This window comes from Rhinatrema bivittatum, chromosome 1 (genome assembly GCF_901001135.1).
Source record: "Rhinatrema bivittatum chromosome 1, aRhiBiv1.1, whole genome shotgun sequence".
NCBI classification, from domain to species: Eukaryota; Metazoa; Chordata; class Amphibia; order Gymnophiona; family Rhinatrematidae; genus Rhinatrema; species Rhinatrema bivittatum.
Window position 1 is genome coordinate 432,640,746 of NC_042615.1, and position 60,948 is coordinate 432,701,693.

Consider the following 60,948-nt stretch of genomic DNA (forward strand, 5'->3'; position numbering starts at 1 on the left):
CACTAATTTTTCACCTCTGTGTTTTAACAAACTCATTTTTCTACAGCTATTTTTTGTTATAACATTGAAATTCCCAGCAAAAATGTAAAAAAACTGAAAAGAAAGGTCCCTACATACTGTGTGTAATAACCAGTTTTAAAAATAACTGTGAAAATTATTATGTATGATTTCTTTATGTGTTAAAAAGTTCCCTAAAAATTTGTGTTACTCATCTTTTCCTAGAAGCAGGATTATCAACACCATCCGCTAGAAAGGACATGTGAAAACCTGACACCAGCTCAGTGTTTCTAAGCTCCACTGTTCATTAGAGCTCCACTGTTCATTCAGCTTCAATGCTGCTCATAATAGCTCATCCTATAGAAACAGAAAACACCATCATTTTATAAATCTTGAGAGAAACTGAAAATTGACCAAATACAATACAGAATTCAAAAAATATATGCAGATACATGTATAGAAAATATCTGCAGACGACATACAGTTTTTCAGCCTTACTCACACTAAAAGGCAAGATACAACAGAGCCTCAGCAGCTTTGCCTCGCAACCATCAGCAAATGGCTATACCTCAACAAGCTGATTCTGAACATGTCGAATTTGGACTTTCTTTTGATTCAGAGAACACCTTCCAAAAACCATCAGATCTATTGTTATTGATAACATTACTTTTCTATCATGTGTGGCTAGATTCCAATCTTACTTTTCACCCACATATTAGATCTGTCATTAGAGCTTGTTTCTATAAACTCCCTGTGGTTTCTGTTTTTAAAATCCTTTTGGAAAGAGCTGATTTTCATACAGTAGTCCATGCTTCCATTTTACTGCTTATTGATCATGGTAATGAACTTTACCTTGGCCTTCATGACATATCCTTGAGTCCTCTTCAACTATTGCTAAATTCGGAAGCCTGTGTTATCTTTGGAACACCTCGAAATGAGCATATAACACTAGTTCTCATTGAGCTACACTGATATCCCCTAGTACAGCAGATGGAATATAAAATACTAATTATATTTGGATTCCTGCCCATGCTCCTTAAAACTATATCAGCTGACATGCTTGCTTGGGTCCTTTGAAAGAGGATTGCTTGACATCCCTTCATGACATATTCCAACATTTATAAAATGACGGTTGTCATGAAGTGCACTCCTGTTGGAGATGAGGGATTGTGCCTTCTCTGTGGCCGTGCCAATACTGTGGAATTCTTTTCCAGTAGAGCTACTCTTCTGTGTTACAGGACCGGACTGTGCCCCAGTCCCTCCTCCTACCTTAGGGCTGGCCCGGCCCGGCCCGCGCGGACTCATCTTCGGCCGTCCAGGCCCAACATGGCTACCGCGGCGGCTCTCCCTTCGCGAGGGAGATGCCGCTGACCCGATGCGCTGGGCCCCGCCCCCTAGGCGCGCGCGTGTGCTCGGCTCTTAAAGGGGCCAGAGCGGGAAATCAAGGGGACGGCTTCCAGACGATGTCAGATTCTGCAGGATATTTAAACCCTGCAGCTTGGTCAAGTCCCTGCCTTGCAACGAGGTTCACTCAGTCCCCTGAGTTACTAGTTGCTGTGTGGGATCTTGGATCATCCCTTCCGTCTTCTGGCTTCTGACCCGGCTTCGTCTCCTGACTTGTCTTCAGTTTCCGCTCCTTATTTTGATATTGACGTCTGACTTCTGGCTTCCACCCAGCTCCGTCCCACGACTCTGTCTTCAGCTTCCGTCCCTGGCTTTGGTTTGGATCTCTGACTTCTGACCCAGCTCCGTTCCTGGACTCCGACTTCGGCTTTTTCCACCACCTCAGGTATCCGGTACTCGCTGGCCTAGAAGATTCTCCTAAGTCCCAGCGGCTCGGGCTTTCACGGGCTCCTCCCGGGGGAGCCGCGAGTGTCCGAGGGTGAAGACTCTTAGTTCCCTGGAGAGTCCCCTGGGTTCCCTGGGTCCAGCCGTCCTCTTCATCCACCTCTTTGGCCGGTGCAGCAGGAAAGGATCCTTTAGCAAGGACCTGCTCTCCAGGAGATACATTGTCCTTTCGCACCGAGGATATCTCCCCAAGGCCTACTGCCCATGAGGGAAAGGTTAGGTCGGCCGTCATAGTTGGTGATTCGATTATTAGGAATGTAGACAGCTGGGTGGCTGGTGCGCGTGAGGATCGCCTGGTAACATATCTACCTGGTGCGAAGGTGGTGGACCTCACGCTTCACCTAGATAGGATTTTAGACAATGCTGGGGAGGAGCCGGCTGTCATGGTACATGTGGGCACCATTGAGATAGGAAAATGTGGGAGGGAGGTTCTGGAAGCCAAACTTAGGCTCTTAGGTAGAAAGCTTAAATCCAGAACCTCCAGGGTAGCATTCTCTGAAATGCTCCCTGTTCTACGCGCAGGTCACCAGAGGTAGTCAGAGCTCCGGAGTCTCAATGCGTGGATAAGACGATGGTGCAAGGAAGAGGGATTCAGTTTTGTTAGGAACTGGGGAACTTTTGGGGAAGGGGGAGTCTCTTCCGAAAGGATGGGCTCCACCTTAACCAGGCGCTAACCTTTAAAAAGGAGATAGAGCAGCTTTTACACTAGAACAAAGGGGAAAGCCGACAGTCACTCAGCAGCGCATGGTTCAGAGAGAGGCATCTTCAAAGGATATTAATGATGCATTAGAATTAGGGCATCCCGACAGTGAGGTTCCAATAATAAGAAAAGTAGTCCAAGTGCCTATAACTAAAAACTCACTGAGCTAAAAAATTCTAACTTATCCCTATCAATTAAAAAGCAGAATGAAAATACAAACAAAAAACAAACTTTGAAATGTTTGTATACTAATGCCAGATGTCTAAGAAGTAAGATGGGAGAATTAGAATGTATAGCAGTGAATGATGACATAGACTTAATTGGCATCTCAGAGACATGGTGGAAAGAGGATAACCAATGGGACAGTGCTATACCAGGGGACAAATTATATCGCAATGACAGAGAGGAGCACTCGGGAGGAGGTGTGGTGCTCTATGTCAGGGATGGCATAGAGTCCAACAGGATAAACATCCTCCATGAGACTAAATGCAAAATTGAATCTTTATGGGTAGAAATCCCTTGTGTGTCGGGGAAGACTATAGTGATAGGAGTAAACTACCATCCACCTGGTCAAGATGATGAGACGGAAAGTGAAATGCTAAGAGAAATTAGGGAAGCTAACCAAATTGGTAGTGCGGTAATAATGAGAGACTTCAATTACCCCGATATTGACTGGGTAAATGTATCATCGGGACACGCTAGAGAGATAACGTTTCTGGATTGAATAAATGATAGCTTTATGGAGCAATTGGTTCAGGAACCGAAGAGAGAGGGAGCAATTTTAGATCTAATTCTCAGTGGAGCACAGGATTTGGTGAGAGAGGTAATGGTGGTGGGGCCGCTTGGCAATAGTGATCATAATATGATCAAATTTGAATTAATGACTGGAAGAGGAACAGTTTGCAAATCCACGGCTCTGGTGCTAAACTTTCAAAAGGGAAACTTTGATAAAATGAGAAAAATTGTTAGAAAAAAACTGAAAGGAGCAGCTACAAAAGTAAAAAGTGTGCAAGAGGCATGGTCATTGTTAAAAAATACCATCCTAGAAGCACAGTCCAGATGTATTCCACACATTAAGAAAGGTGGAAAGAAGGCAAAACGATTACCGGCATGGTTAAAAGGGGAGGTGAAAGAAGATATTTTAGCTGAAAGATCTTCATTCAAAAATTGGAAGAAGGATCCAACAGAAGAAAATAGGATAATGCATAAACGATGGTAAGTTAAATGTAAGACATTGATAAGATAGGCGAAGAGAGAATTTGAAAAGAAGTTGGCTGTAGAGGCAAAAACTCACAGTAAAAACTTTTTAAAATATATCCAAAGCAGAAAGCCTGTGAGGGAGTCAGTTGGACCGTTAGATGATCGAGGGGTTAAAGGGGCACTTAGAGAAGATAATGCCATTGCGGAAAGATTAAATGACTTCTTTGCTTCGGTGTTTAATGAAGAGGATGTTGGGGAGGTACCCGTACTGGATTAGGTTTTCATGAGTAATGATTCAGATGGACTGAATCAAATCCCGATGAACCTAGAAGATGTGGTAGACCTGATTGACAAACTGAAGAGTAGTAAATCACCTGGACCGGATGGTATATACCCCAGAGTTCTGAAGGAACTAAAAAATGAAATTTCAGACCTATTAGTAAAAATTTGTAACCTATCATTAAAATCATCCATTGTACCTGAAGACTGGAGGATAGCTAATGTAACCCCAATATTTAAAAAGGGCTCCAGGGGCGATCCGGGAAACTACAGACCGGTTAGCCTGACTTCAGTGCCAGGAAAAAAAGTGGAAAGTGTTCTAAACATCAAAATCACAGAACATATAGAAAGACATTGTTTAATGGAACAAAGTCAGCATGGCTTTACCCAAGGCAAGTCTTGCCTCACAAATCTCCTTCTCTTTTTTGAAAGAGTTAATAAACATGTGGATAAAGGTGAACTGGTACATGTAGTGTACTTAGATTTTCAGAAGGATTTGACAAAGTTCCTCATGAAAGGCTTCTACGAAAAGTAAAAAGTCATGGGATAGGTGACAATGTCCTTTCATGGATTGCAAACTGGCTAAAAGACAGGAAACAGAGAGTTGGATTAAATGGACAATTTTCTCAGTGGAAGGGAGTGGGCAGTGGAGTGCCTCAGGGATCTGTATTGGGACCTTTACTTTTCAATATATTTATAAATGATCTGGAAAAAAATACGACGAGTGAGATAATCAAATTGACAGATGATACAAAATTGTTCAGTGTAGTTAAAACACAAGCAGATTGTGATTAATTGCAGGAAGACCTTGTGAGACTGGAAAATTGGGCATCAAAATGGCAGATGAAATTTAATGTGGATAAGTGCAAGGTGATGCATATAGGGAAAAATAACCCATGCTATAGTTACACAATGTTAGGTTCCATATTAGGTAATGCAACCCAAGAAAGAGATCTAGGCGTCATAGTGGATAACACATTGAAATCGTCGGTTCAGTGTGCTGCGGCAGTCAAAAAAGCAAACAGAATGTTGGGCATTATTAGAAAGGAAATGGTGAATAAAACGGAAAATGTCATAATGCCTCTGTATCGCTCCATGGTGAGACCGCACTTTGAATACTGTCTACAATTCTGGTCGCCACATCTCAAAAAAGATATAATTGCGATGGAGAAGGTACAGAGAAGGGCTACCAAAATGATAAGGGGAATGGAACAGCTCCTCTATGAGGAAAGACTAAAGAGGTTAGGACTTTTCAGCTTGGAGAAGAGACGGCTGAGGGGGGATATGATAGAGGTGTTTAAAATCATGAGAGGTCTAGAACGGGTAGATGTGAATCGGTTATTTACTCTTTCGGACTAGGGGGCACTCCATGAAGTTAGCATGTGGCACATTTAAAACTAATCGGAGAAAGTTCTTTTTTACTTAACGCACAATTAAACTCTGGAATTTGTTGCCAGAGGTTGTGGTTAGTGCAGTTAGTATAGCTGTGTTTAAAAATGGATTGGATAAGTTCTTGGAGAAGTCCATTACCTGCTATTAATTAAGTTGACTTGGAAAATAGCCACTGCTATTACTAGCAACGATAACATGGAATAGACTTAGTTTTTGGGTACTTGCCAGGTTCTTATGGCCTGGATTGGCCACTGTTGGAAACAGGATGCTGGGCTTGATGGACCCTTGGTCTGACCCAGTATGGAATGTTCTTATGTTCTTAAGGCTTCTCCAGAAGATCTTCAGCGCCGTCTCCTGGCTGAGACACCTCCTGTGGTGTCCCACAGTATACCATCTAGAGCAGGGGTGGGCAATTCCGGTCCTCGAGGGCTGCAAACTAGTCGGGTTTTCAGGATATCCTTAATGAATATGCATGAGAGAGACCTGCATACACACTGCCTCAGTTGTATGCAAATCTATTTCATGCATATTCATTAGGGGTATCCTGAAAACCCGACTGGTTTGCAGCCCTCGAGGACCGGACTTGCCCACCCCTGATCTATTGTCTCAGCCGGCCCAAGAGTCCACGACCGTAACAGTTTGCAAGACTGTGGACCCAGCGGATCTTGTGGGCTTGAAAGCCATCCCGGGTATTGCAGAGACTGCAACAGCAGCAAACTTGCCTTGAGTCCCTGATGGCTACAGTACAGGGACTAGCTGACCACGTTAGCGGAGCCGCTGACTCCAGTTCCCCAGTACCTAGAGCTGAGACCAATACTGGATCAGTGGTACCCATTCAGATGCCAGCACCCTCACGGTTTTCAGGAGATGGAAAGCTTTGCCGAGGGTTCCTGAACCAGTGCTATATTCGCTTCAATCTCCTTCCCGCTCAGTTCACGACGGACTGGGTTAAGACGAGCTATAATATCTCCCTGTTGGATGGGAGACGGTTGGCGTGTGCCTCCACCCTGTGGGAACGTCAGGACTCCCGCCTAGCCAATCTGGTACAGTTCTTCACCGCCTTTCGGCGGGTCTTCGATGAGTCCTCCCGCAGACCTACTGCCACATCCAAACTGCTCCAGCTGAGGCAGGGTAACCGTCCTTTGGCCGAACACGCTGTGGACTTCTAAACTCTTGCCGCCGAATTAAACTGGGGAAGTGAAAGCCTGCATGGCATCTTTTTGGAAAGTCTCTCCCCGAGACTTCAGGATGAGTTGGCGGACAGAGATCTCCCGGACGACTTGAACAATGTCATTGATCTGGCGAGCCACGTGGACCGCCGTATCCAACACTGGTTCCAGGAGAGGAGGTCTGCCCCCAGACCCGGGAGCTCCGGAACTACACCTTCTCGCAACGGGCGCTCCCCTTCTGTCTCTCTGGGGCTCTAAATCCTGAACACATGCAGGTGGGTCGGGAGCCTATCTCTCAGGAAGAAAGGAGAAGACGTCAGTCCCTGGGCCTGTGCTTGTATTGCGCTGGCAAGGGCCACTTCCTTGCCCACTGTAGCGAGCGTCCGGGAAACGCTCGGACTTAGGGACAGTCGGGGAGCTAACCCTAGGTCACACTACTTCTGCCTCCTCATGCACTGTCCCGGTGACCTTACTCCTTCCTGAAGGAGAATTCGATACGCTAGCCCTGATTGACTCTGGAGCCAGGGAAACTTCATCTTCAAGGACTTGGTCCAGCAACTCCAGATTGCGGTTCAACCCCAGAGACCCCCGCTTCGTGTGTCCTCTATTCAGGGGAGACTTCTTCCATGGACCATTGATACTCGTACCAGGCCTCTCACGTTACACACTGGTATTTTGCATATGGAGGAGATTTCATTCCTCGTCCTGGAGAGATCCATGCATCCGGTCATCCTGGGGCTACCTTGGCTGCGGAAGAACGCTCCTGAAATCTCATGGGATACCCTCCAGGTGGCGTCCTGGGGGCCATTGTGCTTCAACTCCTGTTTGGTCGCCGTTCCTCGAACACCGGTACCTCTCCTGATGACTTCCTTGGCACTGCCTCCACATTACCAAGACTACCTCGATATCTTTTCCAAGGAAAAGGCCAAGATACTCCCTGAGCACCGCCCCTTTGACTGTGCGATCAATTTGCTCCCGGGTACCACACCGCCACGAGGATGGGTATACCCGTTGTCCCTTCCGGAGACGCAAGCCATGTCCGCTTATATCCGGGAGAACCTGGACCGAGGATTCATTCGACCCTCCAAATTCCCGGCTGGAGCGGGGTTCTTTTTCGCAGCGAAGAAGGACAGGTCCCTCCGACCTTGCGTAGATTACTGGGGACTGAACAGCATCACCCGGCGGGATCGGTATCTGTTAACCTTGATTCCTGAACTTCTTGACCGTCTACAAGGAGCCAAGGTATTTACCAAGCTTGACCTTCGTGGGGCATACAATCTGGTATGCATCCGTCCTGGGGATGAATGGAAACGGCTTTCAATACCCGGGACGGACATTACGAATACTTGGTAATGCCTTTTGGGCTATGTAACGCTCCAGCAGTCTTCCAACACCTCATGAACGAGGTGCTTCAAGAGATGCTCAACTCCTCTGTCATTGTCTACCTAGACGATGTACTGATCTACTCTAAGGGGTAGATTTTCAGACCGCGCGAATAGGCGTACTTTTGCTGGCGCATCAGGCGCAAGCAAAAGTACGCGGGATTTTAGTAGATACGCGCGTAGCCGCGCGTATCCGCTAAAATCCTGGATCGGTGCGCGCAAGGCTATCGATTCTGTATAGCCGGCGCGCGCCGAGCCGCGCAGCCTACCCCCGTTCCCTCCGAGGCCGCTCCGAAATCGGAGCGGCCTCGGAGGGAATCCTCTAACGCCCTCCCCTCACCTTCCCCTCCCTTCCTCTACCTAATCCACCCGCCCGGCCCTGTCTAAGCCCCCTCCTTACCTTTGTCGAGGGGGCTTAGACAGGGCCGGTCCTTTGGGGGTGGGCCCAGGGGCCCAGGGGCCCACCCCCAAAGGACCTTACGGTCCGGGGGCGGGTCCGGAGGGCGCGGACACGCCCCCGGACCGCCCTGGGCCGTAACCACGCCCCTGGGCCCACCCCCAAAACGCTGCCGACACGCCCCCAAAACGCCGCGCGGCTCGGGCCTGCCCCGACACGCCCCCGACACGCCCCCCTCGGAAAACCCCGGGACTTACGTGAGTCCCGGGGTCTGCGCGCGCCGGTAGGCCTATTGAACATAGGCGCACCGGCGCGCAGGGCCCTGCTCGCCTAAATCCGCCCGGATTTAGGCGGATTTAGGCGAGCAGGGCTCTGAAAATCCGCCCCTAAGGATCTGAAGGCTCATCGTCAACACGTGAGGCAAGTACTACAGATTTTGAGGGAGAATCGGTTGTTCGCAAAGTTTGAGAAATGTCTCTTCGAGCAAGAATCACTCCCTTTCTTGGGTTACACTGTTTCAGCCACGGGGTTCAGGATGGACCCAGAAAAGGTATCCGCCATTCAAGACTGGCCCCAACCCATAGGAGTAAAAGCACTTCAATGATTCTTAGGATTCGCTAACTTCTATAGGCAATTCATCCCGCACTACTCCAGCAAGGTGGCTCCTCTAACAGCACTTACAAGGAAAGGGGCGGACGCAAGAAAATGGTCGTCGGAAGCACGCCAGGCCTTTGTGGCCCTGAAGGAAGCATTTTTGGAGGACACCTGCCTACATTACCAAGATCCCCAATGCCAATTCATTGTGGAGGTCGACGCCTCCGACATTGCGGTCGGGGCTGTTCTGAGCCAACTATCAGGAAGTGGTAAAGCGCTGCCATGCTCCTACTTCTCCAGGAAATTCTCACCTGCAGAAAGAAATTATGGTATCGGAGACAAAGAACTCCTAGCCATAAAGATGGCCTTCAAAGAATGGCGCCAGTGGTTGGAGGAGGCCCAGCACCCAGTGATTGTGTATACGGACCACAAGAACCTAGAGTACCTGTGCCGAGCTCAGCGCCTCATCCCCGGCAGGCCTAGTGGTCCCTGTTCTTTAGCTGATTTACAGATCGATACAGTTATGCCACGTTTGAAAGAGTGTGGCATTGCCAGGCGCACCCTCGTTCCCTGCACGCACAGTTCTCTTCACCTAGCGCTCGATACTCTCTTCTAATTGCATGCAAATGCATGCCGCGTCTGTGAAGCGCTAGGCGACGGGTTAGGCCCGCGCAACCCATTTTACTGTATAGGCGCTTAATACAGCGCCTATACAGTAACCTGGGTGCGCTGGTACCTGTCATTTCAAATGTCATTTCAACTGACAATTGAAATGACAGGCACCAGGAAGTGTAAAAAACCAAAAACCAAAAATATGTATAAATACCTGTCACTTTCCGAATACCCCAGGCGTGCGTTCATCCAGGCGGCGGCGGGAGCCAGCGGGCGGGTGGGCGCGCGTTGGGTCCAGGCGGCGGCGGGAGCCGGGGGGTGGGTGGGCGCACGTTGGTTTCAGGTGGGCGGGTGGGCGCGCGTTCGATCAAGGCGGTGGTGGGAGCCGGTGGGCGGGCGAGCGCGTGTTCGATCCAGGCCGCGGGCGGGTGGGCGCGCATTCATCCAGGCGGAGGGAGCCGGCGGCAAAAGCGGCCGCCGGCAGTGAATGAATGCGCGCCTGTGCGACCCGTGCGATTTCGCCGAAATCGCACAGGCGCGCATTCATCCAGGCAGAGGGGAGCCGGCGGCGAAAGCGGCCTCCGGCAGCCCCCGCTGACAGTGAATGAATGCGCGCCTGTGCGACCTGTGAGATTTCGGCGCTAAAGGCAGTCACATGCCGTGACGTCAGGCGTCGTGACGTCACGCCTTGAGCGCCGAAATCGCACGGGTCGCACAGGCGCGCATTCATTCACTTCCGGTGGGGGCTGCCGGAGGCCGCTTTCGCCGCCGGCTCCCTCCGCCTGGATCAATGCGCGCCCACCCGCCCGCGGCCTGGATCGAACACGCGCCCACCCGCCCGCTGGCCCACACCGCCACCTTGTTCGAACGCGCGCCCACCCGCCCGCCGGCTCCCACCGCCGCCTCGATCGAACACGCGCCCACCCGCCCCCCAGCTCCCGCCGCCACCGCCACCTGGATGAACGGGCACCCCACCCGCCCGCCGGCCGCCTGGACCCAACGCGCGCCCACCCGCCTGCTGGCTCCCGCCGCCGCCTGGATGACCGCACGCCTGGGGGATTCGGAAAGTGACAGGAAAGTGACAGGTATTTATACATATTTTTGTTTTTTTTACACTTTACGCTGCAAATATATATATATAGAGGTCGTCCATGGTACATTCCGTTATGTAGCTGTTCGAACACCACACTAACACCTAGTAGAGGGTAGGCGGTAAACTAACATGTTAAGGCCGCGGCAAAATAGCTGGTTACTAAGGAGATAATCTGAGCGCGCGTCACAGTATCGGAGGGGAATAGCTAATTCCTTCATTAAACAGCTAATTTGTTCATTTACATATCATATACATGCTGGGTGCGGAAAGGGTTATGTGTCTGTTTTAAGAAGTGCTAAGGACGCGTGAAACTGGAGACTGTATCTCAGGATCACCTTACGCGTCTGAATTGTGCGCCCACAGCGTGTTACGGACGGGAAATCTTCAACCGCACGTTACAGTATCGATCTGTTAATTTCATCCTTTGCTACTGACCGGCCTATCCTGGGCGGACGCCCTGTCCTGCACTGCCGAGACCGAGGATACTCCACCGTCACCCCAATATATCCTTGATCCTGCCAAGGTGCTCCTCGCTGCTTCCGAGGTAGCTCCCGCTGGGAAGACTATGGTGCCCACTCACCTGCGTAGGAAAGTGCTAGCATAGGCCCATGATTCACTGTCCGCAGGACACCCAGGAGTAGCCCAGACCCTGGACTTGCTGACTGAGTTTTAATTGGTGGCGCCAAATCAAAAAGGATGTCCACAGCTACGTCCATTCTTGCCCTACGTGTGCCCGGCAGAAGCCCCCACATGGACGTCCTTGGGGACTCCTTCAGCCTCTACCTATTCCAACCGAGCCCTGGACCCACCTGTCCACTGATTTTATTGTGGATCTACCTGTCTCTGAAGGGAAGACCATGATCTGGGTCAGAGTCGACAGGTTCTCTAAGATGGCCCATTTTGTACCGCTTGCTAAGTTACCCACGGCACCAGAGCTGGCAGTTCTTTTCACGCAACACGTCTTTCATCTGCATGGGCTCCCCCCTGCATATAGCCTCCGATCGGGGCCCTCAGTTTACGGCAAAGTACTGGAAAGCCCTCTGCAGGAAGTTTGGGGTGCAACTCGACCTGACCACGGCGTTCCACCCCCAAGGCAACGGCCAAGCTGAACACACTAATCAGTCCTTTAAAACCTTTCTTCGGGCCTTCTTGGGAGACATCCAAAATGATTGGGTCACCTTATTATCCTGGGCAGAGTTTTCATACAACAGCCATAAGCACTCAGCCTCCAGCCTATCTCCATTCCAGGTGGTCTACGGGAAGACCCCTCGGCCTCCCTTACCAATACCTCTGATGGTACCATTGCCCGTAGTACAGCTCACGGCTCGACAGCTGCGCAACCTCTGGAGCTCTACCCAAGAAAAACTCTGGTTGGCGTCTGCCAAGGCAAAGAAGTACGCCGACAAACTACGGCGCTCGGCCCCGGTCCTCCTCCCGGGGAGTAAAGTATGGTTGAGTACTAGGAAAATCTGGTTACGGGTTTCTTCCATGTGCCTGGCCCCCAGGTATATTGGTTCATTTACTGTGGCGGAGCGAGTAGGGGCTGTATCCTACCGGCTACGACTACCGTCCACTTTACGGATTCATGACGTGTTCCACGTGTCTCTGCTTAAGCCTGTGGTGCTCTCCACCTTTCATGACAAACCTCTGGACCCCACCACCACTGAGGTGGTGAAGGATATTCTGGACGTTTGGTTCCAGCATCGCCGGTGGGAATACCTCCTCTCATGGGAAGGGTACGGACCGTAGAACAACTTTGGCACCCACTGTTTAAAGTAAAATCTATTTCAAATTTATTTATGTGCCTATTTGTAAACCGTTGTGATGGGATATCACTTAACGACGGTATAGAAACGTTTTTAAATAAATATAATAAATAAATTCCTGGGAGCCTTCTTCCCATATCCTGGACAAGAACCTCCTTCATCGGTTCCATGTAGATCACCCAGGTAAACCCAGGCCTCCAGGGAGGGGGTGTAGGAGGGGGGTACTGTTATGGGACCGGGCTGTGCCCCGGTCCCTCCTCCTACCTCAGAGCCAGCCCGGCCCGTGCAGACTCTTCTTCAGTCATCCAGGCCCAACATGGCTGCCGCCGCTGCTCTCCCTTCATGAGGGAGATGCCGCCGACCCAACGTGCTGGGCCCCACCCCCTAGGCACGCATGCGCGCCGGGGCTCGGCTCTTAAAGGGGCCAGTGTGGGAAATCAAGGGGACAGCTTCCAGATGATGTCAGATGCTGCAGGGTATTTAAACCCTGCAGCTTGGTCAAGCCCCTGCCTTGCAACGAAGTTCACTCAGTCCCCTGAGTTACTAGTTGCTGAGTGGGATCTTGGATCATCCCTTCTGTGTTCTGGATTCTGACCCGGCTTCGTCTACTGACTTGTCTTCAGTTTCTGCTCCTGGTTTTGGTATTGACGACTGACTTCTGGCTTCCAACCCGGCTCCATCCCATGTCTCTGTCTTCAGCTTCCGTCCCTGGCTTTTGTTTGGATCTCTGACTTCTGGCTTCTGACCAGGCTCCGTTCCTGGACTCCGACTTCGGCTTCTTCCACCACCTCAGGTATCTGGTATTCGCTGGCCCAGAAGATTCTCCTAAGTCCCAGTGGCTCGGGCTCTCAAGGGCTCCTCCTGGGGGAGCTGCGGGCTTCCGAGGGTGAAGACTCTCCAGTTCCCTGGGTCCAGCCGTCCTCTTCATCCACCTCTTCAGCCGCTGCCCGGATCCTAGTTCGCATAGGGTCCCGCCTAAGTCCAAGAGGTCCGGGTTCCTACGGGCCCCTACTGGGGGAACCGCGGATTTCCAGTGGTGAAGGCTTCTCCAGAAGATCTTCAGCACCGCCTCCCGGCTGGGATGCCTCCTGTGGGTTCCCACAGTGTACCATCTACAGTCTCAGCCGGCCCAAGGGTCCATGACCGTAATATTCTGTGATTGTCTCAAAACATTCAAGACATTACTTAAAACCTTTTTGTACAGGCGAGCTTACCATAGTAGTAGTTTAGGTTTGTCTCAAATTGAATTTTTTAAATAATTTGAGCTCTTGCGGGAAATGGTCATTATTATATCTGTTTGCACTGTTATTTACTTTTATGTTTGATTTAGAGAATGAAATATGAATGTTTTTATCATGCACATTGCTTAGGCCAGCGGTTCTCAACCGGTGTGTCGCGACACCCTAGTGTGTCGCCAAGCACCGGCTGCTGTGTCGCGTGTTCCCGGTCTCTCCCGCTGCTCTTTCTTCCCTGCTGCCGTTGCCGCTGGGCTATCAGCACGATCAAGCCCAGCGGGAACGGCAGTGGCGCTAAAAGAAGCTGTGGCACTTGTGGCTGGGCCTTTTCTTCTTCCCGCCCCCCCCCCCCCCCCCGTGACCCGGAACAGGAAGTGATACGCGGTGCGCAGGAAGGAGAAAGAGCCGGCCCGTGCCGCGTGATAAAGTAGCAGCGGCAGCAGCAGCATCATCGCCCCCGGGCAATCGAAGCAGCCGGTAATCGAGAAAGGAGAGAGCAGCAGGAGCCTCCCGCGGTCGATGGAATTCTACTTTCTTGGCTTGCGGGGGCTGGAGGAGGAGGCTCCTGCAGCTAACATTTGTGCTCGGGGAGGGGCAGGAAGAGGAAGTGAGTGAGAAAGAAGCAGCCAGCCTGCGTGTGATTAAGAGCATGTGTGTGAGTGAGAGAAACTGGTCAGAGAGCTGATGTGTGTGTATATGTGAGAGACAATGAAAGTGACTGCTCAAGGAGATGACTGATGTGTATGTGAGACATTAGTCAGGGAGGTGACTGATGTGTGTGTGTGTGTGAGAGAGAAAAAGCATTGAAGTGAGAAATCTGGGTATGTGAGAAAGCATAGACATAAGAAGCCTGCTGTTGGGGGAGGGTGTGTGTGTGTGTGAAAAAAAGCATGGGAGTGAGAAGCCTGATTATGTGAGAGAGAGAGCTTGGGAGTGGGAAGCCTGTGTGTGTGTGCATGCATGAGAGCGAGAGACTGGTTGGTGACGGGGTGTGTGAGAGAAAGAGACTGGTGTGTGTGAATATGAGAGAAAGAATGTGATTCAGGGAATGAGAAGCCTGTGCAGTGGAGAGCGAGCATGGAAATGAGAGAGAGACTGGTGTGTGTGTATGTATGTGTGTGTGTAAGTATGTGTGTGTAACAGAGAGAAAGTGATTATAGGAATGAGAAGCCTGTGCATGTGAAGAGAGTGAGCATGAGAGTGAGAAACCGGATTGTGTGTGAGACACAGCATGTGAGGGAGAAGCCTGTATATGTAAGACAGAACATGGAAGTGGGAAGCCTGTGTGTGTATGCATGAGAGAGATCAGGTGACTGATGTGTGTGTGTGTGTGTGTGTGAGAAAGAAAGTGATTATGGGAATGAGAAACCTGTGCATGTGAAGAGAGTGAGCATGGGAGTGAGAAACCTGGGTGTGTGTGAGACACAGCATGTGAGGGAGAAGCCTGTATATGTAAGACAGAACATGGAAGTGGGAAGCCTGTGTGTGTATGCATGAGAGAGATCAGGTGAATGGTGTGTGTGTGTGTGTGTGTGTGTGTGTGTGTGTGTGTGTGTGTGTGTGTGTGAGAAAGAAAGTGATTATGGGAATGAGAAACCTGTGCATGTGAAGAGTGAGCATGGGAGTGAGAAACCTGGGTGTGTGTGAGACACAGCATGGGAGTGAGAAGCCTGTATATCTGAAAGAACATGGGAGTGGGAAGCCTGTGTGTGTGTATGCTTGAGAGAGATCAGGTGACTGGTGTGTGTGTGTGTGTGTGTGTGTGTGAGAAAGAAAGTGATTATGGGAATGAGAAACCTGTGCATGTGAAGAGTGAGCATGGGAGTGAGAAACCTGGGTGTGTGTGAGACACAGCATGGGAGTGAGAAGCCTGTATATCTGAAAGAACATGGGAGTGGGAAGCCTGTGTGTGTGTATGCATGAGAGAGATCAGGTGACTGGTGTGTGTGTGTGTGTGTGTGTGTGTGTGTGTGTGTGAGAGAGAGAGAAAGAACGTGATTATGGGAATGAGAAGCCTGTGCATGTGGAGAGAACAAGCATGGGAGTGAGAGACTGGTGAGTGTGTGTGAGACAGAGAAAATGATTATGAGAGTGAGAAGCCCGTATATGTAAGTAGAACACGGGAGTGGGAAGCCTGTGTGTGTGTATGGCATGAGAGAAACTGTTCAGGAAGGTGACTGGTGTGTGTGTCAAAGACTGGGAGATGATTAGTGTGTGAGAGACAGAAACTGGTCATGGGGGCATGACTGGTATGGTGTGTGTGTGTGAGAGACATGGGCATTAAGGAAGAGGACCATGAGTTTAGAGCTTAGCCTCTACTGCTGCTTCTGCTGTGTGTTACGGCCTGCATGGAAGAGGAGTAGGAGAGCTGCTGGAGGGGGTAAGTAAGGGTGGCTTTTTAAGTTTATTTTTCTTGATTGACTGCCATTTTAATTATTTAATATTATGTGATGTGTCTGCTTTTTTTGAAATATTTTATTGGTGTTTGGAGAATTTTTAAATAGTTTTTATGAGTTTTTAATTGTTGGATGTTATTCTGTTCATAGCTGTTTAGAAACATTTATTCTGCTTATTAGTATAGTTTTACAATTATTTCTGTGTGGGGATCTATAGCTGCTTACTAGTTCTGTTTTCCTAATAAGAGGTGTATTGGTTTTTAGGGCCTGATTTAATATTTATAGTATTGCCTTTTCATAGATAGGGTTGCTCCTATTTGAGTGTATTCCATAATACAGGTGTAAATGTGTGCGGATTAGTTTATGTGCATTACTACAGATCCTGGGAGTATGTTAGGTCGGTTCTGTGTCTGTTACCAAGATGAAATATTTTACTAGCATGTAAGAGTTTTATCAGTCTTATTTGTTGTGTTTTCTCAAGAGGACATGCATTGGTGGTAAACTGCTGTCTTTTCATAAGTAGGGCTATTGAGCCTGGAAGTAGAAGGAGTTTGAGTTGCTGTTACTGAGATGACACCAGAACCAGAATATCTTTTTTGTAGGGTGAGTTGTATGGGGAATGTCATAATTCTGCTTTACATCCATTATTGTGGGTCAGGGTGGTTCCCGTGGATGCAAACTGTACTTTTACATCTAGCCCCGTGACGATCATGGGTCAGTGTGTCATGCATGTGAGAACCATGTGTCAGGTGTGTCCCGACAGAAAAAAGGTTGAGAACCACTGGCTTAGGCCACTGTGTTAAGCAATTAACAAACTAAGTTGAATTTCATTTCAATTATTCATTTATAGCCCGCTTACGCAGTAGCACTAAACTGGGAACTAGAAACACACCCAATGGTTAAAAACCAGAAACATTAAACAGCGTTCTCAGCATAGAATCAGTACACACAATAATGATCTATTACCCAACTACAACTAAGTACATAACTGTACAATTAATAAAATTCATGATAAAATTTGCAAGTTGAAAATTAAAACAAACCATTATGTAGCTGACTACTGTATATCAGGGGTCCCCAACCACCGGTCCGTGGATCAGGACCGGGCTGTTGAGGGTCTTTTGTCGGTCCGTGGCGCCGCCGCAGACCAGCACTAAGCACTGACAGTGTGCTCTGCTCTGCGGCGGCTCAGAGCACACTTTGTGGGGTGGATGCTGCCCGCTGCCCAGGGCCAGTGGAAGCACAGCATTAGGGGGCGCCAAGCTGCCGATGGCCGCTGGTGGACCTCATCCCACTGGCAGTTGAATGGTGAACTACTGTTGTGCCTTGTGCCGGATACACACAGCAAGAAGATCAGCAGGGCCGTGGTGGAGCTCACGTCACCATTGCCCGAAGAAAAAGGTCGCATCTAAACATGCAGGTGCTCCTCCTCCTTCCTGCCCGTTCGGCCCCGGAAGAAAAATGTTGCCGGAAGGGCAGGAAGGAGGAGGTGCATCGGCCGCCTGCAGAAGAGGAGCAGCGTGGCCCGAGAAGACCAGGGCCGCGGCAGAGCCCATCCTGTGGCGAACCGTAAAGAAGAGGCCCAGAGGTGAGAGAGAGGCTGAGGGCCTGTAGTAGAGTGTGTATGTGTGCGTGTATGAGATGAGTTGAGAGATTGTGTGTGAGAGTGAGATGAGAGACTGTGTGTGGGAGTGAAGACCTGAATGTTTGCAGAGAATGCATGTGAGAGCCTCTGATTGTGTGAGAGAGACAGCATGTGACAGTGAGAGCCTGTGCTTGAGCAAGACAGCATGTGGGAGTGAGAGAGAGCCTGTGTGTGTGAGAGTCAGACAGCATGTGCCAGTGAGAGACTGTGTGTATGAATGATTGTATGAGAGAGAGCATGTGAGAGTGAGAGCCTGTGTGTGTGTGTGTGTGAGAGAGAGAGAGAGAGAGAGATAAAGTATGTAAGAATGAGAACCTAAATGTGTGTTTGAGGGAAGAAGACAGATGGAGAGAAAAGAAATAGAAAAAAAGACAATATAAAAGGAATTGGCAAAATAATAAGAAAGGGAAGGTGGAAAAAAAAAAGCCTGTGACCAACCGATTAGAAAACTAAGATCAGACAGCAAATGTAAAAAAAAAAAAATTACTTTTTATTGATTGACACATGTAATCTTTGGGTATGTGCAAGAGTAGCACTTTCTCTATGCGGATCTCACAATGTACGAGATCAGCATGGAGGAACTGGAAGCCCACGGGGCCTGCACAGAGGAGGCAGCAGAATGGGCTTCAGTGCCAGTTGCAGCAATCAGCACCTCCCCAAAAGCCACGCAGCAGCAGGGACAGTGGCAGCAGAGGAATGAGAGAGGCTCTGAGGTTTCTGGAAAAACAAAGAGAGGGGGTCTCTGCCTTTAGTGTGTGCATGTGTATGAATGGGAGCCTGCCTGGGGTTCAGTGTGAGTATGACTGTGAGCTTGGTTTGGTGCTTACAGCCAGGGGAGGTCATGAGAGGGAAGGCGTCAGGTGGAGGAGAGAGGTGTGAAGTTTGGAAAACAAGGGAAACAAACCTGGTGCTCCCACTCATTCTGAATCTATGGTGAGTTGAGTCACATTCACATTATAAATGTCATAATTAAATAAATATGCACTAAAATCCAACCCCCTCCATAACCCCGCCCCCATATGACCAAAACTCCACCCCTGCCCCACCCCCACCCCGCCCTGCCGGGTCATGGAAAAATGGTCTTGCTTGAAGCTGGTCCCTGGTGCAAAAAAGGTTGGGGGACCACTGCTGTATATCATAGAATAAAATTCAATAAAAATCTTATCTGAATAAGGCGGTCTTTAAACGACTCCTCAATGTCTTAGGACAACTTTCTAATCACATATCTTGGGTCACTGTGTTCCACAATCGGGGTGCCGTTACTGAAAATGCTTGCTCCCTTGTAATACACAAACGAGCATGTTTGGCAGATGGCACTTCCAAAAGGCCACAATTCTTAGATCGTAGGAGCCAATTTGGTTTATAAATTGTCAGTAGTGTCTTCATCCAAGGACAAGCATTCATTGACAACAATTTGTGCACACTCGTTAAGATCGTTCTCTCATACTGCAACACAAGCTCAGTCTCGTGGCTGCATTCTGCAATAATTGTAAGGTTTTGATTACTGTCTTGGGAAGGCCCAAATATATGGAATTGCAGTAGTCTACAGTAGGGAGTACAAATGTTTACATTACTATACGAAAATATCCGGATCCAATAATTATTTCAAATTTTAATAAAGTAACGTAAAAGTAAAATGTTTGTATTTTGATTTATTATGATTTTTGTGTATTGTAACCCACTTAGCATGACTGGCTTGTTATAAGCAGGAAATAAATGTAATAAATAGATAAATAAAACTTAAGACTGGTTAAATGATATCTGAGTCATATGAGCTTGTAACTGTGACAATATTACAAACATTGATTGAGTTAAAATAATACATTTTATCATTTGTATATACATCGAATATGATTAATAAATAGACTTATTTTTAAAAAACATTTAAGAGCTCAGTTGTAATAAACCATGGTTCAAATAAGTATATACCACTCTATTTCTTTCTTGAGACCTTGCGGTAAAACACTCCCAAGTGTGTAGATCCAAAACGGTTCCCATTTAATAGGGAAGCTAAGGAAAGGTGGAATGCAGTCAATTATAAACTACTTCAACAGATGAAACCCAAGCCGCTTCCATATATAATGCTCTACCACTGGAACTTGCCTTCTGCTAGTGTTCAAACAGCTTTTATGCTTTGTCCATTGCAGCTTGCATGGTCTATCCTATATAAATCACGGGGCAATCACACTGAATCACATATGTAGTGTATTGGGAAGAATTGTACAATCTGATATCTTGTAGCTGGATGCACCCATTCTATTCCTGATTTAGTAACATCATAGAAATTGCACATCTCATAGGGAAAATGACCTGCAGATTTGAAATCCTCTTGAGTTTAAATCACAACCTTGTCTTTGATGTTATGTCCTCTCATAAAAGAGAAGAATGATGCTTCCTCTTCATCCAGTCCTACCAGACCAGTGGGTTATGCAGCCAACCAGCAGATGGAGATAAAGATCAACAGGCTTGCGGATGCCACTCATTATATACCTCCATGTTGACATCAACCTGCCAGTATTCTCTGCCTCCAGCAGGTGGCAGGCAAGCACCCCGTGCTGTGGTTGATGGCCTGGTAGGTTGAATAGGAAAGATGTAGAGAAGGGGCTCTTGAGATGACAGACTTGGTCTCCCTCCCTCATTTTCAGCAGGTTTCTTGACTAACTTTAACCTACAAGAAATAATAAGACAGAAGAAAGAAGAGAGCTCAGCTCCTGAGGTAACAGCCTGGTGCTCCCTCCCTCAGTTGAGTAGGCCAGGATCTTCTTACAGAAGAATTCCCTTTCTTTCCCTGCATGTTTTCCCCTCCCCCGTCCCTGACATCTCTGCCTCCCCACCCCCACCTTTTTTTTGTGGCTCTCAGGCTATGCTTTACTGCTGCTTCTCCTTTAAATATTGGGTTGTTGTTTGTTTTTTTTTCTTTTCTTTTGATAAAGCAACCATATAGTACACAGAGAAAAAAGTAGATATAAGAGATTAAGTTGTGCTGCTCTGTGGCTGAAGACCACAGCAGCAGAAGCCTGACCACTTTTTCTTCCAGAGTTCACAGTCAGAGTGAGCCTGAGTAAGTAGCCAAGGAAAGTTATTTTTTCCCTTTGCTGGGGGTTGTGATCTCTGCAGGGAGCATGATGATGACACTAGCAGTGCGTGGGATATCGCTGTGATCTGCTCTGTAAGCAATTTAGAGAAGATTCCAGCTGGGGGAGGTATGAGGTACTGGCTTGGATGCATCAAGGCCTGGGGAGACTTCCAGAGCACAGAATTTGTATCTGTGATGGAGGACCCTGTGACTGATGACGCTTTTCCTGCCGGTGCCCTGGTGTCAGCAGCCATTTTAAAACCACAGAGCAGCCCTGCAAAACTTGTTTGGGGGCCTGTTGTGAGTTGCCAGGTCTTTGTGGCAGTGGCTTGGTCAGTATGTAACCGTCTCTTTTTAGTCAGTAAGGAGGTCCAGACAACTGATCCGTAAAGATAGACTTTTATTGCCAGCAAGATGCAGCTATACATTTGGCGAGCCAGCCAGGAGGTACCGGGGACGCTATTTTAGCCCCCCAGTTGGTCCGGTAGTTTGGTGGCGGAGCGATCCCCCAGACGCACCTGGTGAGTGGCCACCGCTGAGTTCAGCGATCGGGTTTCTGAGGGGACCGTTCCACAGAAATTCTTCTGAGACCTCTGGGCTGGTGATCTGGAAAGAAGGCTTTCGTGACGATCGGAAGAATCCTGCAGGCGAGTATTATGGGAATGATGGAAAAAAAAGAAGAATAGCTAAAAGAGTAGCAAATAACCGGTCCATCCGTGAGGGGACCGAGGGGGCTTTGATCACACCCCAAGCGGTGGTTTGGTAGGAATTGCATTCCGAAAACCACGCGCATAAAAAGAGGAAAAAGAAGTAACGCGTACGATAGTGGGAATAGGTTTCTTGTTGTGTGAAAGATAAGAGTTGTAAAGTGCATAAAAGTTTGCTCCGGAGGGGGCGTGGCATGCAGTTGTACTGAGCCTTTGTCTTAGCTGCATCTAGTAGAGGTTCTCCTGAAGGAGTTGCAGTCACAATCACAACTCCAGCCTGACATATTGCTGCTGCTTCTTTGTTGGCCAGTTCCTGCATGGCAGACAAGGGAACAGCCACCATTTTTAGCTCATGGAAGTCTGTGGGAGAGCTAAGGCCACCTCCTCACAGGGCAGGGTTTTTTTCTTTAAATTCCTCTGAAGTTAAAGAAAAAAATGCTGCAAGCAGGAGGATTGACTTTTACCACTTGTCTCACAAGGCTCGAGGAGCAGTGCAGTGGTGTGGAGCAGGGTATCCAGAGGGGCCTACAGTTGTGGTCACACCTCAGAGTCGGCTGGCTGTTTTTTTCTTTTAATGGGGCAGGCGGCCGTGTTGCTGGAGCAAGACACTGGGGGTAGTTTAAGGCCTCCCTTTCTTCACTGCTGCTGCTCATGGTCAGGCAGGAATACTTTGTATTTTATTTAACCTTCTCTCCTATGTCCTGGCAAATGCCTTCTCTTTCCCTGGGCCTCTGTTTTTTATGTTAGCAGCAGTTTTACTTAGAGACAATGTTCTCATGTCACACAGGCTACTCCTCTGGAGGCCAGAAAGATGTTTTCATTTTCTAAGGGACAGAATTCTGCCTGAGGGTGTCTCCAGTGAAGCTTTCTTGGGCCCTTTCCGACAGGGCTCAAACCATGGAGTTTTCTCCCCGGGGCATCTCCAGCATTCCCAGCTTCTGTGGAGCCTTCCAGTGGCCTCTCCAGTGAGGCACTACCCACAGAGTGTTGTCAGCACTCCCAGCTACAATGTCAGCAGAGGAGCCGGGCGTGGCTAATTTAGCAGAAGTGAGTTATGATTCTGTCTGCTCCTCTGCCAGGGAGTAGCATCCACTACAGCTGTTCAGAGACTCCTCTGAATGTGCAGCTGGTCAGCAGATTCTCTCTTCAAGACTAACTTGACTAAGTTGCGCTTTAATGGTCACTATTGCCCAGTGGTTCCAGCACTGTTACTTCTTGCACCAAATCCTGCGTTCTGTAAGAACGAGGTCTAAAATATTTTTCCCTCTTGTTGGTTCTTGTACCAGCTGCTCCATAAGCAATTGTAGCGCCCCCATCAAGTATTATGCTGCCAAGGGAGAGGGGCTGCATAAGAATAACCCCCGCCTGCACCCGTGGGTATGAGTATCAGAGTGGGGGGTTGTGGGTTACGTTAGCGCCTCTGGGATAGATAATCAAAATGACCCAAACCTCTCTTTTATGTGTCCCTGTTGTTCCCATCCCACCCCAGAGAACAGGGTACAATGCAGAAAATCACTACTCTACTGTAAACATTCAATTCTTTTACTATTAACAGGTAAGTAGGACGATGCATACAAAAATGATAAAGCAAAAGAAGGGAAAATAATTATTACTAGCACAAGCCAATAAGCATAACAGTCATGAAATGGCCCAATATTACTTGCTAATAAATCTGCAACCTGCAAAGTCAAACATGATAATGATCAACTTGAATTTTCCATAGCAGTCTGTTGATTTGCCTGCTTAGACTGCACTCTGGAAAACTTTTGTTTACCCATAACTCTAAGGGTAATTCTCACACCAGTGTATCAGAATGTGTTCTACTGATCCTCTCATAGTCCCCAGTCCAAGAAGTGGATACCCCCCTAAAGCATAATCAATGAAGGCTGTATGAGTTGAAACGTAGTGGCACTCTCTGGGGAAGCTCCAGTCTTAGAGAGGCTCCAAAGAAGGAGAAACACAGAGGTTTCCTGCCCTGATGCAGGGAGTGAAAATTCAGGGCAGGTCTCTACTCAGTTAGTAGCTAAAAGCAGTGTTTATCTGGCAGCTCACTGTCTGATGTCAATATTGCAAGGCAGGTACAAAGAACGAAAGCATAACCCATTGTACTGCTGCTGCTGAACAATTTACAGGTCGATACTGTAACGTGCGGTTGAAGATTTCCCGTCTGTAACGTGCTGGGAGCGCACAATTCGGATGCATAAGGCGATCCAGCGATACAGTCTCCAGTTTCACGCGTCCTTAGCGCTTCTTAAAACAGACGCATAACCCTTTCCGCACGCAGCATGTATATGATATGTAAATGAACGAATTAGCTGTATAATGAAGGAATTAGCTATTCCCCTCCGATACTGTAACGCGCGCCCCGACTATCGCTGCCATTTTGCCCCGCGTTTAACCTGCTAACTTACCGCCTACCCCTACCCCTGCGTTAGAGGCAGGGGTAAGGGTAGGCGGCAAGCTTTCCCCCAGCCCCCTCTCACCTGCCCTGGCCGCGTCCATGGATGCTGGCCTCCGGGGCAGCCCCAGTCCTCCCCCCTCCTCCCGAAGAAAAAAAAAAGCGAAAAAAAAAGTTGCGAGAGAGAGGGGAGAGGACGGCGACTTGCTCCTCTTTCCTTCTTCCCTCCTCCCGGAGCCTTGCTCCGGGAGGAGGGAAGAAGGGACTGGCAGTGTAAAGTGGCGAAGCGACTTACTTTTTGCAGCACCTTCCGGACATCGGACGACCTCTCCTGCCTCCAGCTGCTCGCGAAGATGGACGCCTGCACGGCCGCTGAAGACGTGACGTCACATGCCTGACACCAAACGTCGTGACGTCACGTCTTCAGCGGCCGTGCAGGCGTCCATCTTCGCGAGCAGCTGGAGGCAGGAGAGGTCGTCCGATGTCCGGAAGGGGCTGCAAAAGTAAGTTGCTTCGCGCTTTTCGTGCCCTGCTTCTGGAGGAGGGGAAGGGGAACTGGCACGGGGGAAGCCAAGATGTCCGGAGGGGGGCTGCAAAAGTAAGTCGCCGAGCGTAGGATTGCCGTCCTCTCCCCTCTCTCTCTCGCAACTTTTTTTTTCACTTTTTTTTGCTTCGGGAGATGGGACGGCAATCCCGACTTCCTGGTATCTGTCATTTGAAATGACATTTGAAATGACAGATACCAGTGTGGCCGTGAAGCGTTAGGCCCGAGCACCCAGGTTACTGTATAGGCGCTCTATACAGTAAAATGGGTTGCGCGGGCCTAACGCTTCCCTAACTCTTCGCAGACATGGCATGCATTTGCATGCAATTAGAAGAGAGTATCGAGCGGTAGGTGAAGAGAACTGTGTGTGCGGGGAACGAGGGTGCGCCTGACACTGCCGCACTCTTTTTACCGCGGCCTTAGAGTATCGACCTGTTAGTGGGGAGGATGTAAACTCCCAGCATCCTGTAGTTGCAGCTCCTGGACTCTCCTTCTGCTGTGCACTCTGTCTCCTGGTAGCTGTAGTCAAAGTGGGGAGGGGGGATCCTCTCCCAAGCACAGCTCTGTGATCTCTCTCTCCAACACTGATATCTCTCCTCTATGTTATCTAGGTCCCTTAAAGTCTAGCTCAGCTTGGTAGCGAGGCTCCTTACCCCAACACTCCCCAACACTCCCCAACACTCCCAGCCCTGATTCCTCCTACCTTAGGATCGCTTTGGTTTTTTTCTCTTTTCTGATTGGTCTGAAGTTCTCATCCTCTCTCGGGTAATGAGCTGGCTCCCCATTGGCTCATGATAGTAACTGAACTTCCTGTGCCTGCTGTAATCAGATACCCGCTGGTTTCTGCAACAGCAGAAGTCTCAGGCTGGATTTAAAGTGAAACAGTTGTCACCAGTCCCGTTGTTTTTTTCTCTGGTTTACACCATACATCCTTGTGCCAGGTAAGGTCAGGAGGGCAGGGACCCAAGTCAGGCAGTCCGGCCACACAGTCATTAGTGTCATCCAGGAAACTTTACTTCTCTAGAATGTGCTGATGTAACATTCACCCGGTCAATACTGGGCTAATTAAAATCACCCATTATTACTGGGCTGCTGATTTTGTTAGCTTCCCTAATTTATTTAAGTATTTCATTGCTTGTTATTTCACTCTGGCCAGGTGGATGGTAAAACACCCCCCACTTCTGTTTTATTCCCTTTTTTACCTGGAATTTCTATCCATAAAGATTCAACATTGCAATTTCCCTGTACGTACCAGGATCAGTCCAGACTGCTGGGTTATGCCTCCCCTCCAGCAGATGGAGTCAGAGAGAAAACTGAAAGCACCCCCTAGATATACTGGTGTGCCACCTGCCATCCTTCAGTATTTCCTCTGACTCCAGCAGACTGAGAGGCATAACCTGCGGTCCTGTCTGTTCTGACTAAAACAATCTTTAAGGTGTTCTTTATGATTTTTATAACTGTGCTGGCTAGATCAACTGGTTTTATTCTATTCCTTGCTTAGTGTAAAAAAAAAAAAAGTTGATATTTTTGTAGCAGTTGTTTGTTGGTTTTGCTAGCACAGCGTACAGGCAGGCACTGAGAGCTTGGCTCTCATTGTTTTACCCGGATTAGTGTCCCTTTTGGTCTTGGGGGAAAGTTTACCGGTGGGCCGGTCACCCTCCCCCCCCAGAAGTACAGTGATTCCAGACTTTGATCTGAAGAGGGCTTTACTTGAAAAAAAAAAAAAGAAAGAGAGTGAATAAAAAGTGGATGCAGGACACATAAGTCCTGTTGGTAGCAGGCAGTGATCCATTTCCAGCCCTAGCCTGCCGCGCTGGTAATTAGCCTGACCAGGGACTCCGGAGGGGGTGGAGGTTTTCACCCGGCGTTAGAGGCGCTTGCACAGGGCTCCTATTTTTGGCTCGCTTTTCTTCTGCCTCCTCGATGCCGCGTTCTTCGGCCTGCACGGCCTGCGGTAGGGTGGGGGGCGCGACTCTCCCGGGAGGGTCTCTGCTCCCGCTGCATTCCCGGGGGCGAGGGACCCTCCCGGGGGCCGAGCGCAGCCCGCAGCGGCGCGGATCCGTCCTCCTCAGCGCGGCTGAGGAGGCTGTCGGCGCCGCGATCGTCGGCCCCGCCTCCCAGTGAGGGGGAGCCCGCGGCCATCTTGTCCTCGAGGCAGCATGTTGATTCTGCCTCTGAGGAGGAGGATTTTCCTCCGCTTTCACCGCCGGCTTTGAGTCCTCATAGTGGCTCCGAATTTGAAGCCCCAAGAGCCCCCCCCCCCTCCAGTGCGTCCTGTGGGGGGATCAATTAAAAGGAAGGTGCCTTTCTCCTCCAAGTTTGTGCTGTTGATGCACCAGGCTTTTTTGGAGACAGAAGCAGGCTGGGAGCCAGACGAACCCCCCCCCCCTCTAAAAGTGCCTAAGGTGTCCTCTGTGCAGAACAAATCGGGAGACCAGGAAAAGGCTGAAGCTCCGGGCAAATCAGGAGCTTGTTCCCTTGGGGGTGCCGATGATCCGGGCTTCCCGAATCTCACCCAGGGCTCACCGGATGGGGCAGGGGCCGACATCTCTGACGCTCAGGGGTCTCTCGAAGGGGACGACCCCCTGGTTTTACGCCTGTTTGGCAGGGACGAGCTGAACTATTTGATTCTTCATGTTTTGAAGGAGCTGGAGATCCCAGCACCGCAGCAGGACACGGATACTTCCACTGGGGACGTAGCTATGCGGGTCTGAGAGCCCCCGCAAACCTTTCCCTTGCACTCTAAGGTATTACAGATCGTATCTAAGGAATGGGAGGTTCCAGAGGCATCCCTGCGCGTTAGCAGGGCAATGAATAAATTATATCCTCTGCCCTCGGATTCGTTAGAGATTTTTAAGGTCCCTTCGGTGGACTCGGCAGTCACTGCGGTGGTTAAGCATACTACCATTCCCGTCACGGGAGGGGTAGCCTTGAAAGATCTCCAGGACCGGAAGTTAGAGGTCCTATTAAAGCGCATTTTTGAGATAGCGGCTTTAGGAGTCCGGGCTGTGGCTTGTAGCAGTATGGTCCAGAGGGCCACACTGCGCTGGGTGCAACAATTACTAACCACCCAAGAACTCCCGCCGGAAGAGGCGGAGCAGGCCAATTGTGTGGAAGCAGCGGTTGCTTATACAGCGGATGCCCTGTATGATTTGCTAAGGACCTCGGCCCGCACTATGTCCTCGGCTGTTGCGGCCAGACGACTATTGTGGCTCCGTCGTTGGTCGGCAGATGCCTCTTCTAAGTCGCGACTAGCTTCTTTTCCCTTTAAGGGGGGAAGTTGTTGTTTGGTGAGGAGTTGGATCAACTCATCAAAGACTTGGGAGACAATAAGGTGTATAAGTTGCCGGAGGACAAGCCCCGACAATTGCGGTCTTTCGGAAATACGCGGTCCCGATTTCGAGGGCAACGCCGGTTTCGCAAGGGAAGGCGTGGATCTTTTCCCCAAAAGCAGCAGGGCCCCAGGTCTCAGTCTTGGACTCCTTCCTTTCGAGGCAGACGACCACAACGAATGGGTTCCTCGCAGGGTTTGGCCACAGGCAAACCTGCGCAATGAAGGCGCGCGGGCCCATTCCTCCTTCCCACGCATCGGAGGCCGGTTATCCCAGTTTTGGGAGGAATGGGTCAAGATCACTTCAGACCAGTGGGTCCTCGACGTGGTGCGTCACGGTTACGAGTTGGATTTTGCTCGGCCCCTCCGGGATCTTTTATGATATCTCCTTGCGGTCCTCTGGAAAAGCAACTGGTAATAGCCCAAACCGTGGCCCGGTTACGATCCCTGGGGGCAGTGGTGCCCGTTCCACCGGACGAGACCAGAACAGGTCGGTATTCCATTTACTTCCTGGTTCCAAAGAAGGAAGGTACGTTCCGGCCAATTTTGGATTTGAAGAGAGTAAACAGGGCCTTGCGCGTTCCCCGTTTTCGCATGGAAACTCTTCGATCTGTTATTGCAGCCGTCCACAGGGGAGAATTTTTGGCTTCTTTGGATCTGGCCGAGGCATATCTTCACATTGGGATCAGGGAGCGCCACCAGAGGTACCTGAGGTTCATGGTGCTCGGGGAACACTTTCAGTTTTGCGCCCTCCCGTTCGGGTTAGCCACAGCTCCGAGAGTGTTTACCAAGGTTCTCGTCGTAGTCGCAGCCTTCCTGCGCTGTCAGGGAGTATTGGTGCATCCCTATCTCGACGATTGGCTTATCCGGGCGAAGTCGGAGGACTCGTGCAAGCGAGCAGTCCAGGTGGTGGTTCAGCTACTGAGGTCGCTAGGTTGGGTAGTCAACTTTGCAAAGAGCCAGCTGGTTCCGAGTCAGTGTTTGGAATTTTTGGGAGCACGTTTTGATACCTTGGTGGGCAAGGTATACCTGACTCAGCAGAGACTGGAGAACCTGATGCTTCAGGTACAGAACCTACTGGATCTCCCCTTACCTACGGCATGGGATTATTTGCAGGTCATTGGACATATGGTTTCTACTCTGGAAATGGTGCCGTGGGCTTTTGCGCATATGCGTCCTTTGCAAACCGCTCTTCTTTCTCGCTGGGACCAGAAAACTGGGGATTACGGTGCCCAGTTGCCGCTGATGGAACCGGCTCAGTCCAGTCTAGCTTGGTGGTTGATCCCGGACCACCTCTTGCAGGGGGTAGATCTCGATCCTCCTCAGTGGGTGGTAGTGACGACGGATGCCAGTCTAACGGGCTGGGGAGCGGTCTGTCAATCAAGAGCGGTACAGGGAACTTGGTCCCCTCGCCAGGCCTCTTGGTCCATCAACCGTCTGGAGACCAGAGCGGTATGTCTAGCCTTGCGCCACCTTCTGCCCCTGGTACGCGGTCGGGCGGTTCGAGTCCTCTCGGACAACGCAACCACGGTAGCATATATAAATTGCCAGGGCGGTACAAGAAGTCGACCGGTGGCGACCGAAGCAGCGTTGTTGATGACCTGGGCGGAGCGTTATCTGTCCCGCATCGCAGTCACCCACATTGCAGGCGTAGACAACATTCAGGCAGATTATCTCAGTCGACAACACTTGGACCCCGGAGAGTGGGAGCTCTTGGCCGAGGCAACGAGTCTCATCACCCTACGATGGGGGATTCCGCACCTAGACCTGATGGCGACTCGGCACAATGCAAAGGCGGCGCGTTTCTTCAGCCAAAGGCGAGAGCACGGGTCGGAAGGAGTGGATACACTCGTGCTTCCATGGCCTCGTCACGTCCTCCTCTATGTATTTCCTCCATGGCCTCTGATCGGCAAGGTGTTAAGACGCATAGAATCGCATCGTGGTCGGGTGATTTTAGTGGCCCCGGAGTGGCCAAGAAGACCATGGTTCGCGGATCTGGTTCATCTTGCGACGGACGGGCCTTTACGTCTCAGTCATCTTCCGAACCTCCTTCGACAAGGGCCGGTATTTTTAGATCTGGCGGATAGCTTTTGTCTGGCGGCTTGGCTTATGAAAGGAGACAATTAAGGAAAAAGGTTTATTCTGAGCCTGTCATTTCCACCCTGCTTCAGGCACGGAGGCCCTCTACTACGCTTACTTATGCTAGAGTGTGGAAGGTGTTTGACTCCTGGTGCGGTGTCTCGAAGATTGCGCCACGCCGGGCTTCTGTAGCTCAAATCCTTACGTTTTTGCAGGACGGCTTGAAGAAGGGTTTGGCTTACAGTTCTCTGAGGGTTCAGGTAGCAGCTCTGGGGTGTTTGAGAGGAAAGGTTGAAGGGTCCTCTCTTGCCTGTCACCCAGACGTAGCACGCTTTTTACGTGGTGTTCGGAACTTGCGTTCTCCGCTGCGGCCTCCTTGTCCGTCTTGGAATTTGAACTAGGTTCTCCAAGGCCTCAATGCGGCCCCCTTTGAGCCTCTCAGGCGGGCCTCCTTAAAGGATTTAACTCTCAAGACGGTGTTTCTCTTGGTGATCGCGTCCGCTCGTAGGGTCTCTGAGTTGCAAGCTCTTTCATGTAGAGAACCGTTCTTGCGTATTTCAGACTCAGGTGTGTCGTTGCGTACGGTACCTTCTTTCTTACCTAAGGTGGTATCGGCCTTTCATGTAAATCAGACAGTGGAATTGCCTTCCTTCTCGGCGACAGAACTACAGTCTTCTCAAGGGTCAGATTTGAGACGTTTGGATGTTCGAGTGCTCATGCGATATTTAGAAGTTACCAATGATTTTCGACGGTCTGATCATCTGTTTGTCTTGTGGCATGGCCCCACGAAGGGGCTTCAGGCGTCCAAAGTAACTATTGCCCGTTGGTTGAAGGGCTCGATTGCTGCCACGTACATTGGTGGCGGTAAGGCTGTTCCTGAGGGGCTCAAGGCCCATTCTCTCCGTTCTCAAGCGACTTCGTGGGCAGAAAGTCACCTGGTTTCGAGCCAAGAGATTTGCAGGGCGGCCACTTGTAAGTCGTTGCATACTTTCGCTCGACATTATCGGGTTGATGTTCGAGGGCCGTCACCTACTTCCTTTGGAAGCAGCGTACTTCGAGCGGGACTCTCGGGGTCCCACCCCATTTAAGTCAGCTCGGGTACATCCCAGCGTCTGAACTGATCCTGGTACGTACAGGGAAAGGAAAATTAGGTTCTTACCTGATAATTTTCGTTCCTGTAGTACCAAGGATCAGTCCAGACGCCCGCCCAGTAATGGTGTTTCAGGAGAGTCCGCTTGTAACAGTATCTTTTCCACTCTTTCAGGTATCGATAACTTGATACGGCAAGTGATTATTCATTTCGTTGCCTTTGGCTTTGTTTGCTTGGTTGGCTCAGTAGTGTTTGAGCGATGTTAATGCTTACTTTTGCAGAGTTTTACTACTTCATCTAGCCAGTGGCCATAGTTAATTTTTGGCTATTTTTGGCGGAAGGATGATCCATTTCTTCTGCTTTGATATCAATTTTACTGAAGGATGGCAGGTGGCTCACCAGTATATCTAGGGGGTGCTTTCAGTTTTCTCTCTGACTCCATCTGCTGGAGGGGAGGCATAACCCAGCAGTCTGGACTGATCCTTGGTACTACAGGAACGAAAATTATCAGGTAAGAACCTAATTTTCCTTTGTTTCCTACAGAACTTTTATCCTGTTTTAACTCAATGCCCTCTTTAACATATAGCACTACCCCTCCACCAATTTGATCCATCCTATCATTTCGATATAATTTGTACCCTGGTATCACAGTGTCCCATTCGTTATCCTTTTTCCAGCAGGGCCCTGAGATGCCAATTATATCTATCTCTTCATCCCATGCTATACTCTCTAACTCTCCCATCTTAATTTTTAGACTTCCAGCATTTGTATACAGACATTTCAAAGTATGTTTTTTGTTTGTATTAAGAACCTGCTCATCAGTGGATGGAGTAATTTGGAATCTTTCTGCACTTTACTTAAAGACACCTTGTCCACTTTGGCATTTATTGCAACCTGTCTACTGGGATGCCCTATTTTCCCTGTTGTCTTAGTAAACTTCAAAGATACATCATGCAGAACCATATGATTGTAAGCTACTTTTGTCTTTCCCCCATCAACCAGTTAAAAATCTGCTTTATCTCCTTTTTAAAGGTTAGTACCAGCAGCAAGGATCCACTCAATTCCTAACAAACCTAAAACCCTCTCTCCAGCACCATCATCTCATCCATGCACTGAGACGCTGGAGCTCTGCCTGAATCTGGGGTCCTGAACGTGGAATGGGGAGCATTTCTGAGAATGCTACTCTGAAGGTTCAGGATTTCAGTTTTCTACCTTAAACCCTAAATTTGGTTTACAGGACCTCCCTCCTGCACTTTCCTATGTCATTGGTACTGTGCTGATCCCAGCATTTCTACAGGTTGAAATGAAATCATAATGGTCCCTAGCACATCCGATGCTTTAGTAAAATGGTTCTCCTCAGCAGGGTTCTTCAGTGTAGTGAGGTAAACTCCAAACAGAGACCATGCTTTAGCAGATGATTTATCCTTGCAGGAATCTCAGACAGGGAGTAAAGTAAAGCACTTCCATCTACTTCCTGGAAGGACTTATCAAATAGGTCCAGCCTTCTTGGTACCGATTAATTTGCAGTTTGCGGAGAGAACTGCATATTTGTCAGTCTCCTCATTCGTGTCTGTCTTTTGGTGCCACCCTTTTTGTGGCTTTTTATAGCCTAATCTCCACCTGTCCCTCACCGATACAGTCTCTGGCTTCTGCCACGGGCAGCACTGAGAAGAGAGGATCACCTTGCTGGTATGAAAGGAATCAGTAAGTTCTGCTTGGGAATTCTTTTAAAAGTTTTGGGGAGAAGTATACTATTGGAGTATATTATTTAGTGTGTGTGTGTGTTGTGTTTTAAGAATGGCCGAGTGATCTAAGGCACCAGACTCAAGTCTTCCAGTTTCCTTGTGCTGGGTGTTCTGGTTTCCTGATGGAGGTGTGGGTTAAAATCCCACTTCTGAGATGCTCATCCTTTAGTTTGAACCCACAATCCAGTGGGAGCACCTTGCTGCTGGCTGAAAGTAATCAGTACATTTTTGCTTGGGAAATTTTCTTTTTTAAAAGTATTGGGGCAAAGTTAACAAGTTGGGAATATTATTTAGTGTGTTTGTGCTTTTAATAGTCAATAAGGCATCAAATTATTACTAGTAAAAAGAATTCTGTGGCATTCTCCTCTCCAGTAACTTGAATGTAAGCTTCTAAAAGTGTAATTATAGGTCTATTATAGAAAAATAACTTACCCCATTACTAGTTTAACGATTAAAAAGTTTTCTTAAGGTTGTGTGAATTTTGGACCCATATTGAGGGCTAAATAATATACTTTGCAGTTTGAAAATTAAGGACAGTAAATTGATTTTCCTATTAGTTGGCTGATTAGGTTTTGTTAACTTGAATATGTTAATTATGTTAAAATTTAAACTCTGTGAAGTGTATCTTTGCATTTTCAAGAAATTCTTGAAATATTTTGTAAAACTGATAAATAGAAAATTAAAAAAAAAGTAAGGCAGCGAATAAACAGAAGTTAGACTGTTTGTATTTTTAAATAGTCAGTCAGTAAGGCAGCTAATAAGCAGTAGTTGTTATGCTCAGGCTTGTGAACCCTTGGGCCGACGGGAGGATGGTATACCTTAGGAGGAAGATCCGTAGGTTCTCCCGTCAGGTGGCAAGGCAGGACAGAAGATGTGACCAGCTGACTCTTGGCACTGGAAACTGAGACGACTGTGGGGGCAGACGAAGAGTCATGACGTCAAAGAGAGGAACTGAGTCTTCGCAACTGGAAGCCCGCGGACCCCCAGGAGGAGCCCGTAGTGACCTGGACCGCTGGGACTTAGGTGGACCTTTGAGAGGTCAAGGAGTTGAGAGTTCGGTGCAAGGGCTAACTGGAGCTTCACCCCTGGAAGTCCGCGGTCCCCCCGGAAGGAGCCCGTAGGGACCCGAGCCGCTGGAACTTAGGTGGGCCCTTGGAGGCGATGGTCCAGAAGAAGTCCGAGGTCAGTGCCAGAGGGTCGTCGCTTACCTCCGAGGTCTTACACCGAGGAATCACCACTTGCCAGTCCAAAGTCACACACCAGGAATCACCGCTTGCCAGTCTGAAGTCACACACCAGGAATCACCGCTAGCCAGTCCAAAGTCACACACCAGGAATCACCACTAGCCAATCCGAAGTCAGGAACCAGGAACACCAAGACAAGACAGGAACAAGGATCCGAAATACAGGAACTCACCGAAGCAAGCAGACTTAAACAGCGCTACAAGAGACATTGCCAAGTCGAGGAATGAGCAGAGGAAGCCTCCTTTTATACTTCCTCTCCTCTGGCTCATAGGGAACAGCTGTGTGTAGTTAAAGGGATCAGGTCCCTTTAAATCTGACGAGGAGGCGCGGTCTCACGCCTAAAGATGGTGGCGGCCATCTTGGATTTCCTCCACGGAGGAAACGCTGCTGGACGCCGCAAGGGAGGAGCAGGGATGGCTCCCCACCCAGCGACCATCACTGGGACCCGTGCCAGAGCGATGGGCATAGGATCAGGGGCTTCCCCCGGAGCTCTCGCGGCGGTTCACCGTCTCGGGCATGGTAGGGGACCGTGGTCGTGGCCTTCCACAGCCGCGGAACACAACAGTAGTTAGTGTGTTTATTTTTAATAGTTTGTAAGGCATCTAATAAGCAGAAGTTAAATTGTTTGTAAATTAAAAACAAAACAAACAAACAAAACAAAAAGTAGCCAAAAGCTAGAAATAAGCTAGAAATGCGTGGATGAGACGATGGTACAATGCGTGGATGAGACGATGGTACAAGGAAGAGGGATTCAGTTTTGTAAGGAACTGGGGATCCTTTTGAGGAAGGGGGAGTGTCTTCCAAAAGGATGGGCGCCACCTTAACCAGGGTGGAATTAGACTGCAAACGCTAACCTTTAAAAAGGAGATAGAGCAGCTTTTAAATTAGAACAAAGGAGAAAGCCATCAGGTTCAGAGGGATGCATTAGAATTAGGGCATCCCGACAGTGAGGTTCCAATAATAAGAAAAGTAGTCCAAGTACCTGTAAGTAAAAACTCACCTGAGCTAAAAAATTTTAACTTATCCCTATCACTTAAAAAGCAGAATGAAAATACAAACAAAAAACAAACTTTGAAATATTTGTATGTTAATACCAGAAATCTAAGAAGTAAGATGGGAGAATTAGAATCGATAGCAGTGAATGATGACATAGACTTAATTGGCATCTCAGAGACATGGTGGAAGGAAGACAACCAATGAGACAGTGCTGTGCTTAACTGCCTCCGGAACCAACTGAGGCTCCCTTTACCTGATTTTCTCCTATTTTTGTCTTCCAGGTTTTCTCTCTCTACAGGTTTTCTCTCATTACAGGTTTTCCTCACATTACAGGTTTCTCCTACGATCCCCTCCGAGACTTTCGGGCTGTGCTCCTCCCCCCTCGGTGACGTGGCTGTCATCATCGAGGGACGCTGACGATAAAAGCAAACTGGGAACCCGGAGGGAGCTGTGCTTAACTGCCTCTGGAACCAACTGAGGCTCTCTTTACATGATTTTCTCCTATTTTTGTCTTCCAGGTTTTCTCTCTCTACGGGTTTTCTCACATTACAGGTTTCTCCTATGATCCCCTCCGAGACTTCTGGGCTGTGCTCCTCCCCCGTCGGTGACGCAGCCGTCGTCATCGAGGGACGCTGACGATAAAAGCAAACCGGGGACTCGGAAGGCACCGCAAGCCAGCGGCGCACACCAAAGGGGCATGCCCCTTTGTTCGCCCCTTCGTACAGCCCTTCGTACACCCGGAGAGAATACAAATGGACAAAGACCACCACCTATCCAACAACGAGCCCACACCAACAACCACAAGCTCTACATTCACCATCCAAGTAAGCATAGGAAAGGGTAAGTATACTAAAAACACAAAGAATCAACAACACAAATACAATCACAGCCATAAAATAAAAAACAACATGACCACAAATAACCTAATTCCTGTAAAATGCACTAACAGTACCAATTTAAACAAACTACTAATGATCTACTTTCTTCTAGTCAATGCACAATCAGTGACAAAAAAATTTCCCATCATCACAGACCTGTTGTATGACACAAAACCTAATTTTATAACAATAACAGAATCATGGCTAAAAAAATCAGATGTAGTTCTAAAGAACCAGATCCCAAACAAAAACTACGAAGTCTTCTCGATCCCAAGAATAAGTAAAAGAGGGGGCAGATTAATATTAATTATTGAAAAAGTATTTAAAACTAAATTACTCTCAATCTCAGCGCCACTAAATCATGAAATTGCCCTTTTTGCCACAAACCACTTTCAAATCTGTTTTCAAGGAAGCTACTGTTAATGAATGTAAAATCTAATGAGTGGCTAGCTTTGTGTGTTGGTTTATCTGTGATCAGTTTGAAACCTAATGCCGTCATTATGTCAAAAAGTGTTTGGCAGGTATTAGGGGGATGAACGTCCATGTGAAGATTAAAGTCACCTAATATTATGGTGGGTTTAGAGGGATCTAGATGAGTTGTGAAAAATTCTGCGATTCTCAGAAAATACAGAAGAGAGCTGGTGCAAATGATAGAGGAGACTTCTTATAATCAAGAAAGCGAGGGGCCTGAAATGGCAGAACAGTCTTCAGCAAGTTGCAGAATGCAGGGTGGGAAGCCACATCTCTTCCACAATTTATTTGAGAAATTTTCTTCCCTGAAGCCAAAAAATTCCCTTGATTATGTGATGTGTTTTGAATGGGTAATCATAGGCATTTCTTATGTATATCACCGACAGAGCTGAGCTATGCTAACACCTACTAAGCACACTTTGAAGATTGTAGTTTAACAGCTTTCTCTATTTTAAGCCATTTCTTCTTTTGTTTTTCAGGCTTTCATTTGGAGTTTTAGGTTTAGTAATAGAAAACATCCAGGTATTGACCACGATTGGGTTTTGATTGCTTACGCATATGAGTTTTGAACTAAAATTCTTCTCAAAAGATGTGAATTCACAAACTTGGTGCCTATAACACCCCAGTGTAAAAGATATTACAATTTAGTCCCTGCATATATTAGTATACATTGGAGCTCAAATGAATAAAAAAGTTGTCATAATGAGTTAAGATTCTGATTTTTTATCAAGCTGTCCAGTGTTCTAGAATGCTTTCAGAATTCTGATGCTACAGGCAACTTGTGCCTGGCTTAAATAAAGAGAAATATTCTGGAAGATTGAAAGAAAAATGAAAGAATGGTATTGCTGCACATTTGAAATAGAAAATCAATTTACTTTACCATCTGAAGCAAAAGTATGTATCCTGAACTGGAATTCAACCCAGCTGCTTTGCTAAGAGCACCAAAATCTAACCACTAGATGATTGGAAACTATACTAGTATGCACCCATGGCTACAATTGGAATGGTAATCTATGCGTACATCTGATAGCAAGAATAGTGTTTAATTAGATAGCTTAGACTTTAATTTTTTGCAGATTTACAATCGCCTATTTTTATCAACCAATTAAGAAAAATAAATTCTCACACCTCAAAGATTAAAGAAGAATACTCCTATTGTTCAATTCCTTTTGTTTGACAGGCTTTTGTAGTAGTGAGTCCGAATGTAGATATCTGGGAAAGAAATTCAGCACATCTACAAGAGTTTCACCTTAATATAAAACGAAAAGAGCTCTCTAAGCTGACCTTCATCTTATTAGATACAGCTAAAGTAGTAACTAGCTAAAATGAATGTGTTCTACCTTTCGAAATCAAATGCACAGCATGGAAGTAAGCTCACTGGGAAACATTGTTTACTGCTGAGCGCAAAAGATGCATTTCAAGATCTTCCTATGTTTTCCTAACAAAGACTTCTTAAACTTAAAGATGGCTTGGTGAAAGTGGCTTTCTACTTCAGAAACAATTCCAAATATATGCCTTTGGTAGGGAACAGAGCTATCATTACAGATGCTGGCAATCAAGTCTTTGCATCTCATCTGTAGAGATAAAATACTTTCACCATTCTAAATCAATCCGAACATTTCATCGGAAATTATTTTCAAGATGTGCAGCTACCCATGCTGAACATAGAAATTTATCTCATTATTATATGATCCCTGAAGGAAAGACTAAAAGAGCCCTGCAAACAAGGAGAATTGAACTATGGGCCTGTATCTATTTTCAGCGGCTTCATGCCCTTTCATCTTGTGACTCTTTGGAATGAACAACCGCTTCCAACAGATGACATTAGATGTTTTTTTTAAGAGAAGAATAGGACTGATTAAGGAAGTTAAGTAAGATATGTTTTCCTAGCCCATGTTGAACGATGGTGGCTTTATCTACATTTTCCATAATTCTGATTCTGCACAGGGTCTGAAAATTATCAATGAATGTGATACATTGGATTTAAAGAGAAACAGCAATGTAGACATGATTGTTAATAATGCCTCTCTAGATAATATTAAATCTTTTACTAAATGGAGCAATATTGGGAAAATAGAGATAATTAGTTAGCCAATGCCAAAGAATGTTGGATTTTTCTACTTTACTCAGTATTTCCAGAGGGTCTGAATATTAATATGACTTTATTCCATTAAAGAACATATTTGCTACCATTACAATATTGTTTACAGCCATCAACAGCAAAGAAAAGAACTCACATAATGCAAATATTTAATGCTTTCCTTTTCTTACAAGATAGAATCAGTGTTGATATGATATGATTGATTATTTTTAATGATTTCTGGTTGACCTGAGGGTTTGGTTTCTTTTTGATGTCTCTCTTCTTCTTTATTGAAATATTGGATGCAGATCATGACTTTGTATGGGATAATTTAAGGTGAAACTGTTTTCTGTTTCAAGCTTAAATTCTATGGCCCAGATTTATTGTAGTCTATCTATTCACTTTTGTTGTTCTTTTAACCTGGAGTTTCTGGTTTATAGTGGGCAACTAGTTCATGCTAAAAGTGTCCATTTTTCATTTCTTTGGGTTGAGTATTGACTGTCAAGGGGGCAGTTTGCATCTCGGGCTAATAGGTTAGGAATTAACTCAATGTTATTAAGTAATTCTACACTTGTCTCTGTAGTTTTCAGTCTGGCAGCTTCTAAACAGGAGACAATGGTCATAATGAAGATGAAGGAACAGTTAGAGGTGGCACAGCAGTGAAAGGAATGAACTTCTTCATTCCCTTGTGACAGACATGAGACAATGCGATTGCAGAAGTCTCCATGCAGATTTCCTTGATCATTGAGCTAGAATAGCAAAGAGCTGTTGAGAAATGACTGAGATTCTCAAGTTTCTGGCTTGATACCTGTCTAAAGGAAGTTGTTCTTGAGGGATTATTTTACCTTTGGGTTGAGCCTTGTATTTATATTTTAGAAATATGAAAGAAGGGCTCCATAAGAAGCATAGAATATAAAGGCTGTTCTCTGGAATGACTTGCCATTCTGGAAGATTTAAAATTGTGGAGATACGATTGAAATCTGTGTTGAGCTAACATTGTAATTCTATCTCATGACATATCAGAGAATTCAGCTTTCAGCTTCTGTCAGTATATATTTTGAGAGCGTAGAGGAACTTGTAAACAGTAGTCAGGATTACTCCATAGTGAAAGGTTCTGTGTTCCTGTTGTAGTTTTTTTGGTGGCCTAGGTTTGAATCACCCTCTTGATAAGCTGAAATTGTATTATTTCTGTTCAGCTTAAAGGCTGATGATCAAGGGTCAGTACCTACCTAAATATAAACGGCTTTAAAGTGTCTGACAGCAGAGAATGTATAATTAAATATTGAATGTTTCGCTTACCCTCCAAGAGCTCCAGTGGTGCAATTGGATAGCACGTGGTACTTATACAGCAGTACTGACAGTGGGATATGCTGAGGTTGTGAGTTCAAACCTCACCTGGAGCATTTTTTACTTCTTCAAATAGCTGGTGGAGGGAGGAGCAATTAGAAAAGGCAAACATCTCTGATGGAGTAGAGACTGGTAAAGGGGGCACCTATAGCCAGAGCCTGGGTTCAATTCTTACCCAGGAATATCTACCTTTCATCAAGTTCTCTGGCTTTCTCGCTAATGGCACCTGCATGGTAACAAGCAAAAGCTGCATCCAAAATTCAGACAGTGCCTTCCTTTACTCTTCATTACAAAATACATATACCACTCCGTTTTCCGGGATGGTCGGAAAAGGCTGAAAGGTTGCATGGAACAACCTTTTAGTAGATGTGGTGGAGACAAAAACAGTATTTCAATTCATGATACGATGCGTGAAATTCAGTGTTTCTACGATGGAATCATGGCAATTACATAGCTAAATTTCATGGGTGATGGACAGGCTATATAAGCCACAGGGTCTGTGTCTGCAATCATCTTTCTATGTAAGTTTTCAAAAGCAACATTCATATTTTATAGATATAAATACTCTATGTATTTGTACACATCTAGCTATGTTAGACATGTGGTTAGCAATCTTACTCTTGTGACGCAATCAATACATGTGCCTAAAACATGTAAGGTCCCCTGCTCGAATCTGGGACATTTACAGTGTTTCATAGCCTTAGTTGCTCCCTTCTACCTCATTGAATGTAACCGTTTCTCTCCGGTACCCTAGCAGGCCTGCAGCCTCCACATTTACAGCCCCTCTTATCCACTCTCCCATTGCTAGCTCCCTATCTGCTTCTGGTGGCGCTTTTGCCCAGAAAGCAGCTGCATCAGATGAATCTTTTAATTTGGTGAGGCACAAGAAATTGGTGTTAACCCTCATGCTTTATGAGTAATGTGAGATGTGTGTTTTCTTTGACTTTAGCCTACTCTGTTTAAATCTTGACGGGCACTGAATGCTATGTTACTGATAAATGAATACACATCTAAGTGGTAGCACTAAGAATGGCTGCTCTGTGTGATAAAACAATGTTCTTTTTATCATTATTGGCAGATGAAGATTAAAAATTTTTCTAGATAGTATAGACTAGGAAGGAAGCATGGTTGAATGGGACAAAGCCAACAGTGATGTAGGCAGGGGAAGTCTTGCCTCAGAAATGTGCTACATTTTTTTGAGAGTGTAAATAAACATGTGGATAAAGGTGAAATGATTGATATAGTGTTCTGGATTTCTGGAAAATATTTGACAAACTCCTTCATGAGAGACATCTTAGGACAAAAGGACTAGGGGGCTGTGTCCCATCGTTGATTGCCAACTGGTTAAAAGATAGCAAACAGAGAGTAGGTCTAAAGGGTACGTTTTTCCAATGGAAAAAGTGAATAGCAGAGTGCCCCAGGGATCTGTTCTGCGACCACTGCTTTTTAATATATTTATAAATCACTTGGAAATGGGAACAAAGAGTGAAGTGATCAAATTTAGAGATGAAACAAAATTATTCAGAGCTGGTAAATCACAAGAGGACTGTGAGAAATTGCAAGAGGACATTGCAAAAATGGGAGGCTGCGCATGCAAATGGAAAATTAAATTTTTTTTTTATAATATATACTTTATTGAAGTTTTCAAACTTTTACATTATATAACATCTTTACAAACCAACATAACAAGATATAGGGTTGGATAATAATTCCTTCCCTTTCCTCTCTTTTTATAATTTTATACAAAACTCTTGGAAATATGTACTTTTGACAACCTTGCTAGAGGCTCAATGAAATCATTAGGGAAAAACTAAACCTTTACTAATCAAACAAGAAAACACAATAGTACCCCAAAATTATTTTTATACTTCTTCGGATAGTGGGGAAGAGGTGGTTATTTTCCTCTGTTCTACAAATAATTTTAATTGGTCTGGTGAAAAAAATATATAAACATCTTGTTCTTTCCTTACTACACATTTGCAGGGAAATCTCAAACTATATGTGTAACCTAAATCTAAGACATCCTGTCGATGAATCAGAAATTGTTTTCTCCTAAGCTGTGTGATGAATGAGAGGTCTGGAAATATCTTAACAGGATTCTCATAAAAAACAATGGGATATATTGAAAAATATTTTTTCATGACCTTATTCAGGTCTAAAAAACTTATAAAGGATACTAACAAAATACCCCTATCTATTATAGGATTATTTGAATCTTCCAAAAAGTTTGTTAAGTTTCCTTGAAAAGGTAACTCCATAACATTTATATTCGAGTTTTTCTTGGGTAGAAAATAGCAATAGCTTATATCCGGAATTTCATGTTCAGGAAATAATAAAATTTCCAAGAAAAATCTCTTCAAAGTTTCTATGGGAATTTCCCCTACAACTCTAGGGAAATTGAGTATACGTAAGTTTAAACGTTTGGAGTTATTCTCGAATACTTCAATGCGCCTAGATAAGAACTCTCTATCCTTCACTAACGCTGATTGAAATTCAATATTCCTCACACTTGATTCTTCCAATTTCTTAATTCTATCTTCAGTTATCTTTACTTGACTTTGTATCAATGATATATCTTGTTGGTTTTTCCCTGAAATAGTATCAATCTTTCTCTCCAGGCCTTTAATATTATTCGACATTGATACCATCAAGTCCCACACTAAGTCCAAAGTAACCACTGGAGGTCGTGTCGTTATCTCTAGGGTCCCATCGGTGACTTGCACTTTCTCTCTTTCATTCACAGTCCCAGGGATGTCACCCCCCTTATGTTCTTGAGCTGTGGCTTCTCCAAACCCATCGAGAGAGTCTAATTGGGCAGATATTTCCCCTGTTGATAACTCATTCCCCCTTTGCATTGGTGGTTTATCTAGGTTTGGGCTCAGCGAAGCCTCCTCCTGATATCCCTGTCTCTTTCCCTCGAGACATGTATCAGCGGGATCCTTGGTCGCCGGGGTATTGGGTACAGAAGCAGTCATAAATCGAATTATCTCCTGTTGGATAGGAGAAGTAAGAGAAGTCGAGGGAAAAACCCTGACTTTTCCCTTCCTTTTTGGCGGCATCTCACAAAGCTTATTTTATAACAGGCAATTGTTTTATGACTGATATTGTGTATTTTTCTCACCTCTATGGCAGACTGTTGTGAGTTGTGAGAAGTCTTCCGTCCTCCCGTCCTGCTCCGGACTAAGCCGGAACAAGCCGGCGTGCCCCTTAGGGCGCGCGGCTTGGCGGTGCGCCGGCGGCAGCGGGGCGCCGCCCTTATGCCGATTTTATGGGCGCGTAGGCTCCTTCGACTGACGTCAGGAGCGTCGGGGGGGCGGGGTTAGGTCGCGTCTCTGGTTGCAGGCAAAGTTTTCAGAGTTGAGCACAGCTGAACCCGCTCTGGAACAAGATGATATCTCTGACTCCCAGGCACTTCCTCACCTCACACTCAGCCGCAACGAGAGTGTCCTGTGCGCCGATTTTATGGGCGCGTAGGCTCCTTCGACTGACGTCAGGAGCATCGGGGGGCGGGGTTAGGTCGCGTCTCTGGTTGCAGGAAAAGTTTTCAGAGTTGAGCACAGCTGAACCCGCTCTGGAACAAGATGATATCTCTGACTCCCAGGCACTTCCTCACCTCACACTCAGCCGCAACGAGAGTGTCCTGTGCACCGATTTTATGGGCGCGTAGGCTCCTTCGACTGACGTCAGGAGCGTCGGGGGGGCGGGGTTAGGGTCGCGTCTCTGGTTGCAGGCAAAGTTTTCAGAGTTGAGCACAGCTGAACCCGCTCTGGAACAAGATGATATCTCTGACTCCCAGGCACTTCCTCACCTCACACTCAGCCGCCGGAAAATTAAATTTAATGTGGACAAGTGCAAAGTGATGCACTTAGGGAAGAGTAACCCAAATTATAGCTACCTAATGAAAGGTTCCTCATTAGAAGCCACCACTCAGGAAAAGGATCTAGGTGTCATTATTGAAAATATATTGAAATGTTCTACTCAGTGTGCAGCAGCAGCAGCCAGGAAAGCAAACAGAGCGCTAGGGATTTTTAGTAAAGGAATGGAGAACATCATAGTGCCTCTGTATCTCTCCATGGTGTGACTTCATCTTGAGTATTGGTGCAGTTCTGGTCACCACTTCTAAAGAAAAATATAGCAGAATAAGAAAAAGTACAGAGAAGAACGACCAAGATGATAAAGGGGAAGGAACAATTGCTCTACGAAGAAAGGCCTAAGAGGTTAGGACTCTTCAGCTTGGGGAAGAGACAGCTGAGGGGAGATATGAAAGAGGTACTTAAAATAATATGTGGAAAGGAAGGTGTAAATGTTAAAGCGTTCATTACTTTTTAAAAAACTACAATACCAGGGGGGACAAAATGAGGTTACTAGGTAATACATTTAAATCTAATGAGAGTAAATATTTTCTTTGAACCATAATTAAGCTTTGGAACTTGAAGACAGAGGATGTGATGCAAGCTATTAGTGCAGCAGCATTTGAAAAAGGCTTGGACAATTTTCTGGAGGAAAAGTCCATTAAACCATTATTAAGGAAGAGATGCAGAAATCCACTGCTTATACTTGAGAGAAGCAGTTTGGAACCTATCTAGCCCTTTGGATCCTGCCAGGTAGTTGTGACCTAGCTTGGCCACTATTGGAAACAGGATAGTGGGCTTGATGAACAGCTGGTTTCACCCAGTATGGCAAGTCTTATGAAGCAGACATGAAACATAGTGTAGGAGACCTTACTAATCAGTCAAGTGAACAATACATTCCACTGTTTCTTTGTCTTGCTATTTCGATTGGTAGAGTATTGGATTATTAGTCTGAGAGTCCAGGCTTCAAGTCCCAGCTCAGGCGAAGTACTCTCTCTTCAATCCAATAGCTTGTTTTACCAAACGTTTATATATGGTTATTCTAATTTTCTAAATAGGTAATACACCAGCTTTTGAAAGTCATACTTGAAAATACTAGATATGAAATTCCTGTGAAAAATGAATGGGAGGAACTCAGCATGGGTCTGTCCTTCACCCTACTTGCAGTAATGATGTCTGTTCAGTCTTTCAGAAGTAGAGGCACCATGGATGCGATTCTCAGAAAATACAGAAGGGAGCTGGTGCAAATGATAGAGGAGACTTCTTATAATCAAGAAAGCGAGGGGCCTGAAATGGCAGAACAGTCTTCAGCAAGATGCAGAATGCAGGGTGGGAAGCCACATCTCTTCCACAATTTATTTGAGAAATTTTCTTCCCTGAAGCCAAAAAATTCCCTTGATTATGTGATGTGTTTTGAATGGGTAATCATAGGCATTTCTTATGTATATCACCGACAGAGCTGAGCTATGCTAACACCTACTAAGCACACTTTGAAGATTGTAGTTTAACAGCTTTCTTCTATTTTAAGCCATTTCTTCTTTTGTTTTTCAGGCTTTCATTTGGAGTTTTAGGTTTAGTAATAGAAAACATCCAGGTATTGACCACGATTGGGTTTTGATTGCTTACGCATATGAGTTCTGAACTAAAATTCTTCTCAAAAGATGTGAATTCACAAACTTGGTGCCTATAACACCCCAGTGTAAAAGATATTACAATTTAGTCCCTGCATATATTAGTATACATTGGAGCTCAAATGAATAAAAAAGTTGTCATAATGAGTTAAGATTCTGATTTTTTATCAAGCTGTCCAGTGTTCTAGAATGCTTTCAGAATTCTGATGCTACAGGCAACTTGTGCCTGGCTTAAATAAAGAGAAATATTCTGGAAGATTGAAAGAAAAATGAAAGAATGGTATTGCTGCACATTTGAAATAGAAAATCAATTTACTTTACCATCTGAAGCAAAAGTATGTATCCTGAACTGGAATTCAACCCAGCTGCTTTGCTAAGAGCACCAAAATCTAACCACTAGATGATTGGAAACTATACTAGTATGCACCCATGGCTACAATTGGAATGGTAATCTATGCGTACATCTGATAGCAAGAATAGTGTTTAATTAGATAGCTTAGACTTTAATTTTTTGCAGATTTACAATTGCCTATTTTATCAACCAATTAAGAAAAATAAATTCTCACACCTCAAAGATTAAAGAAGAATACTCCTATTGTTCAATTCCTTTTGTTTGACAGGCTTTTGTAGTAGTGAGTCCGAATGTAGATATCTGGGAAAGAAATTCAGCACATCTACAAGAGTTTCACCTTAATATAAAACGAAAAGAGCTCTCTAAGCTGACCTTCATCTTATTAGATACAGCTAAAGTAGTACCTAGCTAAAATGAATGTGTTCTACCTTTCGAAATCAAATGCACAGCATGGAAGTAAGCTCACTGGGAAACATTGTTTACTGCTGAGCGCAAAAGATGCATTTCAAGATCTTCCTATGTTTTCCTAACAAAGACTTCTTAAACTTAAAGATGGCTTGGTGAAAGTGGCTTTCTACTTCAGAAACAATTCCAAATATATGCCTTTGGTAGGGAACAGAGCTATCATTACAGATGCTGGCAATCAAGTCTTTGCATCTCATCTGTAGAGAGAAAATACTTTCACCATTCTAAATCAATCCGAACATTTCATCGGAAATTATTTTCAAGATGTGCAGCTACCCATGCTGAACATAGAAATTTATCTCATTATTATATGATCCCTGAAGGAAAGACTAAAAGAGCCCTGCAAACAAGGAGAATTGAACTATGGGCCTGTATCTATTTTCAGCGGCTTCATGCCCTTTCATCTTGTGACTCTTTGGAATGAACAACCGCTTCCAACAGATGACATTAGATGTTTTTTTAAGAGAAGAATAGGACTGATTAAGGAAGTTAAGTAAGATATGTTTTCCTAGCCCATGTTGAACGATGGTGGCTTTATCTACATTTTCCATAATTCTGATTCTGCACAGGGTCTGAAAATTATCAATGAATGTGATACATTGGATTTAAAGAGAAACAGCAATGTAGACATGATTGTTAATAATGCCTCTCTAGATAATATTAAATCTTTTACTAAATGGAGCAATATTGGGAAAATAGAGATAATTAGTTAGCCAATGCCAAAGAATGTTGGATTTTTCTACTTTACTCAGTATTTCCAGAGGGTCTGAATATTAATATGACTTTATTCCATTAAAGAACATATTTGCTACCATTACAATATTGTTTACAGCCATCAACAGCAAAGAAAAGAACTCACATAATGCAAATATTTAATGCTTTCCTTTTCTTACAAGATAGAATCAGTGTTGATATGATATGATTGATTATTTTTAATGATTTCTGGTTGACCTGAGGGTTTGGTTTCTTTTTGATGTCTCTCTTCTTCTTTATTGAAATATTGGAAGCAGATCATGACTTTGTATGGGATAATTTAAGGTGAAACTGTTTTCTGTTTCAAGCTTAAATTCTATGGCCCAGATTTATTGTAGTCTATCTATTCACTTTTGTTGTTCTTTTAACCTGGAGTTTCTGGTTTATAGTGGGCAACTAGTTTATGCTAAAAGTGTCCATTTTTCATTTCTTTTGGGTTGAGTATTGACTGTCAAGGGGGCAGTTTGCATCTCGGGCTAATAGGTTAGGAATTAACTCAATGTTATTAAGTAATTCTACACTTGTCTCTGTAGTTTTCAGTCTGGCAGCTTCTAAACAGGAGACAATGGTCATAATGAAGATGAAGGAACAGTTAGAGGTGGCACAGCAGTGAAAGGAATGAACTTCTTCATTCCCTTGTGACAGACATGAGACAATGCGATTGCAGAAGTCTCCATGCAGATTTCCTTGATCATTGAGCTAGAATAGCAAAGAGCTGTTGAGAAATGACTGAGATTCTCAAGTTTCTGGCTTGATACCTGTCTAAAGGAAGTTGTTTCTTGAGGGATTATTTTACCTTTGGGTTGAGCCTTGTATTTATATTTTAGAAATATGAAAGAAGGGCTCCATAAGAAGCATAGAATATAAAGGCTGTTCTCTGGAATGACTTGCCATTCTGGAAGATATAAAATTGTGGAGATACGATTGAAATCTGTGTTGAGCTAACATTGTAATTCTATCTCATGACATATCAGAGAATTCAGCTTTCAGCTTCTTTCAGTATATATTTTGAGAGCGTAGAGGAACTTGTAAACAGTAGTCAGGATTACTCTATAGTGAAAGGTTCTGTGTTCCTGTTGTAGTTTTTTTGGTGGCCTAGGTTTGAATCACCCTCTTGATAAGCTGAAATTGTATTATTTCTGTTCAGCTTAAAGGCTGATGATCAAGGGTCAGTACCTACCTAAATATAAACGGCTTTAAAGTGTCTGACAGCAGAGAATGTATAATTAAATATTGAATGTTTCGCTTACCCTCCAAGAGCTCCAGTGGCGCAATTGGATAGCGCGTGGTACTTATACAGCAGTACTGACTGTGGGATATGCTGAGGTTGTGAGTTCAAACCTCACCTGGAGCATTTTTTACTTCTTCAAATAGCTGGTGGAGGGAGGAGCAATTAGAAAAGGCAAACATCTCTGATGGAGTAGAGACTGGTAAAGGGGGCACCTATAGCCAGAGCCTGGGTTCAATTCTTACCCAGGAATATCTACCTTTCATCAAGTTCTCTGGCTTTCTCGCTAATGGCACCTGCATGGTAACAAGCAAAAGCTGCATCCAAAATTCAGACAGTGCCTTCCTTTACTCTTCATTACAAAATACATATACCACTCCGTTTTCCGGGATGGTCGGAAAAGGCTGAAAGGTTGCATGGAACAACCTTTTAGTAGATGTGGTGGAGACAAAAACAGTATTTCAATTCATGATACGATGCGTGAAATTCAGTGTTTCTACGATGGAATCATGGCAATTACATAGCTAAATTTCATGGGTGATGGACAGGCTATATAAGCCACAGGGTCTGTGTCTGCAATCATCTTTCTATGTAAGTTTTCAAAAGCAACATTCATATTTTATAGATATAAATACTCTATGTATTTGTACACATCTAGCTATGTTAGACATGTGGTTAGCAATCTTACTCTTGTGACGCAATCAATACATGTGCCTAAAACATGTAAGGTCCCCTGCTCGAATCTGGGACATTTACAGTGTTTCATAGCCTTAGTTGCTCCCTTCTACCTCATTGAATGTAACCGTTTCTCTCCGGTACCCTAGCAGGCCTGCAGCCTCCACATTTACAGCCCCTCTTATCCACTCTCCCATTGCTAGCTCCCTATCTGCTTCTGGTGGCGCTTTTGCCCAGAAAGCAGCTGCATCAGATGAATCTTTTAATTTGGTGAGGCACAAGAAATTGGTGTTAACCCTCATGCTTTATGAGTAATGTGAGATGTGTGTTTTCTTTGACTTTAGCCTACTCTGTTTAAATCTTGACGGGCACTGAATGCTATGTTACTGATAAATGAATACACATCTAAGTGGTAGCACTAAGAATGGCTGCTCTGTGTGATAAAACAATGTTCTTTTTATCATTATTGGCAGATGAAGATTAAAAAATTTTCTAGATAGTATAGACTAGGAAGGAAGCATGGTTGAATGGGACAAAGCCAACAGTGATGTAGGCAGGGGAAGTCTTGCCTCAGAAATGTGCTACATTTTTTTTGAGAGTGTAAATAAACATGTGGATAAAGGTGAGATGATTGATATAGTGTTCTGGATTTCTGGAAAATATTTGACAAACTCCTTCATGAGAGACATCTTAGGACAAAAGGACTAGGGGGCTGTGTCCCATCGTTGATTGCCAACTGGTTAAAAGATAGCAAACAGAGAGTAGGTCTAAAGGGTACGTTTTTCCAATGGAAAAAGTGAATAGCAGAGTGCCCCAGGGATCTGTTCTGCGACCACTGCTTTTTAATATATTTATAAATCACTTGGAAATGGGAACAAAGAGTGAAGTGATCAAATTTAGAGATGAAACAAAATTATTCAGAGCTGGTAAATCACAAGAGGACTGTGAGAAATTGCAAGAGGACATTGCAAAAATGGGAGGCTGCGCATGCAAATGGAAAATTAAATTTTTTTTTTTATAATATATACTTTATTGAAGTTTTCAAACTTTTACATTATATAACATCTTTACAAACCAACATAACAAGATATAGGGTTGGATAATAATTCCTTCCCTTTCCTCTCTTTTTATAATTTTATACAAAACTCTTGGAAATATGTACTTTTGACAACCTTGCTAGAGGCTCAATGAAATCATTAGGGAAAAACTAAACCTTTACTAATCAAACAAGAAAACACAATAGTACCCCAAAATTATTTTTATACTTCTTCGGATAGTGGGGAAGAGGTGGTTATTTTCCTCTGTTCTACAAATAATTTTAATTGGTCTGGTGAAAAAAATATATAGAAACCCAACACGAATGCTGGAATGAAGTAAAGCAGTCCCTGATACTTAAATAAGTATATAATTGCACAGTTTATTTTATTCAAAAATCGGCAACTCCATTATTAGATGAACAGTCTTGTATGCACGTAGGGTCCCCCTACGTGCATACAAGACTGTTCATCTAATAATGGAGTTGCCGATTTTTGAATAAAATAAACTGTGCAATTATATACTTATTTAAGTATCAGGGACTGCTTTACTTCATTCCAGCATTCGTGTTGGGTTTCTACATTATTGTTTGAATGCTGGCCGCAGCTCGGTGGCTTGTGGTTGGAAAAAAATATATAAACATCTTGTTCTTTCCTTACTACACATTTGCAGGGAAATCTCAAACTATATGTGTAACCTAAATCTAAGACATCCTGTTGATGAATCAGAAATTGTTTTCTCCTAAGCTGTGTGATGAATGAGAGGTCTGGAAATATCTTAACAGGATTCTCATAAAAAACAATGGGATATATTGAAAAATATTTTTTCATGACCTTATTCAGGTCTAAAAAACTTATAAAGGATACTAACAAAATACCCCTATCTATTATAGGATTATTTGAATCTTCCAAAAGTTTGTTAAGTTTCCTTGAAAAGGTAACTCCATAACATTTATATTCGAGTTTTTCTTGGGTAGAAAATAGCAATAGCTTATATCCGGAATTTCATGTTCAGGAAATAATAAAATTTCCAAGAAAAATCTCTTCAAAGTTTCTATGGGAATTTCCCCCTACAACTCTAGGGAAATTGAGTATACGTAAGTTTAAACGTTTTGGAGTTATTCTCGAATACTTCAATGCGCCTAGATAAGAACTCTCTATCCTTCACTAACGCTGATTGAAATTCAATATTCCTCACACTTGATTCTTCCAATTTCTTAATTCTATCTTCAGTTATCTTTACTTGACTTTGTATCAATGATATATCTTGTTGGTTTTTCCCTGAAATAGTATCAATCTTTCTCTCCAGGCCTTTAATATTATTCGACATTGATACCATCAAGTCCCACACTAAGTCCAAAGTAACCACTGGAGGTCGTGTCGTTATCTCTAGGGTCCCATCGGTGACTTGCACTTTCTCTCTTTCATTCACAGTCCCAGGGATGTCACCCCCCTTATGTTCTTGAGCTGTGGCTTCTCCAAACCCATCGAGAGAGTCTAATTGGGCAGATATTTCCCCTGTTGATAACTCATTCCCCCTTTGCATTGGTGGTTTATCTAGGTTTGGGCTCAGCGAAGCCTCCTCCTGATATCCCTGTCTCTTTCCCTCGAGACATGTACCAGCGGGATCCTTGGTCGCCGGGGTATTGGGTACAGAAGCAGTCATAAATCGAATTATCTCCTGTTGGATAGGAGAAGTAAGAGAAGTCGAGGGAAAAACCCTGACTTTTCCCTTCCTTTTTGGCGGCATCTCACAAAGCTTATTTTATAACAGGCAATTGTTTTATGACTGATATTGTGTATTTTTCTCACCTCTATGGCAGACTGTTGTGAGTTGTGAGAAGTCTTCCGTCCTCCCGTCCTGCTCCGGACTAAGCCGGAACAAGCCGGCGTGCCCCTTAGGGCGCGCGGCTTGGCGGTGCGCCGGCGGCAGCGGGGCGCCGCCCTTATGCCGATTTTATGGGCGCGTAGGCTCCTTCGACTGACGTCAGGAGCGTCGGGGGGCGGGGTTAGGTCGCGTCTCTGGTTGCAGGCAAAGTTTTCAGAGTTGAGCACAGCTGAACCCGCTCTGGAACAAGATGATATCTCTGACTCCCAGGCACTTCCTCACCTCACACTCAGCCGCAACGAGAGTGTCCTGTGCGCCGATTTTATGGGCGCGTAGGCTCCTTCGACTGACGTCAGGAGCGTCGGGGGGCGGGGTTAGGTCGCGTCTCTGGTTGCAGGAAAAGTTTTCAGAGTTGAGCACAGCTGAACCCGCTCTGGAACAAGATGATATCTCTGACTCCCAGGCACTTCCTCACCTCACACTCAGCCGCAACGAGAGTGTCCTGTGCACCGATTTTATGGGCGCGTAGGCTCCTTCGACTGACGTCAGGAGCGTCGGGGGGCGGGGTTAGGTCGCGTCTCTGGTTGCAGGCAAAGTTTTCAGAGTTGAGCACAGCTGAACCCGCTCTGGAACAAGATGATATCTCTGACTCCCAGGCACTTCCTCACCTCACACTCAGCCGCCGGAAAATTAAATTTAATGTGGACAAGTGCAAAGTGATGCACTTAGGGAAGAGTAACCCAAATTATAGCTACCTAATGAAAGGTTCCTCATTAGAAGCCACCACTCAGGAAAAGGATCTAGGTGTCATTATTGAAAATATATTGAAATGTTCTACTCAGTGTGCAGCAGCAGCAGCCAGGAAAGCAAACAGAGCGCTAGGGATTTTTAGTAAAGGAATGGAGAACATCATAGTGCCTCTGTATCTCTCCATGGTGTGACTTCATCTTGAGTATTGGTGCAGTTCTGGTCACCACTTCTAAAGAAAAATATAGCAGAATAAGAAAAAGTACAGAGAAGAACGACCAAGATGATAAAGGGGAAGGAACAATTGCTCTACGAAGAAAGGCCTAAGAGGTTAGGACTCTTCAGCTTGGGGAAGAGACAGCTGAGGGGAGATATGAAAGAGGTACTTAAAATAATATGTGGAAAGGAAGGTGTAAATGTTAAAGCGTTCATTACTTTTTAAAAAACTACAATACCAGGGGGGACAAAATGAGGTTACTAGGTAATACATTTAAATCTAATGAGAGTAAATATTTTCTTTGAACCATAATTAAGCTTTGGAACTTGAAGACAGAGGATGTGATGCAAGCTATTAGTGCAGCAGCATTTGAAAAAGGCTTGGACAATTTTCTGGAGGAAAAGTCCATTAAACCATTATTAAGGAAGAGATGCAGAAATCCACTGCTTATACTTGAGAGAAGCAGTTTGGAACCTATCTAGCCCTTTGGATCCTGCCAGGTAGTTGTGACCTAGCTTGGCCACTATTGGAAACAGGATAGTGGGCTTGATGAACAGCTGGTTTCACCCAGTATGGCAAGTCTTATGAAGCAGACATGAAACATAGTGTAGGAGACCTTACTAATCAGTCAAGTGAACAATACATTCCACTGTTTCTTTGTCTTGCTATTTCGATTGGTAGAGTATTGGATTATTAGTCTGAGAGTCCAGGCTTCAAGTCCCAGCTCAGGCGAAGTACTCTCTCTTCAATCCAATAGCTTGTTTTACCAAACGTTTATATATGGTTATTCTAATTTTCTAAATAGGTAATACACCAGCTTTTGAAAGTCATACTTGAAAATACTAGATATGAAATTCCTGTGAAAAATGAATGGGAGGAACTCAGCATGGGTCTGTCCTTCACCCTACTTGCAGTAATGATGTCTGTTCAGTCTTTCAGAAGTAGAGGCACCATGGATGCGATTCTCAGAAAATACAGAAGGGAGCTGGTGCAAATGATAGAGGAGACTTCTTATAATCAAGAAAGCGAGGGGCCTGAAATGGCAGAACAGTCTTCAGCAAGATGCAGAATGCAGGGTGGGAAGCCACATCTCTTCCACAATTTATTTGAGAAATTTTCTTCCCTGAAGCCAAAAAATTCCCTTGATTATGTGATGTGTTTTGAATGGGTAATCATAGGCATTTCTTATGTATATCACCGACAGAGCTGAGCTATGCTAACACCTACTAAGCACACTTTGAAGATTGTAGTTTAACAGCTTTCTTCTATTTTAAGCCATTTCTTCTTTTGTTTTTCAGGCTTTCATTTGGAGTTTTAGGTTTAGTAATAGAAAACATCCAGGTATTGACCACGATTGGGTTTTGATTGCTTACGCATATGAGTTCTGAACTAAAATTCTTCTCAAAAGATGTGAATTCACAAACTTGGTGCCTATAACACCCCAGTGTAAAAGATATTACAATTTAGTCCCTGCATATATTAGTATACATTGGAGCTCAAATGAATAAAAAAGTTGTCATAATGAGTTAAGATTCTGATTTTTTATCAAGCTGTCCAGTGTTCTAGAATGCTTTCAGAATTCTGATGCTACAGGCAACTTGTGCCTGGCTTAAATAAAGAGAAATATTCTGGAAGATTGAAAGAAAAAATGAAAGAATGGTATTGCTGCACATTTGAAATAGAAAATCAATTTACTTTACCATCTGAAGCAAAAGTATGTATCCTGAACTGGAATTCAACCCAGCTGCTTTGCTAAGAGCACCAAAATCTAACCACTAGATGATTGGAAACTATACTAGTATGCACCCATGGCTACAATTGGAATGGTAATCTATGCGTACATCTGATAGCAAGAATAGTGTTTAATTAGATAGCTTAGACTTTAATTTTTTGCAGATTTACAATTGCCTATTTTTATCAACCAATTAAGAAAAATAAATTCTCACACCTCAAAGATTAAAGAAGAATACTCCTATTGTTCAATTCCTTTTGTTTGACAGGCTTTTGTAGTAGTGAGTCCGAATGTAGATATCTGGGAAAGAAATTCAGCACATCTACAAGAGTTTCACCTTAATATAAAACGAAAAGAGCTCTCTAAGCTGACCTTCATCTTATTAGATACAGCTAAAGTAGTACCTAGCTAAAATGAATGTGTTCTACCTTTCGAAATCAAATGCACAGCATGGAAGTAAGCTCACTGGGAAACATTGTTTACTGCTGAGCGCAAAAGATGCATTTCAAGATCTTCCTATGTTTTCCTAACAAAGACTTCTTAAACTTAAAGATGGCTTGGTGAAAGTGGCTTTTCTACTTCAGAAACAATTCCAAATATATGCCTTTGGTAGGGAACAGAGCTATCATTACAGATGCTGGCAATCAAGTCTTTGCATCTCATCTGTAGAGAGAAAATACTTTCACCATTCTAAATCAATCCGAACATTCATCGGAAATTATTTTCAAGATGTGCAGCTACCCATGCTGAACATAGAAATTTATCTCATTATTATATGATCCCTGAAGGAAAGACTAAAAGAGCCCTGCAAACAAGGAGAATTGAACTATGGGCCTGTATCTATTTTCAGCGGCTTCATGCCCTTTCATCTTGTGACTCTTTGGAATGAACAACCGCTTCCAACAGATGACATTAGATGTTTTTTTTAAGAGAAGAATAGGACTGATTAAGGAAGTTAAGTAAGATATGTTTTCCTAGCCCATGTTGAACGATGGTGGCTTTATCTACATTTTCCATAATTCTGATTCTGCACAGGGTCTGAAAATTATCAATGAATGTGATACATTGGATTTAAAGAGAAACAGCAATGTAGACATGATTGTTAATAATGCCTCTCTAGATAATATTAAATCTTTTACTAAATGGAGCAATATTGGGAAAATAGAGATAATTAGTTAGCCAATGCCAAAGAATGTTGGATTTTTCTACTTTACTCAGTATTTCCAGAGGGTCTGAATATTAATATGACTTTATTCCATTAAAGAACATATTTGCTACCATTACAATATTGTTTACAGCCATCAACAGCAAAGAAAAGAACTCACATAATGCAAATATTTAATGCTTTCCTTTTCTTACAAGATAGAATCAGTGTTGATATGATATGATTGATTATTTTTAATGATTTCTGGTTGACCTGAGGGTTTGGTTTCTTTTTGATGTCTCTCTTCTTCTTTATTGAAATATTGGAAGCAGATCATGACTTTGTATGGGATAATTTAAGGTGAAACTGTTTTCTGTTTCAAGCTTAAATTCTATGGCCCAGATTTATTGTAGTCTATCTATTCACTTTTGTTGTTCTTTTAACCTGGAGTTTCTGGTTTATAGTGGGCAACTAGTTTATGCTAAAAGTGTCCATTTTTCATTTCTTTGGGTTGAGTATTGACTGTCAAGGGGGGCAGTTTGCATCTCGGGCTAATAGGTTAGGAATTAACTCAATGTTATTAAGTAATTCTACACTTGTCTCTGTAGTTTTCAGTCTGGCAGCTTCTAAACAGGAGACAATGGTCATAATGAAGATGAAGGAACAGTTAGAGGTGGCACAGCAGTGAAAGGAATGAACTTCTTCATTCCCTTGTGACAGACATGAGACAATGCGATTGCAGAAGTCTCCATGCAGATTTCCTTGATCATTGAGCTAGAATAGCAAAGAGCTGTTGAGAAATGACTGAGATTCTCAAGTTTCTGGCTTGATACCTGTCTAAAGGAAGTTGTTCTTGAGGGATTATTTTACCTTTGGGTTGAGCCTTGTATTTATATTTTAGAAATATGAAAGAAGGGCTCCATAAGAAGCATAGAATATAAAGGCTGTTCTCTGGAATGACTTGCCATTCTGGAAGATATAAAATTGTGGAGATACGATTGAAATCTGTGTTGAGCTAACATTGTAATTCTATCTCATGACATATCAGAGAATTCAGCTTTCAGCTTCTTTCAGTATATATTTTGAGAGCGTAGAGGAACTTGTAAACAGTAGTCAGGATTACTCCATAGTGAAAGGTTCTGTGTTCCTGTTGTAGTTTTTTTGGTGGCCTAGGTTTGAATCACCCTCTTGATAAGCTGAAATTGTATTATTTCTGTTCAGCTTAAAGGCTGATGATCAAGGGTCAGTACCTACCTAAATATAAACGGCTTTAAAGTGTCTGACAGCAGAGAATGTATAATTAAATATTGAATGTTTCGCTTACCCTCCAAGAGCTCCAGTGGCGCAATTGGATAGCGCGTGGTACTTATACAGCAGTACTGACAGTGGGATATGCTGAGGTTGTGAGTTCAAACCTCACCTGGAGCATTTTTTACTTCTTCAAATAGCTGGTGGAGGGAGGAGCAATTAGAAAAGGCAAACATCTCTGATGGAGTAGAGACTGGTAAAGGGGGCACCTATAGCCAGAGCCTGGGTTCAATTCTTACCCAGGAATATCTACCTTTCATCAAGTTCTCTGGCTTTCTCGCTAATGGCACCTGCATGGTAACAAGCAAAAGCTGCATCCAAAATTCAGACAGTGCCTTCCTTTACTCTTCATTACAAAATACATATACCACTCCGTTTTCCGGGATGGTCGGAAAAGGCTGAAAGGTTGCATGGAACAACCTTTTAGTAGATGTGGTGGAGACAAAAACAGTATTTCAATTCATGATACGATGCGTGAAATTCAGTGTTTCTACGATGGAATCATGGCAATTACATAGCTAAATTTCATGGGTGATGGACAGGCTATATAAGCCACAGGGTCTGTGTCTGCAATCATCTTTCTATGTAAGTTTTCAAAAGCAACATTCATATTTTATAGATATAAATACTCTATGTATTTGTACACATCTAGCTATGTTAGACATGTGGTTAGCAATCTTACTCTTGTGACGCAATCAATACATGTGCCTAAAACATGTAAGGTCCCCTGCTCGAATCTGGGACATTTACAGTGTTTCATAGCCTTAGTTGCTCCCTTCTACCTCATTGAATGTAACCGTTTCTCTCCGGTACCCTAGCAGGCCTGCAGCCTCCACATTTACAGCCCCTCTTATCCACTCTCCCATTGCTAGCTCCCTATCTGCTTCTGGTGGCGCTTTTGCCCAGAAAGCAGCTGCATCAGATGAATCTTTTAATTTGGTGAGGCACAAGAAATTGGTGTTAACCCTCATGCTTTATGAGTAATGTGAGATGTGTGTTTTCTTTGACTTTAGCCTACTCTGTTTAAATCTTGACGGGCACTGAATGCTATGTTACTGATAAATGAATACACATCTAAGTGGTAGCACTAAGAATGGCTGCTCTGTGTGATAAAACAATGTTCTTTTTATCATTATTGGCAGATGAAGATTAAAAATTTTTCTAGATAGTATAGACTAGGAAGGAAGCATGGTTGAATGGGACAAAGCCAACAGTGATGTAGGCAGGGGAAGTCTTGCCTCAGAAATGTGCTACATTTTTTTGAGAGTGTAAATAAACATGTGGATAAAGGTGAGATGATTGATATAGTGTTCTGGATTTCTGGAAAATATTTGACAAACTCCTTCATGAGAGACATCTTAGGACAAAAGGACTAGGGGGCTGTGTCCCATCGTTGATTGCCAACTGGTTAAAAGATAGCAAACAGAGAGTAGGTCTAAAGGGTACGTTTTTCCAATGGAAAAAGTGAATAGCAGAGTGCCCCAGGGATCTGTTCTGCGACCACTGCTTTTTAATATATTTATAAATCACTTGGAAATGGGAACAAAGAGTGAAGTGATCAAATTTAGAGATGAAACAAAATTATTCAGAGCTGGTAAATCACAAGAGGACTGTGAGAAATTGCAAGAGGACATTGCAAAAATGGGAGGCTGCGCATGCAAATGGAAAATTAAATTTAATGTGGACAAGTGCAAAGTGATGCACTTAGGGAAGAGTAACCCAAATTATAGCTACCTAATGAAAGGTTCCTCATTAGAAGCCACCACTCAGGAAAAGGATCTAGGTGTCATTATTGAAAATATATTGAAATGTTCTACTCAGTGTGCAGCAGCAGCAGCAGCAGCCAGGAAAGCAAACAGAGCGCTAGGGATTTTTAGTAAAGGAATGGAGAAGAACATCATAGTGCCTCTGTATCTCTCCATGGTGTGACTTCATCTTGAGTATTGGTGCAGTTCTGGTCACCACTTCTAAAGAAAAATATAGCAGAATAAGAAAAAGTACAGAGAAGAACGACAAGATGATAAAGGGGAAGGAACAATTGCTCTACGAAGAAAGGCCTAAGAGGTTAGGACTCTTCAGCTTGGGGAAGAGACAGCTGAGGGGAGATATGAAAGAGGTACTTAAAATAATATGTGGAAAGGAACGTGTAAATGTTAAAGCGTTCATTACTTTTTAAAAAACTACAATACCAGGGGGGACAAAATGAGGTTACTAGGTAATACATTTAAATCTAATGAGAGTAAATATTTTCTTTGAACCATAATTAAGCTTTGGAACTTGAAGACAGAGGATGTGATGCAAGCTATTAGTGCAGCAGCATTTGAAAAAGGCTTGGACAATTTTCTGGAGGAAAAGTCCATTAACCATTATTAAGGAAGAGATGCAGAAATCCACTGCTTATACTTGAGAGAAGCAGTTTGGAACCTATCTAGCCCTTTGGATCCTGCCAGGTAGTTGTGACCTAGCTTGGCCACTATTGGAAACAGGATAGTGGGCTTGATGAACAGCTGGTTTCACCCAGTATGGCAAGTCTTATGAAGCAGACATGAAACATAGTGTAGGAGACCTTACTAATCAGTCAAGTGAACAATACATTCCACTGTTTCTTTGTCTTGCTATTTCGATTGGTAGAGTATTGGATTATTAGTCTGAGAGTCCAGGCTTCAAGTCCCAGCTCAGGCGAAGTACTCTCTCTTCAATCCAATAGCTTGTTTTACCAAACGTTTATATATGGTTATTCTAATTTTCTAAATAGGTAATACACCAGCTTTTGAAAGTCATACTTGAAAATACTAGATATGAAATTCCTGTGAAAAATGAATGGGAGGAACTCAGCATGGGTCTGTCCTTCACCCTACTTGCAGTAATGATGTCTGTTCAGTCTTTCAGAAGTAGAGGCACCATGGATGCGATTCTCAGAAAATACAGAAGGGAGCTGGTGCAAATGATAGAGGAGACTTCTTATAATCAAGAAAGCGAGGGGCCTGAAATGACAGAACAGTCTTCAGCAAGATGCAGAATGCAGGGTGGGAAGCCACATCTCTTCCACAATTTATTTGAGAAATTTTCTTCCCTGAAGCTAAAAAATTCCCTTGATTATGTGATGTGTTTTGAATGGGTAATCATAGGCATTTCTTATGTATATCACCGACAGAGCTGAGCTATGCTAACACCTACTAAGCACACTTTGAAGATTGTAGTTTAACAGCTTTCTTCTATTTTAAGCCATTTCTTCTTTTGTTTTTCAGGCTTTCATTTGGAGTTTTAGGTTTAGTAATAGAAAACATCCAGGTTATTGACCACGATTGGGTTTTGATTGCTTACGCATATGAGTTCTGAACTAAAATTCTTCTCAAAAGATGTGAATTCACAAACTTGGTGCCTATAACACCCCAGTGTAAAAGATATTACAATTTAGTTCCTGCATATATTAGTATACATTGGAGCTCAAATGAATAAAAAAGTTGTCATAACGAGTTAAGATTCTGATTTTTTATCAAGCTGTCCAGTGTTCTAGAATGCTTTCAGAATTCTGATGCTACAGGCAACTTGTGCCTGGCTTAAATAAAGAGAAATATTCTGGAAGATTGAAAGAAAAATGAAAGAATGGTATTGCTGCACATTTGAAATAGAAAATCAATTTACTTTACCATCTGAAGCAAAAGTATGTATCCTGAACTGGAATTCAACCCAGCTGCTTGCTAAGAGCACCAAAATCTAACCACTAGATGATTGGAGACTATACTAGTATGCACCCATGGCTACAATTGGAATGGTAATCTATGCGTACATCTGATTTATTTATTTATTTATTTATTTATTTAACAGCTTTTAATATACCGGTGTTCGTGCAAGCACATCACGCCGGTTTACAATAAACTTGAGAAGGAGGAAATTACAAAAAACAGGGAGTGGGGAAATGGAGCAGGAGCGAAAAAGGGGGGGGGGGTAAGAATAGTGCAAGATAGCAAGAATAGTGTTTAATTAGATAGCTTAGACTTTAATTTTTTGCAGATTTACAATTGCCTATTTTTATCAACCAATTAAGAAAAATAAATTCTCACACCTCAAAGATTAAAGAAGAATACTCCTATTGTTCAATTCCTTTTGTTTGACAGGCTTTTGTAGTAGTGAGTCCGAATGTAGATATCTGGGAAAGAAATTCAGCACATCTACAAGAGTTTCACCTTAATATAAAACGAAAAGAGCTCTCTAAGCTGACCTTCATCTTATTAGATACAGCTAAAGTAGTACCTAGCTAAAATGAATGTGTTCTACCTTTCGAAATCAAA

At 44.6% G+C, this 60,948-nt stretch overlaps 3 non-coding genes across 3 annotated transcripts; all 3 read left to right on the forward strand.

The window, feature by feature from the left end:
• Window positions 1-39,652: 39,652 nt before the first annotated feature.
• TRNAI-UAU lies at window positions 39,653-39,747 on the forward strand. The gene is made up of 2 exons: window positions 39,653-39,690; window positions 39,712-39,747. It is a non-coding gene; the product is annotated as a tRNA-Ile (tRNA).
• An 8,255-nt stretch (window positions 39,748-48,002) lies between these two features.
• TRNAI-UAU lies at window positions 48,003-48,097 on the forward strand. Its single transcript has 2 exons — window positions 48,003-48,040; window positions 48,062-48,097. It is a non-coding gene; the product is annotated as a tRNA-Ile (tRNA).
• Window positions 48,098-56,681: 8,584 nt separating this feature from the next.
• TRNAI-UAU lies at window positions 56,682-56,776 on the forward strand. Its single transcript has 2 exons — window positions 56,682-56,719; window positions 56,741-56,776. It is a non-coding gene; the product is annotated as a tRNA-Ile (tRNA).
• The last annotated feature ends 4,172 nt before the right edge of the window (window positions 56,777-60,948 follow it).